At 40.0% G+C, this 72089-nt stretch overlaps 1 pseudogene; it reads left to right on the forward strand.

The window, feature by feature from the left end:
• The first annotated feature begins 35466 nt into the window (after positions 1-35466).
• On the forward strand, positions 35467-42950 carry LOC138092897 (interferon-induced very large GTPase 1-like; annotated as a pseudogene).
• Positions 42951-72089: the final 29139 nt, after the last annotated feature.

Raw genomic sequence — 72089 nt, forward strand, 5'->3', positions numbered from 1 at the left:
GAGATGGGAAGTCACTTCTGAAGAAAACCTACAGGATCAGTGTTCCTGACTGCAGTTGTGGTAAGTAGTTTCTAGTTAAAGTAAAAATCAAACGAACAAAAAACCTTGGCCTTAATTTAGACCCTTAAGTCTTGATCTTTCCTTTCATTCTCCAATCTATGTAAGCTTCCCAATCTTTATTGGACTTGACAAATTATCATTAAACCCTATATTTATTCTCCCTGGAGTGGTGTGGGTCTGACATTCTACTTTCAGTCTTCATGGTCTCCTGGAGATCGGAACCTGCTTCTACCTTGGGGAGCTTCTCTTTTTCCTACATTTCCATTCTTGGTCCCATAAGGATGCTCTAGTCCTTGGAATTTATTCATCCCATTCAAACAGCCTTTTCTCTTTTCATGATGTTTCCCCTTGCCACTTTTCAGGTTATTTTAGTTCATAGGCCAATCTTAACTGAATATCGTCTCTTAAAATTTGCCTCTACTGCCTGGAACAGCTTTAGGCACCAAATGAATTCCATGTACAGAATAGCTCAGTTATAATCCTAAACGACCTAAACTCCAAGTCCCTTTGGTCAACTAAAAGGATATCTTCAAGGCTGTATGTATCTTCATATAACAGCCATCTTACTTGTTTGGATGGAATACACTCCCTGGGCTATGCTTCTCTCTTAATTCCTTTCTTTACTCTACCCTGATGCATTGAAAAATTCCCTGGAACCTGATCTGCATATGTATTCTTCCAAGTTCTCTGGTTTAGGTCTTCAAGTCTCCACTAACAGTTGCCCTCTCCAGATTTTCCTAAACTGTGAAGCATGCTCTTATAAGTAAGAGAATCTGATTCTCCTTTGGCTAGGTGGTGGCGAACTCCTTCAGATCCGCCTCCCCTTCAGTGGGATTTACCTCATTGAGTCCCACATCCCTCTGGGCCCTGAGACTGTGGTTCCAACAGAGACTTTAGAAAAATCAAAAGACAGGAGGTGTTAACATTTATTGAGCTCTTCAGTTCAGTTCAGTCGCTCAGTTGTGTCCGACTATTTGCAACCCCATGAATCGCAGCACAACAGGCCTCCCTGTCCATCACCAACTCCTGGAGTTCACACAAACTCACGTCCATCGACTCGGTGTAGGAATCCAGCCATCTCAACCTCTGTCGTCGCCTTTTCCACCTGCCCCCAATCCCTCCCAACGTCAGAGTCTTTTCCAGTGAGTCAACTCTTCGCATGAGGTGGCCAGAGTACTGGAGTTTCAGCTTTAGCATCATTCCTTCTAAAGAACACTCAGGGCTGATCTCTTCTAGAATGGACTGGCTGGATCTCCCTGCAGTCCAAGGGACTCTCAAGAGTCTTCTCCAACACCACAGTTCAAAAGCATCAATTCTTCAGGACTCAGCCTTCTTCACAGTCCAACTCTCACATCCATAAATGACCACTGGAAATACCATAGCCTTGACTAGAAGGATCATTGTTGGCAAAGTAATGTCTCTGCTTTTCAATATGCTATCTAGGTTGGTCATAACTTTCCTTCCAAGGAGTAAGAGTCTTTTAATTTCATGGCTGCAATCACCATCTGCAGTGATTTTGGAGCCCCAAAAAATTAAGTCTGACACTCTTTCTACTGTTTCCGCATCTACTTCCCATGAAGTGATGACACCAAATGCCATGATCTTCATTTTCTGAATGTTGAGCTTTAAGCCAACTTTTCCACTCTCCTCTTTCACTTTCATCAAGAGGCTTTTCAGTTCCTCTTCACTTTCTGCCATAAGGGTGGTGTCATCTGCATATCTAGGTTATTGATATTTCTCCCGGCAATCTTGATTCCAGCTTGTGCTCTTCAGTTCAGTTCAGTTCAGTCACTCAGTCATGTCCGACTCTTTGCAACCCCATGAATCACAGCACACCAGGCCTCCCTGTCCATCACCAACTCCTGGAGTTCACTCAGACTCACGGCCATTGAGTCAGTGATGCCATCCAGCCATCTCATCCTCTGTCGTCCCCTTCTCCTCCTGATCCCTACCCCTCCCAGCATCAGAGCCTTTTCCAATGAGTCAACTCTTCACATGAGGTGGCCAAAGTACTAGAGTTTCAGCTTTAGCATCATTCCTTCCAAAGATATCCCAGGGCTGATCTCCTTCAGAATGGACTGGTTGGATCTCCTTGCAGTCCAAGGGACTCTCAAGAGTCTTCTCCAACACCACAGTTCAAAAGCATCAATTCTTTGGCACTCAGCCTTCTTCACAGTTCAACTCTCACATCCATACATGACCACAGGAAAAACCATAGCCTTGACTAGACGGACCTTAGCAAAGCGTGTCTCTGCTTTTGAATATACTATCTAGGTTGGTCATAACTTTTCTTCCAAGGAGTAAGTGTCTTTTAATTTCATGGCTGCAATCATTATCTGCAGTGATTTTGGAGGCCCCACAAATTAAGTCTGACACTGTTTCCACTGTTTCCCCATCTATTTATGTCAAATAGTGGACTAAGGACTTCTCATATACTTACCACTTGGCACGCAAATGAGTGTAGCTCCATGACTCAAGGCCTACCTAATGACCTCCCTTTGCTGCTAAACAATAGAATGTAGCAGAGATGAAGAAATTTTCAGATAAAATTAAGAACCCAAATCAATTGCTTTTGCTTTAACCAAAAGGAAAATTATCCTGGATAGGCTCAACTTAATCAGGCAAAAGGCCTTGAAGAGAGACTCAGCCCTTCTCTAGAGATAATTTTCCCTCCTGCTGACTTACAGAAGTAAGCTATCATGTTGAAGGAAGGCCTATGGAAAAGACAATGTGGCCAGGAACTGTGAACAGTCCTAAAATCACAAGAAAATTAATTCTGTCAATATGTATAAGCTAAGAGCAGCTATTATAGTTGAAACTCTAGATGAAAATACAGCTCAGTCAACACCTGGAGTGCTGCCTTATAAACCTCGAATACAGCATGCAGCTAAGTCTTGCCAGACTCCTGAGAGTAACTGGGATATCTGTGTTTTGAGTTGTGGGGCATTTTCTAATCTTTAAGTATGCTGCAGTGAGAGTTCAGAAGAAATTGAGGAACATGTTATTAGAAACAGAAGGAGGAAGATTCTTGTTACAAAGTGATAAAAAAAAACTTGCAAAATTATATTCTAGAGTTATGTTCAAGAAAATACTTAAAACCTGGTTTATACTTAGGGAGACTTCCAAGTAAAGGGTTAAAAGTGACTCTTGAATTTTTTTTTTCTATTTATGATAATATGTGAGAGGAGAATAATAAATTGAGGAAAGAACTGTTAAACAAAATGAAATCAAGACCTTAGAATTTTGAAATTTCTCACCATCTGTAAGAATTAAGAAATTCACAGTCAATCTCTGTTTAGTATGATTGTGCAACTTTTCCCTAAAACTTCAGAAAGATTAAAAGGTAAAGGAATCAGGCACAAAAATAGGCCTTCCTATCATTTTAAGGAGAAAGGTTCCTTATAAAACTAGAAATAAAACTACCATATGACCCAACAATCCTACTACTGGGCTCTATATACCCTGAGAAAACCACAATTGAAAGAGACACCTGTACCCCAATATTCACTGCACCACTATTCATAATGGCTAGGACATGGAAGCAAACTAGATGTCTATTGACAGATGAATGGATAGAGAAGCTGTGGTGTAAATATACAATGGAATATTACCCAGCCATTAAAAGAAATGCATTTGAGCCAGTTCTAAAGAGGTGGATGAACTTAGAGCCTATTATACAGAGTTAAGTAAATCAGAAAGATAAAAACAAATATGGTATATTAACACATATATATGGAATCTAGAAAGACAGTGTTGATGAACCTAGTTACAGGGCAGCAATGGAAACAATCCTAAAAGATGATGCTGTGAAAGGGCTGCACTCAATATGCCAGCAAATTTGGAAAACTCAGCAGTGGCCACAGGACTGGAAAAGGTCAGTTTACATTCCAATCCCAAAGAAAGGTAGTGCCAAAGAATCCTCAAACTACCACACAATTGCACTCATCTCACATGCTAGTAAAGTAATGCTCAAAATTCTCCAAGCTAGGCTTCAACAGTACATGAACCATCAACTTCCAGATGTTCAAGCTGGTTTTAGAAAAGGCAGAGGGACCAGAGATCAAATTGCCAACATCCGTTGGATCATCAATAACAGCAAGAGTGTTGCAGAAAAACATCTACTTCTGCTTCATTGACTATGCCAATGCCTTTGACTGTGTGGATGACAACAACTGTGGAAAATTCGGAAAGAGATGGGACTACCAGACCATCTGATCTGCCTCCTCAGAAACCTGTATGCAGGTTAAGAAGCAACAGTTAGAACTGGACATTGACAATTGACTGGTTCAAAATTGGCAAAGGAGTATGTCAGGGCTGTATATTGTCACCCTGCTTACTTAACTTATATACAAAGTACATTATGTGAAATGCCAGGCTGGAAGAAGCACAAGCTGGAATCAAGATTGCTGGGAGAAATATCATAACCTCAGATATGCATATGACACCACCCTTATGGCAGAAAGCAAAGAAGAAATGAAGAGCCTCTTGATGAAAGTGAAAAAGTTAAGGACAGTGAAAACCTTGGCTTAAAACTCAACATTCAGAAAGTTAACATTATGCCATCTGGTCCTATTACTTCATGGCAAATATATGGGGAAACAGTGGAAAGAAACAGTGGCTGACTTTAGTTTTTCAGGCTCTAAAATCACTGCAGATGGTGATTGCAGCCATGAAATAAAAAGACGCTTATTCCTTGGAAGAAAAATTATGACCAATCTAGATAGCATATTAAAAAGAAGAGACATTACTTCACCAACAAAGATCCACCTAGTCAGAGCTATGGTTTATCCAGCAGTCATATATGGATGTGAGAGTTGGATTATCAAGAAAGCTGAGCACTGAAGAATTGATGTTTTAAGCTGCGGTGTTAGAGAAGACTGTTGAGAGTCCCTTGGACTGCAAGGAGATCCAACCAGTCCGTCATAAAGGAGATCAGTCCTGAATATTCATTAGAAGGACTGATGCTGAAGCTGAAACTCCAATACTTTGGCCACCTGATGTGAAGAGCTGACTCACTGGGAAAGACCATGATGCTGGGAAAGATTGAAGGCAGGAGGAGAAGGGGCATAGAGGATGAGATGGTTGGATGGCATCACCGACTTGATGGACATGAGTTTAGTGGACTCCAGGAGTTGGTGATGGACAGGGAGGCCTGGCATTCTGCAGTCCATGGGGTTGCAGAGTCAAACACGTCTGAGCAAGTGTACAACAGATTTGTGGACACAACAAGGGTAGGAGAGGTTGAGATGATTTCAGAGAGTAACATGGAAACACATATTACCATATGTAAAATAGATAGCCAGTGGAAATTTGCTATATGATGCAGGGAGCTCAACCCACTGCTCTGTGACAACCTAGAGGGGTGGGATGGTAGGTTGGAGGGAGGTTCAAGAGGGAGGAGACATATGTATACTTGGCTGATTCATGTTCATGTATGGCAGAAACCAACACAATACTGTAAAGCAATTATCCTCCAATTAAAAATAATAATAAATAAATAAAAATCATTTTAACCACACCCTCCCCAAAAAAGAGGATAAGGGTTTCCCTCACAGATATCAACCAAATTAGAAGTCCTCTGGGAAACTTAAGGGTACTGTTTCCTACTATTTCAGCAGGAGAGCAAAGCTTGGAAGGGTTTGTCTGCAAAAGATCTATAAATGTGGCTTTTGCCTAGAAGAGTGAATCCCACTGACATTTACAGAAGATCCACTAAGTTCTTGAGAAAATCTGTTCAGCAGAAACACTACTAAGCTGATGTTGGAGAGGTTATCTGTTTATGTTTGTCAGATATAGCTGGTTTAGAGTATTGTTCAACTCCCCTATTTGCTACTGATCTTCTAATTGTTTATCCATATGGAAAGTACAGCATTGAAATTGCCAACAATTCTTTTAGAACTGTATATTTCTGCTTTCACTTCTCAATTTGTGCTTCATATGTTTTAGATCCCTAGGTTTATATCTTCCTGATGGGTCCACATTTTAATCAATATTTAGTGTTCCTCCTTGCCTCTTGTAAAATTTTTTATATAAATTTATTTATTTTAATTGGAAGCTAATTACTTTACAGTATTGTGTTGGTTTTGCCATACATTGACATGAATCCACCATGAGTGTACACATGTGCCCTATCCTGAGCCCCTCTCCTGGCTCCCTCCCCATACCACCCCTCTGGGTCATCCCAGTGCACCAGCCCCGAGCATCCTGTATCATGCATCGAACGTGGACTGGCACTTCATTTCACATATGATAATACACATGTTTCAATGCCATTCTCCCAAATCATCCCACCTTCACCCTCTCCCTCAGAGTGCAAAAACTATTCTTTACATCTGTGTCTCTTTTGCTGTCTTGCATACAAGGTTATCGTTACCATCTTTCTAAATTCCATATGTATACATTAGTAAAAGAAGATCAGTCCTGGGTGTTCTTTGGAAGGACTGATGCTAAACTTGAAACTCCAATACTTTGGACACTTCATGCAAAGAGTTGACTCATTGGAAAAGACTCTGATGCTGGGAGGGATTGAGGGCAGGAGGAGAAGGGGATGACAGAGGATGAGATGGCTGGATGGCATCACCAACTCAATGGACATGAGTTTGAGTGAACTCTGGGAGTTGGTGATGGACGGGGAGGCCTGGTGTGAGGCAATTCATGGGGTCACAAAGAGTTGGACATGATTGAGCAACTAACTGAACTGAACTGATACTGTATTGTGTTTTTCTTTCTGGCTTATTTCACTCTGTATAATAGGCTCCAGTTTCATCCACCTCATTAGAACTGATTCAAATGTATTTTTTTTAGTGGCTGAGTAATATTCCATTGTGTATATGTACCACAGCTTTCTGATACATTCGTCTGCTGGTAGACATCTAGGTTGATTCCATGTCCTGGCTATTATAAACAGTGCTGCGATGAACATTAGAGTACACGTGTCTCTTTCAACTCTGGTTTCCTCAGTGTGTATGCCCAGCAGTGTGATTGCTGGGTCATATGGCAGTTCTCTTTCCAGGTTTTACAGGAATCTCCACACTGTTCTCCATAGTGGCTGTATTAGTTTGCATTCCCAGTGTAAGAGGGTTCCCTTTTCTCCACACCCTCTCCAGCATTTATTGTTGTAGACTTTTGCATAGCAGCCATTCTGACTGGCATGAAATGGTACCTCACTGTGGTTTTGATTTGCATTTCTCTAAGTACTTTGGCCACCTCATGCGAAGAGTTGACTCATTGGAAAAGACTTTGATGCTGGGAGGGATTGAGGGCAGGAGGAGAAGGGGACGACAGAGGATGAGATGGCTGGATGGTATCACGGACTCGATGGACGTGAGTCTGAGTGAACTCGGGGAGTTGGTGATGATGGACAGGGAGGCCTGGCGTGCTGCGATTCATGGGGTCACAAAGAGTCTGGCACGACTGAGTGACTGAACTGAACTGAACTGAATAATGAGTGATGTTGAGCATCTTTTCATGTGTTTGTTAGCTATCTGCATGTCTTCTTTGGAGAAATGTCTGTTTAGTTCTTTGGCCCATTTTTTGATTGGGTCATTTATTTTTCTGGAATTGAGCTGCAGGAGTTGCTTGTATATTCTAGAGATTAATTCTTTGTCAGTTGCTTCATTTGCTATTATTTTCTCCCATTCTGAAGGCTGTCTTTTCACCTTGCTTATGGTTTCCTTTGTTGTGTAGCAGGTTTTAATTTCAATTGGGTCCCATTTGTTTATTTTTGCTTTTATTTCCAATATTCTGGGAGGTAGATCATAGAGGATCCTGCTGTGATTTATGTTGGAGAGTGTTTTGCCTAGGTTCACCTCTAGGAGTTTTATAGTTTCTGGTCTTACGTTTAGATCTTTAATCCATTTTTGAGTTTATTTTTTTGTATGGTGTTAGAAAGTGTTCTAGTTTCAGTCTTTTACAAGTGGTTGACCAGTTTTCCCAGCACTGCTTGTTAAAGAGATGGTCTTTTCTCCGTTGTACATTCTTGTTTCCTTTGTCAAAGATATGGTGTCCATAGGCACGTGGATTTATCTCTGGTCTTTCTATTTTGTGCATAGATCTATATTTCTGTCTTTGTGCCAGTGCCATACTGTCTTGATGACTGTGACTTTGTAGTAGAGCCTGAAGTCAGGCAGGTTGATTCCTCCAGTTCCATTCTTCTTTCTCAAGATTGCTTTGGCTATTCGAGGTGTTTTGTATTTCCATACAAATTGTGAAATAATTTGTTCTAACTCTGAAAAATACCATTGGTAGCTTGATAGGAATTTCATTGAATGTATAGATTGCTTGGGAGAAGGCAATGGCACCCCACTCCAGTACTCTTGCCTGGAAAATCCCATGGATGGAGGAGCCTGGTGGGCTGCAGTCCATGGGGTCGCTAAGAGTCAGACATGACTGAGCGACTTCACTTTCACTTTTCACTTTCATGCATTGCAGAAGGAAATAGCAACCCACTCCAGTGTTGCCTGGAGAATCCCAGGGACGGGGGAGCCTGGTGGGCTGCCATCTATGGGGTCACACAGAGTCAGACATGACTGAAGCGACTTAGCAGCAGCAGCAGCATAGATTGCTTTGGGTCGTATACTCATTTTCACTATATTGATTCTTCTGATCCGTGCACACGGTATATTTCTCCATTAGTGTCCTCTTTGATTTCTTTCACCAGTGTTTTATAGTTTTCTATATACAGGTCTTTTGTTTCTTTAGCTAGATATATTCTTATATATTATTCTTTTCATTGCAATGGTGAATGGAATTGTTTCCTTAATTTCTTTTTCTATTTTCTCATTATTAGTGTATAGGAATGCAAGGGATTTCTGTGTGTTGATTTTATATCCTGCCACTTTACTATATTCATTGATTAGCTCTAGTCATTTTCTGGTGGAGTCTTTAGGGTTTTCTATGTAGAGGATCATGTCATCTGCAAACAGTGAGAGTTTTACTTCTTCTTTTCCAATTTGGATTCCTTTTATTTCTTTTTCTGCTCTGATTGCTGTGGCCAAAACTTCCAAAACTATGTTAAATAGTAGTGGTGAGAGTGGGCACCCTTGTCTTGTTCCTGACTTTAGGGGAAATGCTTTCAATTTTTCACCATTGAGGATAATGTTTGCTGTGGGTTTGTCATATATAGCTTTTATTATGTTGAGGTGTGTTCTTCTATTCCTGCTTTCTGGAGGGCTTTTATCATAAATAGGTGTTGAGTTTTGTCAGAGGCTTTCTCTGAATCTATTGAGATAATCATATGGTTTTTATTTTTCAATTTGTTAATGTGGTGTATTACATTGATTGATTTGTGGATATTGCAGAATCCTTGCATCCCTGGGATAAAGCCCATTGGTCATGATGTATGGTTTTTTTAATGTGTTGTTGGATTCTGATGGCTGGAATTTTGTTAAGGATTTTTGCATCTATGTTCATCAATGATATTGGCCTGTAGTTTTGTTTTTGTGTGGCATCTTCGTCAGGTGTTGGCATTAGGGTGATGGTGGCCTCATAGAATGAGTTTGGAAGTTTACCTTCCTCTGCAATTTTCTGGAAGAGTTTGAGTAGGCTAGGTATTAGTTATTCTCTAAATTTTTGGTAGAATTCAGCTATGAAGCCGTCTGGACCTGGGCTTGTTTTCTGGAAGATTTCTGATTACAGTTTCAATTTCCGTGCTTATGATGGGTCTGTTAAGATTTTCTATTTCTTAAAAGTTGCACTTTTCTAAGAATCTGTCCATTTCTTCCAGCTTGCCCATTTTATTGGCATATAATTGTCGATAGTAGTCTCTTATGATCCTTTGTATTTCTGTGTTGTCTGTTGTGATCTCTCCATGTTCATTTCTAATTTTATTAATTTGATTTTTCTCCCTTTGTTTCTCTATGAGTCTGGCTAATGGTTTGTCAATTTTATTTATCCTCTCAACAGACCAGCTTTGGCTTTGTTGATTTTTGCTATGGTGCCTTTTGTTTCTTTTGCATTTATTTCCGCCCAGTTTTTAAGATTTCTTTCCCTCTACTAACCCTGGGATTCTTCATTTCTTCTTTTTCTAGTTGCTTTAGGTGTAGGGTAAAGTTATTTATTTGACTTTTTTCTTGTTTCTTGAGATATGCCTGTATTGCTATGAACCTTCCCCTTCCCACAGGTTTTGGGTTGTTGTGTTTTCATTTTCATTCGTTTCTATGCATATTTTGATTTCTTTTTTGAGTTCTTCTGTGATTTGTTGGTTATTCAGCAGTGTGTTGTTCAGCCTCCATATGTTGGAATTTTTAATAGTTTTTCTCCTGTAATTGAGATCTAATCTTAATGCATTGTGGTCAGAAAAGATGCTTGGAATGATTTCAATTTTTTGGAATTTACAAAGGCTACATTCATGGCCCAGGATGTGATCTATCCTGGAGAAGGTTCCATGTGTGCTTGAGAAAAAGGTGAAATTCATTGTTTATGGGTGCAATGTCCTACATATATCAATTAGATCTAACTGGTCTATTGTATCATTTAAAGTTTGTGTTTCCTTGTTAATTTTCTGTTTATTTGATCTATCCATAGGTGTGAGTGGGGTATTAAAGTCTCCCACTATTATTGTGTTATTGTTACTTTCCCCTTTCATACTTGTTAGCATTTGTTTACATATTGCGGTGCTCCTATGTTGGGTGCATATATATTTATAATTGTTATATCTTCTTCTTGGATTGATCCTTTGATCATTATGTAGTGGCCTTCTTTGTCTCTTTTCACAGCCTTTGTTTTAAAGTCTATTTTGTCGGATATGAGTATTGCTACTCCTGCTTTCTTTTGGTCTCTATTTGCATGGAATATCTTTTTCCAGCCCTTCACTTTCAGTCCGTATGTGTCCCTGGTTTTGAGGTGGGTCTCTTGTAGACAACATATAGGGGTCTTGTTTTTGTATCCATTCAGCCAGTCTTTGTCTTTTGGTTGGGGCATTCAACCCATTTATGCTTAAGGTAACTATTGATAAGTATGATCCCATTGCCATTTACTTTCTTGTTTTGGGTTCGAGTTTATACACACTTTCTTTGTTTCCTGTCTAGAGAAGATCCTTTAGCATTTGTTGGAGAGCTGGTTTGGTGGTGTTGAATTCTCTCAGCTTTTGCCTGTCTGTAAAGCTTTTGATTTCTCCTTCATATTTGAATGAGACCCTTTCTGGGTACAGTAATCTGGGCTGTAGGTTATTTTCTTTAATCACTTTAAGTATGTCCTGCCATTCCCTCCTGGCCTGAAGAGTTTCTATTGAAAGATAAGCTGTTATCCTTATGGGAATCCCCGTGTGTGTTATTTGTTGTTTTTCCCTTGCTGCTTTTAATATTTGTTCTTTGTGTTTGATCTTTGTTAATTTGATCAGTATGTGTCTTGGGGTGTTTCGCCTTGGGTTTATCCTGTTTGGGACTCTCTGGTTTTCTTGGACTTGAGTGATTATTTCCTTCCCCATTTTAGGGACGTTTTCAACTACTATCTCCTCAAGTATTTTCTCATGGTCTTTCTTTTGTCTTCTTATTCTAGGATTCCTATGATTCGAATGTTGGGGCATTTAACATTGTCCCAGAGGTCTCTGAGATTGTCTTCATTTCTTTAAATTTGTTTTTCTTTTTTCCTCTCTGTTTCATTTATTTCTATCATTCTATCTTCTACCTCACCTATCCTATCTTCTGCCTCCATTATTCTACTGTTCGTTCCCTCCAGAGTGTTTTTGATCTCATTTATTGCATTATTCATTGTATATTGGTCCTTGTTAAACCTTTCTTGCATCTTCTCAGTCCTTGTCTCCAGGCTATTTATCTGTAACTCCATTTTGTTTTCAAGATTTTGGATCATTTTCACTATCATTATTCAGAATTCTTTATCAGGTAGATTCGCTATCTCTTCCTCTTTGGTTTGGTTTGGTGGGCATTTATCCTGTTCCTTTACCTGCTGGGTATTCCTCTGCCTCTTCATCTTGTTTATATTACTGTGTTTGGGCTGACCTTTCCATATTCTGGCAGTTTGTAGAGTTCTCTTTATTGTGGAGTTTCCTCACTGTGGGTGGGGTTGGACAGGTGGCTTGTCTAGGTTTCCTGGTTAGGGAAGCTGTGTTGGTGTTCTGGTGGGTGGAGCTGGAATTCTTCCGTCACTTCCAAAGCTGTTCCCTCTGTTTTAGCTTCTTCTGAGTGCTGGCCTCTTCAGTGTCTAATTTCCACCCTGACACAAGGGGGCGGTGGTGGACACTTTTTAAGGCTCACTTGTTCAGTCGTGCTGTGGGGAGGGAGGAACAATGCAAACAAATAACACTGGCGTGTGCTCGCAGTGTCTCAGCCACACTGGGTTTGCCCCCACTGACGGCACGTGTGCTTTCCCTGTCTACACTGCTTAGGCTCTAGGTTGCTCTGCCTGGAACTGTCTGAGACCAGCCCTGGGTTGTATGCACCTCCCAGGTCTAAGCCGCTCAGGTTCAGGTACTCGGGTAGTCCTCAGAGGAGCAGACTCGGTTGGGCCTGCGTTTTGTGCCCTTGCCAGGTCCGAGCAGTTCAGGTGACCAGGTGTTTGGTGAGCACAGTCGCTGCGATTTATCGCCTCCCCAATCCCTGCTGCTTGGTTTTCTGGGTATACAACCGGCGCACCTTCTCAGTTGGATGTTGACTGTCCAGAATCTGAAGAAATCTTGGTTAGCAATGAAGCCTGCTTGCAGTTAGGTAGATAATGCCTCTCTGGGGCTGCAATTGCCCCCTTCCAGCTCTGGCTGCCCTCGCCTGCCTATCTCCAGTGGGGAATGGGCTGTTCCGCAGCCAGCTAGCTCTGCTCAGTCCTTTGTTCTGTGAGCAGGCCTGGAGGTGTCTTAGGTTAGGGCTTTTTGCATAGCTCTAGTCAGTCCTTCGTTCTATGAGCAGGCCTGGTGGTGTCTTAGGTTAGGCCTTTTCGCATGGTAGCTATCCCACAGTCTGGTTTTCTATCTCAAGTTAGTTCTCTCAGATTGCCCTCTCAGATTGCCTCCCTCAGGCCCGGTCCTTACTCTAAACAATGCAGCCCCCACCTCCCTTACAGCCCCCGCTTGCTAGTGGCAGATGCAGGCTTCTGAGCTGCTTCTCTGATGGGATTTACCTTTGGGCACGTACTCTGTGGGTTTTAATTATTTATTTATTTTTCCTCCCAGTTATGTTGCCCTCTGAGTTTCCCAGGCTCACAACAGACTCGCCAGTGAGTGTTTCCTGGTGTTTGGAAACTTCTCTCTTTTTTAAGACTCCTTTCCTGGGATGGAGCTCCGTCCCTACCTCTTTTGTCTCTCTTTTTATCTTTTCTATTTTTTTATCTTTTCTATTTTTTCCTATCTCCTTTCGAAGACAATGGGCTGCTTTTCTGGGTGCCTGATGTCCTCTGCCAGCATTCAGAAGCTGTTTTGTGGAATTTACTCAGTGTTCAAATGTTCTTTTGATGAATCTGTGGGAAAGAAAGTGGTCTCCCCGTCCTATTCCTCCGCCATCTTAAGACCACCCCCAATTTTTGACGGAGTCTATTTTATCTGATCTTAGCACTGATATCTCAGTTCTCTTTTAGTAACTATTTGCCAGGAATGTCCTTTCCATCCTTTTACTTTTGACCTATTTGTCTTGGATATAAAATGAGTCTTTTCTAGACACCATATAATAGCATTTTGTTTTTTAATCTATTTTGAGAATATTTACCTTCTAGTAGAAGAGTTTAATCCATTTATAATTACTGATAATGAGACATTTATTTCTGAAATTTTGATTTGTCTTTCATATGTTTCATATCTTGTTTGTTCCTCAATGTCACCATTAACTGCTTTCTTTTGTGTCTGGTATTTTTGTAGTGTATGATTTTTATGCCTTTCTAATCTATTTTTCTGTATATTTAAAAGTTATTTTAGCATTGGTTGTGCTGGACCTAACAATTAACCTCACAAACATGTAACAATTGTAAAAATTCTGATCCTTCATTTCTCCATCCCTCCCCCCGTTATGTTATTGCATCACAAATTACATCTTTCTACTTTGTGTGCCCATTTAACATAGGCTTATCATTATCATTTTATGATTTGTCTTTTTGATCAAAGTGGGAAAGAAAAAGGAGTCATAAATGAAAAATACACTAATACTGACTTACATATTTCTTTACCTGTGTTATTTCTTCACATGGCTTCAAGTTTACTGTCTAGTATCCTTTCATTTCAACCTGAAGGACTCTTTAGCATTTCCTATAGGACACATCTAGCATCACCAACTCAATGAACATGCATTTGAGCAAACTCCAAGAAATACTGAAGGACAAGGAAGCCTGAATGCCACAGTCCGCAGGGTCACAAAGAGTCATATGAAACTCAGCGACTGAACAAATAGGACACATCTAGTAGTGATGAATTCCCTCAGCATTTGTTAATCTGGGAATGTCTTAACTTCTTTATTTTTGAATGATAGTTTTGCCAGGTATAGAGTTATGAGCTTTCTCTTTCTTTAGGTACTTTAAATATATCATCACACTACCTTCTGACCTCCATGGTATCTGCTAAGATGTCCAGTCTTTTTCTTAATGAGTCTCCATTATATAGGACAGTCATTTCTCTTTAGCTGCTTTCAAGGTTCTTCCTTTGTCTCTGACTTTTAAAAGTTTTATTATAACATGTCTTAGTGTGGATCTCTTGTGTTTTTCCTTTGTAAAGTTCACTGAGCTTCCTGAATGTGTAGATTCATATATTTAATCAAAATATGACTTATTGCTCATAGTTTCTTCAAAATTCTTTTACATTCCTTTCTCTCTATTCTCTCCTAATGAAACTTCCACTATTTGATGTTCTGCTATTGCTGGTGTCTCACAGATCTCATAGGCTCCCTTCATTTTGGTTCATTTCCTTGTCTTTATGTTCCTCAGACTGGATAATTTTAAATGACATGTTTTCAACTTCTCTGATTTTCAACGCTGACTGCTCAAATCTGATGTTGAAATTCTTAGTGAATTCATTTCCGGTATTGAAATTTTTAACCTAGAAGTAGTTTGGTCCCTTTTTATAACCTGCATCTCTTTAGAGGTGTACACTGAGGAATATCATTCCCCTGGAGTTATACAATTTTTGTCCATGATTTCCTTTAGTATTTTGAGCATATTTAAGCCAGTTGAATTAAAGGCCTTGCTGACCAACTTCAATGACTTGATTCCTCATTGATAGTTTCTATTAATTTTTCTGAGAATGGGTCATATTTTCTTGTTTTTTGAAAGTTTTTTTCATTTTTTTGTGGAAAACTGGACATTTTGAATTTTATAATAGGATAACTCTTGAAATCATAACCTTTCTCATATTCAGGGCTTGTATTGGTTGGTTCCTGTGAGTTTTGGTTATATGTCTAGCATTTTTCTACCTTTTTATGTAAAAATATTAGTGGTATATGCTCTCAGGAATGTGTCCTTTATCTTATGGTAAGTTTATGCATTGTTTGAGGTTTTTTTTGCCTGGAGACAAAACAAAAATATACCCAAACAAACAAAAGCAAAAAAACAAACAACTCTCTTTGCCTACTGGCTCAGTGTTTAGCATGCCTTGAATACTTTGTTGTTCAGTCACTCAGTCATATCCAACTCTTAAGGACCTCATGGACTTCAGGACACCAGGCTTTCCTGTCCATCACCATCTCTCAGAGCTTGCTCAAACTCATGTCCATTGAGTTGGTGATGCCATCCAACCACCTTTTCCTCTGTCATGCCCTTCCCATCCTACCTTCAAGCCTTCCCAGAATCAGGGTCTTTTCTAATGAGTCATCTCTTCACATCAGGTGGCCCAAGTATTGGAGCCTCAGCTTCAGCATCAGTCCTTCTAATGAATATTCAGGACTGATTTTCTTTAGGATTGGCTGGTTTGATCTCCTGGCATTCCAAAGGACTCTCAAGAGTCTTCTCCAACACCACAGTTCAGAAGCATTAATTCTTTGGAGTTCATCCTTCTTTGTGGTCCAACTCTCACATCCATTTTTTGACATTACCTTTCTTTGGGATTGGAATGAAAACTGACCTTTTCCAGTCCTGTGGTCACTGCTGAGTTTTCCAAATTTGCTGGCATATTGAGTGCAGTACTTTAACAGCATCATCTTGTAGGATGTGAAATAGCTCAACTGGAATTCCATCATCTCCACTAGCTTTGTTCGTAGTGATGCTTTCTAAGGCCCACTTGACTTCACATTCCAAGATGTCTGGCTCTAGATGAGTGATCACAGCATCATGATTATCCGGGTCATGAAGATCTTTTTTGTACAGTTATTCTGGGTATTCTTGCCACCTCTTCTTAATATCTTCTGCTTCTGTTAGGTCCATACATTTCTGTCCTTTATAGAGCCCATCTTTGCATGAAATTTTCCCTTGGTATCTCTAGTTTTCTTGAAGAGATCTCTAGTCTTTCCCATTCTGTTCTTTTCCTCTATTTCTTTGCATTGATCACTGAAGAAGCCTTTCTTATCTCTTCTTGCTATTCTTTGGAACTCTGCATTCAGATGCTTATATCTTTCCTTTTCTCTTTCACTTTTCGCTTCTCTTCTTTTCATAGCTATTTGTAAGGCCTCCCCAGACAGCCATTTTGCTGTTTTGCATTTCTTTTCCATGGAGCCAAAGCAAAAACAATACCGAGCTGTGGATGTGACTGGTGATAGAAGCAAGGTCCGATGCTGTAAAGAGCAATATTGCATAGGAACCTGGAATGTCGGGTCCATGAATCAAGGCAAATTGGAAGTGGTCGAACAAGAGATGGCAAGACTGAACGTCGACATTGTAGGAATCAGCGCACTAAAATGGACTGGAATGGGTGAATTTAACTCAGACGATCATTGTATCTACTACTGCAGGCAGGAATCCCTCAGAAGAAATGGAGTGGCCATCATGGTCAACAAAAGAGTCCAAAATGCAGTACTTGGATGCAGTCTCAAAAACGACAGAATGATCTCTGTTCATTTCCAAGGCAAACCATTCAATATCACAGTAATTTAAGTCTATGTCCCAACTAGAAACACTGAAGGAGCTGAAGTTGAATGATTCTATGAAGACTGACAAGACCTTTAAGAACTAACACCCAAAAAAAGATGTTCTTTTCATTATAGGGGACTGGAATGCAAAAGTAGGAAGTCAAGAAACACCTGGAGTAACAGGCAAATTTGGCCTTGAAATGCAGAATGAAGCAGGGCAAAGGCTAATAGAGTTTTGCCAAGAAAATGCACTGGTCATAGCAAACACCCTCTTCCAACAACACAAGAGAAGACTCTACACATGGACATCACCAGATGGTCAACACCGAAATCAGATTGATTATATTCTTTGCAGCCAAAGATGGAGAAGCTCTATACAGTTAACAGAAACAAGACCAGGTGCTGACTGTGGCTCAGATCATGAACTCCTTATTACCAAATTCAGACTTAAATTGAAGAAAGTAGGGAAAACCGCTAGGCCATTCAGGTGTGACCTAAATCAAATCCCTTATGATTATACAGTGAAAGTGAGAAATAGATTTAAGGGCCTAGATCTGATAGATAGAGTGCCTGATGAACTATGGAATGAGGTTCGTGACATTGTACAGGAGACAGGGATCAAGACAATCCCCATGGAAAAGTTAACCCCCTAAGGGCTTCAAATAGACAAACAGAATCGGTGAGATCAGGGTCTGCTCCTTTCCTTTGAAAGCAGGGACAAAGGTCTCACAAAGGGAATGTGGCCTATATCATCATGACTCTCTCAATCAGGAGAGGAACGTGGCTCAAAGGCAAGTAAAAGTGTCACAACACTCCCCTGCCATTTGTAAGTTGCCTTTGGTTGATCAGCACACATAAACCTTTAATTGTTTTCCAGATTTTCAACAAAGTAAATTCTGATTTTTTTTCCCTCATTTATTGTCTCAGTAGAAGGATGGACCCCTGGAGTTACTTATCCCTTCATATTTGCAGATGTGCTCCCATGTAATTGACTTTTCATAATGGTTGTGCTTAATAACTGTCTTACAAAATCCTGAACATTTAACAATTTTCTCATGAAACAGTATAGGCTGGTTCCAGGATACCATGTAATATGGTCACTGAAGGCATAACAGATGTTTACAGAGGTTTCTGAGAAGGCACTGAGAGGGAATCTATAACAAAAGTTTCCCAAATCAGTCAAGAATTGAAGACCTATGACTGAGATTTTATTCCTCCCTGAAAATGCTCTTGTATGATTTTCTAATCATTTTATCACTTATTCTTGTCCCCTACACATACCCCACTTCTAATCTCAATGAGAGTTTCTCACAACATAGACCTTTACCCACTCTAGCTCTCAGTTATCAGAACTGCTGTAGATTTTAGGCTCCTTTCAGCAGGCAATGTAATAAAATATTGCAGTATCATAAGATAAATATCAGACAATATTCTACCTCAAGACTTTGTAGAAGAAAATGTATGAACCAAAATTTCATAGGCTGTGTTATTACTTTAAACATTATATTTATAACTAGGGTCACAGGATATAAAAACAGTACTGAAATGTTTATTTGTAAACTAAACTTCTGTTGAAGAATGAAGTTGAGACAGAATCTATAGTACATGACAATATTTCCTTATGTGGAAAAGTTTTCTATCCTTGCCAAGGCACTGCTAAATTAAAAAAAAGAAAAAGAAAAATGATTGTTACTGGAAAATGAGAGAAAGAGAAATAAAACTTAAAGCATATCCACAGCAGTGGGTAGAAGCAAAGGAGGGGCTCACCTTGACAGCTGGGTGATGAATAAGGCCTATATGTGTGATGTTCCACCCAGGGGCACTCACACACATACACACACAAGATAACCCCCCTTATAATCAGTAGTCCTCTTCTTATATTACATTTAATATAACACTGTAATAGTATTATACTTAATATCATATTGTTATTATTTATTATATTATATCAATTTATGTATGAATTATCTGTTTCCTCACCCTGGGTGAGCAAGGACATCTCTGTCTTCTTCAGCAAGCAATCCATAGAACCTAGGACATTACTGGCAAAAGACCAGTATTGGTAAACAATGAAATAAATGTGGGGCATCTTTGGTTGGGCTTCCCTGGTGAGTCAGATGGTAATCTGCCTGCAATGTGGGAGACCTGAGTTCAGTCCTTGAGTTGGGCGGATCCCCTGGAGGAGGGCATGGCAACCCATTCCAGTATTCTTTGTCTGGAGAATCCCCATGGACAGAGGAGCCTGACAGGCTATAGTCTACAGTCCATGGGGTCACAAAGAGTTGGACACGACTGCACAGCACAGCACAACCTTGGTTTATTTTTGCTCACTTTGGTCTATAATATTTTCTGGATTAAACTAGCTTAGATAAACACAAGAAAGAAGAAAAGGGTTTCATTGATCTTAACAATCAGTAAGATGAATGTAGAGAACAAAAATGTTATTTAACTTAGCAACCAGAGATTGAAGGACAGGATTGTGTTTTTAAAAGTCATATGGAACAACCTAAACTTATGAAAAAATAGTAAACTGAATGTTCATTGGTTTATTTAGTCATCATATATGCATATTTGAGGGGTTCCCTGGTGGCTCAGATGGTAAAGAATCTGCCTGCAGTGTGGGAGACTTGGGTTCAATCCCTGGGTTGGGAAGATCCTCTGGAGGAGGGCATGGCAACCCTCCTCCATTATTCTTGCCTAGAGAATCCCCATGGACAAAGGAGCCTGGTGGGCTACAGGCCGTGGGGTCACAAAGAGTTGGGAGTAACTAAATCCACTCATATTTGATGACTCAGAGAGTAAAGAATCCACCTGCAGTGTAGGAAACCCAGATTTCATCCCTGGGTTGTGAAGATCCCCTGGAGAAGGAAATGACTACCCACTGGAGAACTGCCTGGAGAATTACATGGACAGAGTACCTGAGGCACTATAGTCCATGGGGTCAAAAAGAGTGACCAGACACGACAAAAAGTGCTCAGACATGACTGAGCAACTAAGCACAGCACAGCACACGTAGTCAGACTTACTAAGATAATGTTTCAAGTTTTTGGAAATATTATAGTGAAAAGAATAAAGAGACTGAGAGCTTAAAGAGGAGACAAACTCAAACCTGTATTTATTTAGAATAGGAATGCCTGAGCATGTCTGGGGGCTAATATGAAACAATCAGGGGAACAAGACAGATGCAATGTATGAAATAAAGAATAAGTGAGAGAGCAAAGCTCAAAGAAGGTGGATGAACCTTATGCATTCTCTGGAGAAGGGAATGGCAAACCACTTCAGTATTCTTGCTTTGAGAACCCCATGAGCAATATGAAAAGACAAAAGATACGACACGAAAAGATGAACTCCCCAGGCCGGTAGGTTCCCCATAGGCTACTGGAGAAGAATGGTGAAATAAGCACAGAAAGAATGAAGAGACGGAGCCAAAGCGAAATTAGGAATCAGAGAACTAAAATGGGCTGGAATGCACCAATTTAATTCAGATGACCATTCTATCCACATCTGTGGGCAAGAATCCCATAGAAGAAATGGAGTAGCCCTCATAGTCAAGAAGAGTCCGAAATGCAATACTTAGCGGAAATCTCAAAAATGACAGAATGATCTCTGTTCGATTCCTAGGCAAACCATGCAATATCACAGTAATCCAAGTCTATGCCCCAACCGGTAGTACTAAAGAAGCTGAAATTAAACAGTTCTTGAAGATTTACAAGAACTTCTAGAACTAACACCCCAAAACATATTTCTTTTCATCTTAGGGGACTGGAATGCAAAAGTAGAAAGTCAAGAGATACCTGGAGTAACAAGCAAACTTGGCCTTGGAGTACAAAATAAAGCAGGCCAAAGGCTAACAGAATTTTTCCAGAATAAGCCCAGTCAGAGTAAACACCCTCTTCCAACAATACAAGAGAAGACTCTACACATGGACATCACCAGATGGTCAACACCAAAATCAGGTTGGTTATATTCATTGCAACCAAAGATGGAGAAGCTGTATACAGTCAGGAAAAACAAGACCGGGAGCTGACTGTGGCTCAGATCATGAACTCTTTATTGCCAAATTCAGACTTAAATTGAAGAAAGTAGGGAAAACCACTAGACCATTCAGGTATGACCTCAATCCAATCCCTTATGATTATACAGTGAAAGTGACAAATAGATTCAAGGGATTAGAACTGATAGACAGTATCTGAAGAACTATGGACAGAGGATCGTGACACTGTACAGAAGACAGTGATCAAGACCATCCACAAGAAAAAGAAATGCAGAAAGGCAAAATGGCTTTCTGAGGAGGCCTTATAAATAGCTGAGGAAAGAAAAGAAGCTAAAGGCAGAGAAAAGGAAAGATAAACCCATTTGAATGCAGAGTTCCAAATAGCAAGGAGAGATAAGAAAGCCTTCCTCAGTGATCAATATAAAAAATAGAGGAAAACAATAGAATGGGAAAGACTAGATCTCTTCAAGAAAATTGAAGATACCAAGGGAACATTTCATGTAAAGATGGGCAAAATAAAGGACAGAAATGGTATGGACCTAACAGAAACAGAAGATATTAAGAAGAGGTGGTAAGAATACACAGAAGAATTATACAAAAAAGATATTCATGACCCAGATAACCATGATGGTGTGATCACTAACCTAGAGCCAGACATCTTGCAATACAAAGTCAAGTGGGCCTTAGGAAGGATCACTATGAACAAAGCTAGAGGAGGTGATGGAATTCCAGTTGAGCTATTTCAAAGCCTGAAAGATGATGCTGTGAAAGTGCTGCACTCAATATGCCAGCAAATTTGGAAAACACAGCAGTGGCCACAGGACTGGAAAAGGTCAGTTTTCATTCCAATCCCAAAGAAGGGCAATGGCAAAGAATGTTCAAACTACCGCACAGTTGTACTCATCTCACATGCTAGTAAAGTAATGCTCAAAACTCTCCAAGCCAGGCTTCTACAGTACATGAACCATGAACTTTCAGATGTTCAAGTTAGATTCAGAAAAGACAGGGGAACCGGAGATCAAATTGCCAACATCCATTGGATCATAGAAAAAGCAGAGTTCCAGAAAAAATAGCTACTTCTGCTTCATTGACTACAGTAAAGCCTTTGTGTGAATTGAAACAAACTTTGGGAAATTCTTCAAGAGATGAGAATACCAGACCACCTTACCTGCCTCCTGAGAAATCTCTATGCAGGTCAAGAAGCAACAGTTAGAACTGGACATGGAACAACAGACTGGTTCCAACTTGGGAAAGGAGTACATCAAGACTGCATATTGTCACCCTGCTTATTTAACTTATATGCAGACTACATCATGCAAAATGCCAGGCTGGATGAAGCACAAGCTGGAATCAAGACTGCTGGGAGAAATATCAATAATCTCAGACACACAGATGACACCACTCTTACGGCAGAAAGTGAAGAGGAACTGAAGAGCCCCTTGATGAAAGTGAAATAGGAGAGTGAAACAGCTGGTTAAAACTCAACATTCAACAAATGAAGATCATCGCATCCGGTCCCATCATTTCATGGCAAGTAGATTGGGAAACAATGGAAACAGTGAGAGACTATTTTCTTGGGCTCTAAAATCACTGCAGATGGTGACTGCATCCATCAAATTAAAAGATATTTACTTCTTGGAAGAAAAGTTATGGCCAACCTAGACAGCATATTAAAAAGCAGAGACATTACTTTGTCAACAAAGGTCCATCAAGTCAGAGCTATGGTTTTTCCAGTCATGTATCGATATCAGAGTTGGACTATAAAGAAAGCTGAAAGCCAAAGTATTTATGCTTTTGAACCGTGGTGTTGGAGATGACTGTTAAGAATCCTTTGGACTGCAAGGAGATCCAACTAGTCAATCTTAAATGAAATCAGTCCTGAATATTCATTGGAAGGACTGATGCTGAAGCTGAAACTCCAATACTTTGGCCATCTGATGTGAAGAACTGACTCATTGGAAAAGACCCTGATACTGGGAAAGATTGAAGGCAGAAGGAGAAGGGGACAACAGAGGATGTGATGGTTGGTTGGCATCACCAACTCAATTAATATGAGTTTGAGCAAGCTCCAGGAGACGGTGATGGACAGGGAAGCCTGGCATGCTGCAGTCCATTGGGTCGCAAAGAGTTGGAGATGACTGAGTGACTGAACTGAACTGAACTGAGAGAACAGGGCTCTAAGAAGGTGACTGAACCTTATGCATTCTCTAGAGAATCAATAACTAAAATTAGTCTAGTGAGGATTAGAGGAGCTCCCATTAAAGCTCTGTTTCTGCCTTCTTCTAGACTACTCATGATTTTCTTTCCTCTTAGACTGATGGAGAACCTTCTCTGACCATGACTTATTCATACCTATAACCCCATTTTCAATCAGAACACCTGATACATAGTCTATGATATGTATGACATCATACAAACCTGTATGGGTTTGTATAACAAACCTGTTCATGGGTTTCAACAGGATGGAAAAATTTGAGAATATGATGTCTGATTGTAGTGAGCTAAAGAGACACAGAAGACAGAGACAACTATTTGGAACCTGAGACACTGGAAAAATTAGAGTGGGATGAATGTGACGGGAAAACAAAAGGAGGAAGAGGTCTGGAAATCTGGTGATAAGTGCAAATTGAGACATCCTGTTTTGATCCAGCTTCATGGGGAGTCCTGTCTGCTGAAGACCACATCTCTGTCTTAGGCAGATCTCTACATTGGCTCTGCAAATACATACCTTCATGCCCTCACCCCAGGTATTCAACTTTCTTCTCTCATTTCCACTGTCCACAAACAATACCCAAATACATGGCTCTCCTCTGCCCAGATGAACAATTTGTTTGTGCTGAGCCTAGAGGTTTCCCACAAGTCATTAGAGACACAATGCAAACATGTGACCAGTTTTAAATGAGGACATTATGTTGAGTTGTTAATCATATTGTTTGAGTGCTCTTTGTATTTACTGATTTTTTTCTTGGTTTGTTTGATCAGGTACAAAATATACGGTAGTACTAAATCTTTCCTAAAGTAGTTGTAGATTCAATTTCACCAAGTCTGTAAACTTTGCTTTATTTTTATTGAATTAATGTTTTAGAGCAGTTTCAGGTTTACACAAAAACGAGCAGAAGTTACAGAGATTTCCCGTCTACCTCTTGGCCCTACAAATGTGTGATCTCCTGCATTATCAATATCCCCCAACAAAGTGGCACATCTGTTATAGTGATGAACCCACACTGAAATGTCAGAATCACCCAGAGCACATAGTTTATGTATGTCTTGCATATTCTATGGGTTTTGAAAAATGTCGAATGAAGTGTAACAAACTTTTAAGTATACAGAATAGGTTCATTGCCCTAAAAATCCTCTGTGCTCCTCCTTCTCATCCTTTTCTTGTAACCACTCATCTTCGTGCTTTCACTATAATTTTGTTTATTCCAGAATATATTACAATTGGAATCACAGTAGATAGCCTTTTTGATCTGGCTTTATGAGTTTAGCAATACACATTTACATTTCCTCCATGGCTTCTTTCATTTCATTTAATTCTTTTCTTTTTTTTTTTAGATAGAACTGAATAATATTCCATTGTCTAGAAGTATCAGTTTATTTAGCCACTCACCTACTGAAGGATGTCTTGGTTGTCTCCAGGTTTTTAAAATTATAAATAAGGTTGCTGTAGATATCTTTGTGTTAGTTTTTGTGAGTATAATTTAGGTATAAATACCAAGGAGCATGATTGCTAGTCATATGGAAAAAGAACAACTAAGCTTTGTAAGAATGAAACAAACTATCTTTCAAAGTATCTATTCCATTTACATTCCCAGAAGCAATAAATAAAAGTTGCTTTCACACCACATCCTTGCCAGCAACTGTGTTGCTAGTGATCTGAATTTTAGCCTTTCTAAATGGTATACCAATGCCAAAGAATGCTCAAACTACTGCACAATTGCACTCATCTCACACGCTAGTAAAGTAATGCTCAAAATTCTGCAAGCCAGGCTTCAGCAATACGTGAACCATGAAATTCCAGATGTTCAAGCTGGATTTAGAAAAGGCAGAGGAACCAGAGATCAATTTGCCAACATCCACTGGATCATCAAAAAAGCAAGAGAGTTCCAGAAAAACATCTATTTCTGCTTTATTGACTATGCCAAAGCCTTTGACTGTGTGGATCACAATAAACTGTAGAAAATTCTAAAAAGAGATGGGAATAACAGACCACCTGACTGCCTCTTGAGGAATCTGTATGCAGGTCAGGAAACAACAATTAGAACTGGACATAGAACAACAGAATGGTTCCAAATAGGAAAAGAAGTATGTCAAGGCTGTATATTGTCACCCTGCTCATTTAACTTTTATGCTGAGTATGGCATCACTGACTCAATGGACATGAGTTTGGGTAAACTCCGGGAGTTGGTGGTGGACAGCGAGGCCTGGTGTGCTGCAGTCCATGGGATCACAAAGTTGGACACAACTGAGCGACTGAACTGAGCTGAATAGGTATACAGGCATATCTCATTTTATTGTGCTTTGTGCATATTGTGTTTTTTACAAACTGAAATTTTGTGGCAACCCTGCATTAAGCAAGTCTGCTGCTGCTGCTGCTAAGTCACTCCAGTCATGTCTGACTCTGTGCGACCCCAGAGACGGCAGCCCACCAGGCTCACCCGTCCCTGGGATTCTCCAGGCAAGAACACTGGAGTGGGTTGCCATTTCCTTCTCCAATGCATGAAAGTGAAAAGTGAAAGTGAAGTCACTCAGTCGTGTCCGACTCTTAGCGACCCCATGGACTGCAGCCCACCAGGCGCCTCCGTCCGTGGGATTTTCCAGGCAAGAATACTGGAGTGGGGTGCCATTGCCTTCTCCCTAAGCAAGTCTATTGGCACCAATTTTTTTTCTCTCCTAGCAGCCTCTGATCTTTTTTACAGTCTCTATAGTTTTGACTTCAACTATTTCATATACTTGGAATCATAAAGTATGTAGCATTATCAGACTGGTCTCTTTCACACAACACTGTGATTTAAGATTCTCCTGTGTCTTTCATAGCTTTATAGCTCAATTCTTCTTCTTCTTCTTCTTCTTTTTTTTTTTTTTTGCTAAACAGTAATAATAACCTAAACAGCACATTAAAAAGCAGAGACATCACTTTATCAACACAGATTCATATAGTCAAAGCTATAGGTTTTCTAACAGTTATGTACAGATGTGAGAGTTGGACCACCATAAAGAAAGCAGAATGCTGAAGAACTGATGCTTTCAAATTGTGCTGCTGAAGAAGACACTGTCTCTATAAATTAAGTTGGGAAAAACTGATGCCTTAACAAATTAAACATAAACATCTCTCCATTTATATATGTATATATTCCTTGATTTCTTTCATCAGTTTTGTAGTTTTCCTTATTTAGATCTTGCACATATTTTATTAAGTTTATATCTAAGTATTTATTTTGTGAGGGTGCTAGTTTAAATGGTATTGTGTTTTTAATCTCAAATTCCAATTGCTTATTGCTAGCATATTAAAAAAACCCAATACTTTATGTATTCTAACGCCTATATTCTACAACTCTGTTGTATTCACTTCTCAGTTCCAGGAGACTTTTTTTGTTGATTCTTCAGCATTTTTTATATAGTGTCATCTACAAATAAAGACATGTTTTATTTATTTCTTCCCAAGCAGTATATTTTATTCCCTTATTTTATTAACTAACTCTTCCAATAGAATGTGTGATAGGGGATATCTTTAACCTATTTTTCTTTAAGAGGAAAGCTTCTAGGTTCTTACCATTAAGTCTAATGTTAATAGTAGGGCTTTTGTTAATGTTTTTATCAAGTTCAGTAAGTTCCCCTCTATTCTTAGCTTGCTGAAAGTTTTAATAATGAGTAAGTATTAGACTTTGTCAAATGGGTTCTCTCCATGTGGTTTTTCTTCTTAGTTAATTGTAGTATATTACATGAATTGATTTTGAACGTTGAATCTACTTTTGCTTACCTGAGGTAAATCCCACATGGTTGTGGTATATAACTTCTTTTTACATTATTAGATTTAATTGGTTAATTTTTTTTCATAAGAGATGTAGGTTTTCAGTTTTCTTTCTTATAATGTCCTTAACTGCTTTTGGTATTAGGGTAACACTGACCTCATGAACTAAATTAGGAAGTATTCCTTCTGCTTCTGTCCTCTGAAAGAGACTGTAGATATTTGGTACAGTTTCTTCCTTAAATGTTTGGTAGAATTCACTAGTGAATCCCACTGGGACTGGTGCTTTCTGTTTTGGATGGCTGTTAAATATTGATTCAATTTTTTTAACAGACATAGGCATATTCAGATTATTTATTTCCTCTCATGTAAGCTTAATAGTTTATTGTCTCCAAGGAATTGATACATTTTATCTAGGCCATCAACTGTGAGAGCAAACAGTTTCTCATAGTACTCTTTTATTCTATAGAATATATCTATATTCATTTTTCAATATCATATATTTATAGAATTCATATCCATAACCCCTATTTTATTTAAGATATTAGTAATTTGTATCTTCCCTCTTTTCACAGTCTGAGTTATTAGTTTTGTTGGTATTTGCAGAGTCATGTTATCCTTTTACTGATTTTTTTTTCTATTGATTCCCTGTTTTCAATTTTTTTGTTTTTTTTTTAGTTCTTATTTCTTTTCTCTTGCTTATTTTTTTTAATTTTTATTTTTACTTTATTTTTTTTATAACATGGGATATAACTGGGTGTAAAAAGTTATATGCTCAGAATAAATACAATATATAAGTTTATAACAAGATAGTACAAAGTAGTTTTATGAAATTACAGATATACTAACAAATTTTTGTGGGAATCAACAGGCAGTCAGCAGGGTCATTTTGTTCTTACAATGCTGCCTATAAAGAAAAGAATCATGGATGTAAATGAAAGGTAGGGAAGAAGATTGCAATGTGCCTGGAAACTTATAGCCTCTTTTTTTTTTTTAATTTCTTTTTTTTTATTTTGTTATTTTATTATTTTTTTAAGTTTAAAGTCTTTAATTCTTACATGTATTCCCAAACATGAACCCCCCTCCCACTTCCCTCCCCATAACATCTCTGTGGGTCATCCCCATGCACCAACCCCAAGCATGCTGTATCCTGCGTCAGACATAGACTGGCGATTCAATTCTTACATGATAGTATACATGATAGAATGCCATTCTCCAAAATCATCCCACCTTCTCCCTCTCTCTCTGAGTCCAAAAGTCCGTTATAAACAGCTGTGTCTTTTTTCCTGTCTTGCATACAGGGTCGTCATTGCCATCTTTCTATATCCATATATATGTGTTAGTATACTGTATTGGTGTTTTTCTTTCTGGCTTACTTCACTCTGTATAATCGGCTCCAGTTTCATCCATCTCATCAGAACTGATTCAAATGAATTCTTTTTAATGGCTGAGTAATACTCCATTGTACTTTACAATACTGTATTGGTTTTGCCATACATTGACATGAATCCACCACGGGTGTACATGCATTCCCAAACATGAACCCCCCTCCCACCTCCCTCCCCATAACATCTCTCTGGGTCATCACCGTGCACCAGCCCCAAGCATGCTGTATCCTGCATCGGACATAGACTGGTGATTCGATTCTTACATGATAGTATACATGTTTCAATGCCATTCTCCCAAATCATCCCACCCTCTCCCTCTGAGTCCAAAAGTCCATTATACACTTCTGTGTCTTTTTTGCTGTCTTGCATACAGGGTCGTCATTGCCATCTTTCTAAATTCCATATCTATGTGTTAGTATACTGTATTGGTGTTTTTCTTTCTGGCTTACTGCACTCTGTATAATCGGCTCCAGTTTTGGATTTAATTTTCTCTTCATTTCCTCAGATGGAAACTTAGATTATTGTTTCCATATAATTATTCTTTTGTTATGTAGGCATTCAATGTAAATTTCCCTCTAAGTGCAGTAGCCCACAAAGTTTGATAAGTTGTATAATCAAATGTTTCTTATTATATTTTCCTGTGTTAGTTTGACAATGATATATTCTTGACTCTTATATTTGAGATTGTACTAGAAATTGCAACATATATTCTACAAAACCAACAGAATCTTTGACCTTCCTCTCAAATACCTCAAAGAACTGAGGGTCCTTTAAATCCATTTGGCTACACACTCCCGCCTAAATGCAATTGCCATCATGTATTTTAAACCCCACTGTTTTGTGCATTTACTTAGATTTTTCTATATATTTATTCCTTTGTTGCTCACCATCTTTTCCTGCATCTCTGACTATTGTTTGGTGATATTTTCCTTCTCCTGAAAAAACATGCCTTAGTAGTTCCTTCAATGTGCATTTCTAGGTAACAAATTCTGTTACTGTGCTGTTTTCAATGTTTTTCTGCCACCATAATTCTTTAAGGATATTTTTAACTCTGTATAGGATCCTATTTTATCCGCTATTTTCTTTCAGTAGGTTTAACCCTCCATCCTACTGCCGTCTGGCTTCCATCAGCACTGTTGAGGTCATCATTCTTTCCAAGAATTATTTGAAGATAAACTCTGCTTTTCTAAGACAGTCCTCAGAATGGGAGAAAGTAATAGCAAATGAAAAAACTGACAAAGACTTAATCTCCAAAATATATAAGCAGCTCATGTAGCTCAATACCAGAAAAATGAACAATCCAATCAAAAAGTGGGCAAAAGATGTAAAAAGACATTTCTCCAAAGAAGACATGCATATGGCTAATAAACACATGAAAATATGCTCAACGTCACCATTATTAGATAAACGCAAATCAAAACCACAATGAGGTATCATCTCACATTGGTCAGAATGGCCATCACCAAAATCTAAAACCAATAAATGCTGGAGAGGTTGTGAAGAAAAGAGAATGCTCTTACACTGTTGGTAGGAATGCAAACTGGTACAGCCACTATGGAGAACAGTATGGAGATTCCTTTAAAAACTGGGAATAGAACTGCCATGCTGCTGCTGCTGCTGCTAAGTCGCTTCAGTTGTGTCCAACTCTGTGCGACCCCATGGACGGCAGCCCACCAGGCTCCCCTGTCCCTGGGATTCTCCAGGCAAGAACACTGGAGTGGGTATAGAACTGCCATACCACCCAGTAATCCCACTGCTGGGCATACACTCCAAGGAAACCAGAATTAAGAGAGACACATGTACCCCAGTGTTCAGTGCAGCACTATTTACCATAGCTGGGACAGGGAAGCAACCAAGACATCCACTGACAGATGAATGGATAAGGAGGTTGTAGTACATATACACAATGAAATACTACTCAGCTATTAAAAAGAATGCCTTTGGGTCAGTTCTAATGAGGTGGATGAGCCTGGAGCCTATTATACAGAATGAAATAAGTCAGAAAGAGAAAGACAAATACTGTATAATAACACATATATATGGAATTTAGAAAGACAGTACCGACAATCCTACATGCAGGCCAGCAAAGGAGACATAGATGTGAAAAGCAGACTTTTGAACTCAGTAGGAGAAGTTGAGGGTGGGATGGTTTGAGAGAATACCACTGAAACATGTACATTCAATTCAGCTCAGTTCAGTCGCTCAGTCATGTCCGACTCTTTGCGACCCCATGAATCGCAGCACGCCAGGCCTCCCTGTTCATCACCATCTCCTGGAGTTCACTCAGACTCACGTCCATCGAGTCCGTGATGCCATCCAGCCACCTCATCCTCGGTCATCCCCTTCTCCTCCTGCCCCTAATCCCTCCCAGCATCAGAGTTTTTTCCAATGAGTCAACTCTTCTCGTGAGGTGGCCAAAGTACTGGAGTTTCAGCTTCAGCATCATTCCTTCCAAGGAATCCCAGGGTTGATCTCCTTCCCAAATGTAAAATAGATGACCAGTGCAAGTTTGATGCATGAAGCAGAGCATACAGAGTAGGTGCTCTGGGACAACCCAGGATAGGGTGGGGAGGAAGGTGGGAAGAGGGGTTCAGAATTGTGGGGGACACCTATATACCTGTGGCTGATTCATGTTGATGTATGGCAAACCATCACAACATTGTAAAATAATTATTCTCCAATTAAAATGCATTAATTTTTAAAAATCTGCTTTTCCCTAAATGCTTTGCTTTTCCTAATGTATTTTCTGCAGGTTCACTATGATATGTCTGATTGTGAATTTCTTTTGTCTTCCGAGGTGTATGCCATGGTATCCTAAGTGTTGCCTTTAATTTGTAATGGAAGTGTTTCACTTGCTCCAAATTTGTTTACCTCTTCCATCAGATATTATTTCACTATCTATTAAATTCCTTGAGACTGCAAAAAATTTGTCTTAAATTTTATCTAGATATTTTGGATAACTCACTTTGAAAAGTTGTTCTCTTTTCTAATTAATTTATGTTTTGGGAACACTGGGTCCTTATTGCTGTGTGCAGGCTTTCTCTAGTTGCAGTAAGTGGGGGCTACTCTAGTTGCCGTGTGCATATGCACACTGCATACATCTCATCCATATCCTGTCTTCACTTCCTTTGCATATGTACCCAGGACTTCTCATTGTGGTGGCTTCTATTATTGTGGAGCACAGCCCTAGGGCACAGGGGTTTTAGTAGCTGCAGCACATGGGCTCAGTAGTTGTGGCTTGTGGGCTCTAAGCACAGGGGCAGATGTTGTGGTGCACGGTCTTAGTTGCTCCGTGGCATGTGGGATCATCCTGGACCAGGGATCTAACCAGTGTTCCCTGTATTGCTAGGCAGATTCCTAACCACTGTCCACCAGAGAAGCCCAGAAAAGCTGTTTTTTGAATTACTGAGTCTGCCATTAAATTTAGATTCAAATGTTAGTGACACTGGTGAAGATGGAAAGCACAAAATCAAAATGACTGTAAAGATGAGATGACAATTATATGATTCAATAAAAACAAAATGAAGGGAAAATCTGAGGGAGAGCTGGTACCCCAATGTTCATCGCAGCACTGTTTATAATAGCCAGGACATGGAAACAACTTAGATGTCCATCAGCAGATGAATGGATAAGAAAGCTGTGGTACATATACACAATGGAGTATTACTCAGCCGTTAAAAAGAATTCATTTGAATCAGTTCTGATGAGATGGATGAAACTGGAGCCGATTATACAGAGTGAAGTAAGCCAGAAAGAAAAACACCAATACAGTATACTAACACATATATATGGAATTTAGAAGGATGGCAATGATGACCCTGTATGCAAGACAGGAAAAAAGACACAGCTGTGTAATTCGGACTTTTGGACTCAGAGGGAGAGGCAGAGGGTGGGATGATTTTGGAGAATGGCATTCTATCATGTATACTATCATGTAAGAATTGAATCGCCAGTCTATGTCTGACGCAGGATACAGCATGCTTGGGGTTGGTGCATGGGGATGACCCACTGAGATGTTATGGGGAGGGAGGTGGGAGGGGGGTTCATGTTTGGGAACACATGTAAGAATTAAAGATTTTAAAATTAAAAAAAATAATAAAAATAAAAAGAATTGAGATTTGGGAGAAATTGAAAAGGATAATTTGAAAGGACATGAAACTACATTCACATTAGGAGGAAGGATGCATAGGATTACAATAGTGACATTCAGTAAGACAGAAATACAAGAAGAGAGGAAACCTCAATTATGTGTGAAGTTGAAACATGTGAAATCTCATCTCATATAATATGTCTCAAAGATAGTGGGGTTAAAACATAACATTGAGAAAACACTGAATATAAGAGTATTTGGGTCTACATACACACATTAAGATGGCATCAGTAGATAAAGAGAATTTGATTATACATATATAGTTTATAAATATAAAATAGATATACATATATAATATAATGATATTAACTAGTGTCAGAGGAAGAGTGAGAAGTGGGTGACAAGTATAAATCAGCTAAGAAGTGCATTTTATTTACTGAGATAAACTAACATATAACCTTGCATAAGTCTAAAGTATACAAGGTGCTGATCTGATACATTTTTAAATTACCATATGACCAAGATAGAGTTAGCTAACACCTCTATCACATCACAGTACCATTTTTTTTATTGTGGTGAGGACAATTAAGATTAAGCCCATTGGCAACTTTGAGGTTTATAATACCGTGTATTGTTTGTAATCACTATATGTGCTATGTGCTATGCTTAGTCACTCAGTGTGTCCAACTCTTTGCGACCCCATGAACTGTAGCCCTCCAGGCTCCTGTGTCCATGAGGACTCTCCAGGCAAAAATACTTGAGTGGGTTGCCATGCCCTCTTTCAGGGGATCTTCCCAACCTAGGGATCAAATCCAGGTCTCCTGCATTGCAGGCGGAGTCTATACCGTCTGAGCCACCAGGGAAGCCTAGATGTCTAGGACTTATTCATCTACTGATGGCACATTTGTACCTTTAAACAGTATCTCCCTAATTCCTACACCTTCCAATGCCTGGTAACCACCATACTACTCTGTTTTACAAGTTTGGCTTTTTTAGATTCCACATGTAAGTGATATTATACAGAATTTCTCTTTCTTGGTCTGACTTATCTCACTTAGCATAATGCACTCAAGGTCCAGCTATGTTGTCACACACAAATGGCAGGACTTCCCGTTTTCTCGTGACTGTATACTATACCAGTGTGTGTGTGTCTGTGTCCACACATGTGCATGGTGTATCACATATCCTTTATCCATTAAGCCATGGGCTGACACTTAGGGTGTTTCCATATCTTATCTACTGTGAATAATGATGCAGTAAATATGAAGGTACATATATCTCTTCAATATCCTGTCTTCACTTCCTTTGCATATATGCACAGGGGTGGAATTGCTGGGTAATATTGTGATCCTATTTTTCATTTTTGAGGAAACTCTACAATCCTTTCCATAGTGATTCAGTTCAGTTCAGTTCAGTCGCTCAGTCATGTCCAACTCTTTGCAACCCCTGCACAGCACACCAGGCCTCCCTGTCCATCACCAACTCCTGGAGTTCACTCAGACTCACATCCGTTGAGTCAGTGATGCCATCCAGCCATCTTATCCTTGGTCGTCCCCTTCTCCTCCTGCCCCCAATCCCTCCCAGCATCAGAGTCTTTTCCAATGAGTCAACTCTTCGCATGAGGTGGCCAAAGTACTGGAGTTTAAGCTTTATCATCATTCCTTCCTAAGAAATCCCAGGGCTGATCTCCTTCAGAATGGACTGGTTGGATCTCCTTGGTTAAACCAGCTTAAATTCTCAGCAACAGTACACAAAGTTTCCCTTTTTTCCACACCCTCTCTAGCATTTATTATTTGTAGAATATAAGATGATGGCCATTATGATTGGCTTGAGGTGATACCTCATTATGGTTTTGATTTGCATTTCCCTAACAATTAAGTATTGAATGTGATGTTGGAGAAGACACTTGAATGTCCCTTGGGCTGCAAGGCGATCCAACCAGTCCATCCTAAAGCAGATCAGTCCTGGGTGTTCATTGGAAGAACTGATGCTAAAGCTGAAACTCTAATACTTTGGCCACCTCATGCAAAGAGTTGACTCATTGGAAAAGACCCTGATGCTGGGAGGGATTGGGGGCGGGAGGAGAAAGGGATGACAGAGGATGAGATGGTTGGATGGCATCACCGACTCGATGGACATGAGTTTGTGTGAACTCTGGGAACTGGTGATGGATGGGGAGGCCTGCTGTGCTGCGATTCATGGGGTCACAAAGAGTTGGACACGACTGAGCAACTGAACTGAACTGAACTGAAAAATTAGCAATGTTGAGTGACTTTTCATGTGCCTGTTGGTTATCTGTATGTCTTCTTTGGAGAAACATCTATTTATTCTTTGCCTATTTTTTCCTAATATTCCTTTAATGTAGCTATCCAATTTTCCCATCACCACTTATTGGAATTATCTTTTTTCCCACTGTTTTCTCACCTCTTTTGTCATAGATTATTGACCAAAAGTGTGCATATTTATTTCTGGCCTCTCTACTCTTTTCCACTGATCTATGTGTTTGCTTTTATACCAATATCATGCTCTTTTGGTTAATGTAGCTTCAGAATATAGTCTGAATAGGGAATGAGATACATACAGCTATTTTTTTTCTCCAGTCAGCTTTGGCAATTGAGTCTTTAGTGGTTCCAAAAAAATTTTTTAGAATCATGTTGTCTTACATTTGTGAAAGTGTCCTGGGTGTTTAATAGGCATTGCATTAAATCTATAGATTGCTTTGGATAATATGGCCATTTTTAACAAAATTAATCCCTCTAATCAAGGAACACAGGATATCTTTCCATTCTTTTTCATCACTTTCAAATTCCCTCATCAGTGTTTATACTTTTGAGAATATAGGTCTTGCACCTTCTTGGTTAAGTTTATTCCATGGTATTTCATTCTTTTTAGTCTGATCTTAAATGGGATTGTTCCCTGAATTTTTTTTCTGATAGTTCATTATTAGTGTATACAAAAGCAACAGATTTCTGCAAATTAATCACAGAATTCTGCCTATTAACATGCCACAGGCTAACTGAGTGTCTTTTCTTCCTACAGCCATGGTCACAGCAGAGTCTATGCCCAATGAACCCATGCTCAGAGGCAAAAACAGGCAAGATCTCCAGGAGATGCTCAGAGAAGTAGCACTGGAAGTTGAGTACTAGTAGTCAAAGCTGCAGGAACACCTGGATGAGACTTCTGCTCATGCCTTACAACACCTAGAAGAAAAAGACCTCCAGAAACTGAAATCCCAGGTGCAACATTCCTGGGAGAAAAGGGCCCTGGAGAAACAGCTTAACCTGTCACGTTCAAATACTCTTTCAGAGTTACAGGAGTCTTGGGTGGAATCATTAAAGAAAAGGCATAAGGAGGCAGAACAGGCACTGCAGGAACAAATAGAAGTGCTATCAGACAAAGGCAACATCAGGAAGAGGCAGTGAGGAAAAAGGAAGCAGGGCTGAGGCAAACAATGGAGATCCCCAAAGAGTTCTGGCCATCTCCTGAAAAGACCCCAGGAGAAGTCATGGAAGATATGCAGAGACAACTCAAGGTTATGGAGGGGGCACTTTGTCACAGGAAAAGTCTCCCAGATAGAGAACTGGTGAGACATGCATCTGGAGGGATAGCCCTACAGGGAATTTACAAAACCAGAGACCAAAGGTGTCTCCTAGAGAAGAAAGAGGAGTTACTCTGTGTCCCCAAGGAGTTTGTACTCCGTGGCCCTAATCAGTGTATACGGAGGGAAATGAAGGAATTTACATCTTCTCAAGAAGAATCCATGTTCACTCAGACTGTAGAGAAGCTGGGCTTCAGTGTAACAGCCTTAGCAAAGGGTGGAGGTTGGGGAATTAGCCTGGAAGCTGGTATGGATCAGAGCATGCATTCAGAATCCAAGAAAATACAACAATCACATTCTACACACTCTTATTTCTGCTCAACCAAGTTCATCTATATCCCACTGGCCTCCTGCATTTTTCCCATTGACCAGCTCCAACTTTCCAGTGCTGCTCTCCAGGATTTAAAATGCATTGAAGACCTTTTGGGTCAGTCAGAAGACCCAGACAAACTATGCTTGCTGAGGCATAGGACTGAAGCCTTCTTCCAGAGGTTTGGGTCTCATGCTGATCAGGGCCCTCTGCACCTGGGAGGAATCTACTGGTGGAAAGCCATTTCAGAGGGTTTCCAGAAAGAGCAGCTGGCAGAAGTGAAACAGCAAGCAGCAGAGGCCCTGGATATTTACATAAGGGGCAGTTACAGTGGCTTTGGCGTGAACATAGCTACAGGTGGGGATATATCAGACTCTCATTCGAAAAAAGCCTCTCAGAGAACGACCTTCCAAAATCTCCACACCGAAGTCAAATTATCTGTGGCCCAGACAGGTGGCCCACCAGAAGCAAATGGCTTTTTTGACTGGAAAGCTGGTCTAGTCGCCAATAATCACACCTGGTATGTCATTGACCGTGGGCTTCAGCTGGTACCTGTTTGGGACATTGTCCTCTATGGTCACAAAGATGATTTTAAGGATGCTTGTAAAGTAGCTAACTGCCTGAAACACAACTATACTGTTCTGACTGAACTCACTGCCCAGATCCAGGAGGGAGAAGAATTCTTGAATATTGAGAAGGAGGCTAGGATTTTCCTAGAGGATGTGAAATTCTGGGATGTTTTTGATCCTGAAGAACAGCTCAAAAGGCTGATAAATTTTATGCAAAGATTGAGTCAAAAAACTGAAAGCTATACCATTTGGACTAATATATGCCTCAAACACTTGGGTCTGCAGAATTTTCTGGTAAACACTGTCAACTTTTGCAAAAACATGTCCATTTATGAAACTAAATTTATTAAATCTCAGTTGAGTAGTCTCTTGGATCCTCACATTTATACAGTAAGAAACTTTCCTCAGGCTCAATCCATTATGCAGTGGATATTTCAGTCAGAACAAAAGGAAGACAATGTCCATATCACCCAATTTTCTGAATTAATTGAAATATTTAAAAAAGCACAGAATGACCTTAGGGAAGTAAAGGCCAACTCTGAATCTGCAGAGTTGGTGGAGGAAGCTCAAAGAAAGCTGACTTATGAGGTCAGCTTGTCTCTTGATTGCTTCTTGAAACACCTCCAAGAAACAGGGAAGCCAGACACACACGTCTTGCTACTTTTGATAGCATCTGGTGCAGGATATGATGTGGTTGACAATATATTTCAGCATCTCCTGGGGCATGATGAGTTAGACTTCCTATTGGACAAAATGCAAACTGTGCAAAATAAATACCAAGAGCTCAAAAATATTTGCAGCTACAGGGCTCAGGCATTCCTGGTGCTCACAGGTCTGACAGCAACAGTGGGCATCAAAGCTGTTTCTCCAGAGGAGAAAACACAGCGTTTGGCATTAATCAAAGATCACATGGGACGGTCTTTGACTAAAGAAGTTGTATATGTCCTCACCAAACCTGGAGATCATGATTGGGAAAACCTAGAAAAAGACTTGAGACTGCTCATTTATGGGAATTACGAGGCCCCTGTCTCTTCATTGCAAGTGGAGGAGGTGATAAAAGAATTGCAAAGTGTCTTCCATGAAAAGAAAGAGCACCATGAAGCACATGATAATGAAAAGAAAAAGGAGGAAGTCATAGAAAATGGAGCCTTCCAAGACTTACTCCACCGTCTAGGCCTAGAACATTACTACCCAAGAAAAATGAGCAGAGCTAACTTCCAACTGATCCACAAGACTTCTGTGTACAACACCCAGCCCTGCTCTGAAAGACAACTTCTCTTCTACTTCCTACAGAAGCTATTGATGCTGGATTATGGGCTGAGATACCTGATCATCAAACATGAAGAATACACAGAGGACCAAGTCTATTCAAGAACCTCAAATCAAGAAAGGGAGGCTTTTGATCCATATGAAGATCTACCTGAAGAAAGTGCTCATCCTACTAAGCCTTCAGCAGCCACTAATGTCAGACCCTATGTTCACCCTATGGATATTCAGATGGCAATTCTTCACTGTGCAGATGATTTTGCCAGACAATATATTTTGGACAAACTTGCCATTTGTCAGTTTGCCCTCCCCCTTCTCATACCTAATCCTTGCAATGGTCAAATTGAATTCTCTCTCTGGTCTCTCAGACAAATTCGAAGGAGCTGGCAGCAAGTAGGGAAATCAATAAATGAGAAGAAGGACAATTACAAGAATCACCAGATGTGTCGTGTTTCTGCCCCCATTGTGTCCTTTATTAGAGTTGGAACTGGCTTCTCTGCTTCCAAATCGCAGATCATGAACTGTCTTCTCAGTGAACGCAAACATGATGTCTTTTTTCACCGACATTGCAAAGGCAGCAGCAGAGACTGTCTCTTGATGGGAGGAGTGGTGGAAGTCGCCTGGTTCTGTCCTGGGGGGGAAGAGCAGGACAGATTTGACAACTGCTTGACCTTTACCAATCTTCACGGAGATGCAAAGGAATATGAGAAGCAACTCACCTTTTTGAAGGAAGTTTCTTCCATAATTGTGATCCTGATGTCAATTTCTGATGACAATAAAGGAAACCAAAAAACAGTCCATGACATGTGTCAGTCATCAAAACCTTTAATCCTTTTGCTTGATGATAAAGGAAAAGTCACAGTCAATAATTCTGGCCCAAGAGTGAGAATTGGGATCAGGAACAGAAATGAGGCAGAATTAATAGAGGAGCTAACAACTGCAATCAGACATTTGCTGGAGCTCTCTAACACTGCACTCAGCTTGGAGAACTGTGCCCACATTGCTCGCAAGCAAGGAATGCTTATTGATGAAGACCAGAGAGATTGCAAGGAAGCCAAAGAAAAGGCAGAGGCTCTAATGACCCTATTGAGAGAAATGGAAATACCTCAGGTCAAGGAAAACTTACTACCTCTTCAGGGAAAACTGTGGCAACTTTGGTGTACAAAGGACAAAGAACTCTATCATCTCAGAGAGAAGGGGAATCGCAGCATTGAACAACACAAAAGTGAGATTGAGACAGAAAAACAAATGATAAGACAAAAACAGTTCAGAAAAGCCTTTCCTCTCAATGCATTAATGCGTTCTGTCCTTGAAATTCTCCAAACTCATTCAGAAACTCACACCAAACTCTACTTCCTCCAATGGCTGAAGCTAGCTTTGGACAACCTGACTGCAGGACACTTGGAAAATCTAAATGAGAAGAAAAAGGCATTGGTTCAAAAAAAAAAGCAAGAGGCCACAAAGAGTAGCTCTCTGAAAAACTGGCAAAAAGAGATAGAAACTATTTCCAAAAAGATTGATGACTGTACCTTGGGAATTGAGCACATTCTCAGAGAAGCTGGCCAGATCTATGAAGCTCTGGAAGAAGCTTCACCCATGAAAGATACCCTATTTCTCTCCCTTCCCCACATTGCTGCAGATCTGATGATATCTGGTGTTCCCATTGAGCTGATGGATGGGGATGTTTCATATGTGCCCCTCAGGTGGGTGGCAGCTGTTTTTGACAAGCTCTCTGAGAAACTTGGAAACAAGCGGCTCTTTGTTCTCTCTGTCCTTGGCCTGCAGAGTTCAGGGAAGTCCACCCTGCTGAATGCCCTTTTTGGGCTGCAGTTCACTGTCAGTGCTGGGAGGTGTACCCGGGGGGCCTACATGCAGCTTCTGAAAGTGGAGGAGACATTCACAGATGAACTTGGCTTTGACTTTGTGCTTGTGGTGGACACAGAGGGACTTCGAGCCCCAGAACTCAGCAACAAGTCCCAGAATCATGACAATGAGTTGGCAACCTTTGTCATCGGACTCGGAAGCTTGACTTTGATCAATATTTTTGGCGAAAATCCATCAGAGATGCAAGATATTCTACAAATAGTTGTCCAAGCTTTTCTGAGAATGAAACAAGTAAAAATCTCTCCCAGTTGCCTCTTTGTCCATCAAAATGTGGGGGAAGTTACAGCTAAAGACCAAAATATGGAAGGAAGAAGGCGGTTTGAGGAGAAATTGGATAAAATGGCAGCAATAGCAGCTGAGGAAGAGCAGTGCTCCGATGTAACCTGCTTTAGTGATGTCATTAAGTTTGATGCCAATACCCACGTCTACTACTTTGCTCACCTCTGGGATGGCAATCCCCCAATGGCCCCTCCTAATCCTCGCTACAGTCACAATGTTCAGGAACTCAAAAGCCGAATTCTTGTGACTGCCCAACAGGAATCTAGGGGAAGCATCATGAAGATATCAGATGTAAAATTCCGAGTTCAAGATTTGTGGAGAGCCCTACTGAATGAGAACTTTATTTTCAGCTTCAGGAACACTCAAGAAGTCATGGCCATGAGCAAACTGGAAAGCATGTATAACTCCTGGACATGGGAGCTGAGGAGTCATGTGCAGAGATTACAGGACCAGCTGATCAACCAGATTCAGAATGGAAAAATCCAGACACTTGAAACATATACTCTGGAGGCTCCAGTTACAGAGATCTATGAAGCCATCAAGCAAAAACTGGAAAAATATTTTAATGAAGACCAAGATGGTGAAGTGCTAGTTCAGTGGAAAGGAAATTTTGAAGATAAACTCATAATCCTTAAAGAGGCACTAATTTTAGATGTCCAAAGAAAAGCCAAAGAACTTATTCATTTAAAAAAAAATCAAGAAAACCTGGATAACAAAAAGTCAAGTTATGAAAAGGAATTATTAGATAAAAGCCAGAAGTTGGCTTTATCGCTAAATGGCACCGAATTGAACGAGGAAGAGCTCCATGAGAAATTCAATACACTTTGGAAAAAATGGGTCTATGATGTGTCCTCAAGTCTCCCCCCAGCTGTAGAGCCGGAAATTGAAGTGGATTCTGAAAGCATCCTTTTTGATTATTTCAAGAAGGAAAAAGACATGGCAAGCATACTGGAGAACTATTCTGGAGAAATGTTTGAAATCAACTATGACAAACATATTAAGATGAACAGGAAACCTTGGAGTTTGTCTACCATGAAAATAGAGCGCCTGGATATATTCTCCATAGATATGACTACTGACTGCATCATTTCAAAAGTTAATGAAACTGTTAACAAAATATGTCAGAAAAAGCATGATTACAATTCAACTTATTTCTATGAAATCTTGAAAATAATACATGAGGGGGTGAAGTCTGCATCCACTCAGAAAAGATACACATTTACAAAAAATTATGAAATAGACTTATCATTGTGTTTATTCCAAAGAGCATCAGTGAAGTTTAAGGAGATGCACAAGGCATTCAAGAAGGCAAATGATCCTGTTAACTATCTACAAAGCAAGAAAGATGATTTCTTCATGAGCTTTAAGATCTCTTGTCAAGGAGCAACTTCAATTAAAACATTTGTTGATTTTCTGTGGAAGAAACTCACACCTGCAGTCTCCAGAACCATAAGGAAAAACATGGCCCTCAAAATTGCTGGGGACATTCGAACCACCTGCCGGGCATTCAATGAAAACAGAGCTAACCTGGAGAAACACATTCTCATCTCTCTGGCAGAAGAGGAAAATTTTGATAACTACTGGCAGTACCTTCATAATCCAGAATCATTTTTTAAGAATTACATTGAAAACCATGTTAAAAGATATTTCTCGGACACAGGAAGTGAAAAAATAAAGACTTTTCTACAAATGAGTTTAGATGACATCAAGAATGCCATCCTCTCAGCTGTACATGCATCTACAGCAAGAGCTAAAGATAAAAGCAGCACAGTGTCTGGGTGGTTAGATTTGTTCTGTGATCACCTGGGGAGTACCTTGGTCTTTCCACGAAAAGACTTGATAAGCATTGAACACCAGGAGATAAAAGATATCGAGTTTATCAAAGAGGCCATGAGTAATGCTTTGGATCCTGAAATGAAGAAGGTAGAACAGAATTGTTTGTCTAAACTTGCAGAAGAAATGGTTCCTGAAATCCAGAAAATGCTCTCTGAACATCTCTGTGGCTGCTGGAAACAGTGTCCCTTCTGTAAAGCAATTTGTACAAATACAATCCCTACCCATGATGGAGACCACAGTGTTCCCTTCCACCGTCCAGAGGCTCTCAGTGGAACGTTCTGGCATCAAACAGACCATTTTGCCATTGATTTCTGTACTAGTTCAGTAGCAAGTGATGATTTTTTCATTTTGAATGATGACAGAAGAATCCCATATAAGACCTATCGAGAAGCAGGGGGGGAATATGCCACATGGAGCATCACCCCAGACACATCCACCCAGCCATACTGGAAATGGTTTGTCTGTCACTTCAGATCAAAGCTAGAAGAAAAATATCACAAAAGATTTATCAATAAAGGTGAAATTCCTGATGCCTGGAAGAAAATCACAAAGCAGGAGGTGCTTGATGACTTGAAAAAACATTAATACTCAATGAACAGAAAAGGGTTCCAGTATCTAAACAAAGAAGGCACATTACCAGAATAAGCTTAAAATACCATCCACTCAGAATGAAAACTTTCCTTATATCAATTTTTTCCAAATGAAACATCTAAAACAATCAATCATAGCAAGAGTTGAAGATTTCTTGAGTGAGAACCTTATTTTTCTTTTCCTCAATTACCTCTTCTTTAAAAGCAGCTGATATATATGAGTACATGATAAAATTGAATAAAGTGCATTTAATATACCAATTGCATATTTTATATTATTATTCTGAATGTTTTTATTTTTAAATACATAATATTATATAAAGCTTCAAGAAAGTCATTTTCATAGAGGGAAATTAAGTCCATTGCAGATGGCTACAAAATCTTCAGAATAACTATACAAATATTTGTATCAATATACAGTTATTGACTGAAAGTTACAAATTCTTTTCATTTCTAAGTGCATTTTTTTCACTCTATGAAATTGTGAGGAAGAGTTACTAATGCTTGAATGCAAAAACATTCATAGGAAATTCAAGATTTCCAATTCTCAAATGTAATGCCATTTAGAGCTATTCTATTATAGGAATAATAAAAAAAGAAAGAAAGAAAGAAAGAAAGAAACTTCGCCAGGATAGACTCTGCATCAATTCGGGAAATGGCATTAACAAATATGAAAAATAGAACTTAAATAACTTTATCTAATTTAACCATTATCTCTTCTTCCTGGGCACTTTGGCACTTGCCTGTTCATGTTTTTTTTTGTTTGTTTGTTTGTGTGTATGTTATTTTTTTTCGTCTTATCTAATTGACCATCCATTATTTTTCATTGTCTGCAATTTACACTTAGCCTCAAGACTTTGCTTGGGACATGTCTTTTTTGTTGTTGTTCCCTTTAATGCAGGTACCTTTCCAAGAATATAGACATTTTACAAGGTGCTGTAATATAATTGACAAGGTCTTAATTCACACACATTATGTTAATTCTTTTTGTACTTAAACTTTCATTTCAAAGAATAAAATAATGCCATTTGTAGCAACATTGGATGCAACTATAGATTACCATACTAAGTGAAGTAAATCAGAAAGAGAAAGACAAATATGACATACATACATGTGCAATCTAAAATATGGAACAAACAAACCTATCTACCAAACAGAAACAGACTCATAGACACAGAGTTTAGACTAGTGGTTGCCAAGGGGGAAGAGGGTAGAAGGAGAGGAATGGACTGAGAATTTGAGGCTGATATATGCAAACTATTGCTTTTAGAATGGATGAACAGCAAGGTCCTCCTGTATAGCACAGGGAACTGTATACACTCTCCTGGGATAAACCATAATGGAAAAGAATATTTTACAAAGAATGTCTATATGTGTAAAACTGCTTCACTTTGCTGTACAGCAGGGATTGGCACAACATTGTAAATCAAATATACTTCAATAGAAAAAAAGCAATATAAACTCTTTTTTAAAGATATGAATTATGTAATCTTTAATGTATTTTACTGCTTTTTAATGCAGCCTAAAAAATAGTATAATAGCAGTGGAAGAAAAAAAAGTCAAGTTACAGTTAGTGGTGTATATTAGTGTCTTTAGCTCATTGTAAAGTTATTGAATGACCAAATCACCTTTGAAAGGCAGTTAGTACTGAGAAATATCATGGGTTTCTGGCTTCTTATCCAGCTATTGGAACCCATCTTATATGCAGAAGTGAGTAGTTTCTGTAAAGCCTTATTGATGTCTTGAAGATGAAAGTACTTAGTATTTATGTCATCAGTTCAGTTCAGTTCAGTCGCTCAGTCTTAAATAACTTTTTCTAATTTAACCATTTTCTCTTCTTCCTGGCACTTTAGCACTTGCCCGTGCACGTTTTTTAAAAAAGGTAAAGAAAAAATTCACAAGAGTTTAGGTATTCAAAGCCTAGAGCTCTGTACAAGTCTGAGAAGGACCCATTTATGGAACAAGATTCATGACCAGGGAAAAAGGGCCATTTTAATCAAGGCTGTGAACCAGGTCAGGGCTTCCCTTGTAGCTCAATTGGTAAAGAGTCTGCCTGCAATGCAGGAGACCCGGGTTTGATTCCAGGGTTGGGAAGATTCCCTGGAGAAGGAAATAGCAACCCACTCCAGTATTCTTGCCTGGAGAATCCCATGGGCAGAGTGGCCTGGCTAGCTATAGTCCATGGGGTCACAAGTCGGACATGTCTTAGTCACTAAACCATAGTGATAATTCAATAAGAAATGTTTCTGTGTATTAAACTGTAAGAAAATGCTTATCTCCAATCAAGCACGTTTGTGACTTTTCACATTATTTGAGCTATAGAGTCATGATCAGAAATAAAAAAGGAGAACATGCTGGAGCCAACCAAGGACCTGAGAGGGGAGAAAATCTACAAACCTATACCTTCTGAAACAATGACTTATGCTACGTTCTCAGAGCTGATGATCTGAAGGAATCCTGACGCAAAGGAAAAAGTCACTCATGTCTGACATAGGGCCATTCATTGGCTTCCCTTTGAGAGTACACTCTCTACCCCTCCACAGTCTGTATAAAAACATACAGTACAAAGAAGAACAATCAAAGGACTAGGATCTTCGGAGCTGGGAGACAGGAGTTTCACTCTGCTATCTTTGTGCCCCAAGCATACTCTTCAGTTTCAGGTCAAATGACCATGTCTCCAGAAGAAATCATGAAACAGAAAAACTGTATAGAAAGCAGATGTTCTTGACTAGATGGATTTTCCTTTTGTTCTTTAAAAATAGTCTCACTGAGAGTTGAAGAAGCCTCCGAATAGGATAAAGTTGAAATAGAGATAAAAACAGAATGCATGCACAATATAGCACCTGTCTCTGACATCACTGCATCCTGATAACTGTGCAATGTTAACATTTGTTCAATGCTTTTCATATTTGTTCAGTAAGTCCATTAAAACTTTTAGCTAACAAGCATTATAATTAATTTTTATTTTCAGGCAAAATTCTTGTGTATAAACAAATAATTTTTTTACCAGTGCCTCAGGCATTTAAGTAGAGTGATTACTAAATGCAATTCTGAGACGGTGTCAAGAGTTCCCTACAAAATGGCTAGAGATAAGTTGGAAATGAGGGTAGATGGAAACATATGAATGCGGTTTTCTGTGTTAGTAGTGGAGAGTAAAGTCCCATCAAGGTGGGCTCAGAATCAAAGTGTCATTGGGTTGAGGTCAGTGAGGGAGATCTTAGAAACACTGGAGTAGGGTGATAAGAGTTCATAGGAATGAGAATCATATAGTCATCAAAAGTGGGAGATGCCAGGCCCAGGGTAGGCCACAGGGATTAGAGATGGCCAGTGTTATAAGGTCATTGAAAGTAAGGTTCACATGATCAGTAGAAGGTCTCTCAGAGTCACTGAAAATGTAGATCATGGAAACAAAGGAATCGGGGGTCACCATATCAATAGACATAGGGAATTTCCAGAGTGATTTAAGCAAGACAGGGCAAATCCTGCAGGAATGGGGCTAGGAGAGTGAGGGATTCTAGCACAAGATAAAGAACACAAATACAATGCGAGATGCTTCTCAGGGGGCACCAATGGTGAAGAACTCACTTGCCGACGCAGGAGATAAAAGAGATGGTGAAGTTCAATCCCTACGTTGGGAAGATCCCCTGGAGAAGGAAATGGCAACCCGCTCCAGTATTCTTGCCTGGAAAATTCCATACACAGAGGAGCCTGATGGGCCACAGTCAATGAGGCCGCAAAGAGTTGGGCATGACTGAGCACCAGCACATGCTTTAAAAAAGATGGAAATTTGCACTAAGAAGATTTTCACTTAGGTCTCTAAATGAGTGAAGTGTAGTACAGACTATTACAGACTAATTATTTCTGTCATCCCTAAATCCATAGGGATTTAAGACAGACTTATATGTCTTTTCATTTGGAGGTGATATCAAGATTGAAGGCAAAAGGAGAAGAGGGCAGCAGAGGATGAGATGGTTAGATAGCCTCACTGAGTTTGAGCAAACTCCAAGAAACAGCAATAATGTTAGTTAACATGGAGGCTGGGCCTATCTGCTCATGATCACTAGTGTCCTCTACTCCTGAATAAGATGCTCAATTTCTCCAAGGTCCATGGGATACAGATTGGATCCTCTGCCCAACAGAGTTTCCTCACCCCTTCCACTGCTCATCCCTCCCACGGCTCACCCTGCCCACCCTGGCCACACCCCACACCTCCCATCACCCTCTTCAGCAGAGACAACTGGAAATATACTGCCAGAAGCAGGAATGAGGGGAAAGTCAAAGAGCTTACCCTGGGATGTCAGCAAAACAGGTCAGCAAACAGTACACTATCAGGTCATTAAGTGTATGGGGGCATTCTGAAGACTCCACAAAAGCACAACCACAAGCAGCAGCTATAGTATATTCAACAACTAAAACAAATCACAAATAGCACCAGCTGCCCTTCAGCTCTCATCCCTCAAACCAAATAATAAGAGTAGGAAGAAAGGAAGTAAAGAAACAAGAAAAAGAAAACAGGCCATGACACACTTACTCCCTCCAGTTCTATGAAATTGTAAATCAGGCCTGAACTTGATGCAGGTGGTGAAAGGTGGTCAAGGAGCCAGCTTAGGATTTAATGAGAGATGGAGGTTTTGATAGTAGATAGGACTAAACTTTTTAATGCCTAAGACTTTAGATATTCTAATACCAAAAATGACTAGAAAAGTCACCTTCCCAGGAATATTACCAGGAATGGGGGTGGGGAGAACAAAAATAACATGGTGGCAAGCAAGGGTAGAGATAAATAAAGAAATATTCCAATTATATACCACTTAGTCCTGCTCATTCAATAAACAGGTTACACACAGATGAAGAAAAATGAGGAAGAGGGGCAAGAGGAGAAATAAACTGGCAACACAGAGGAGTCTCTACTGGAAAAGGAAGGGACTGCTTCCAGGAGATGTTTTCAATTACTTCTCATTATTAACTAGTACAATATTGTGATATAATAATAAAGATATATGCAGTCTTTGTCCAGGTTTCTGGAGCAGAGCTCCTAGAATTCTTGGAACTTCATGAGTTATAGGGATGAGAGGAGCCTCTTGTTACTCCTAAAATGAAGATCATTGCATCTGGTCCCATCACTTCATGGGAAATAGATGGGGAAACAGTGTCAGGCTTTATTTTTTGAGGCTTCAAAATCACTGCAGATGGTGACTGCAGCCATGAAATTAAAAGACGCTTACTCCTTGGGAGAAAAGTTATGACCAACCTAGATAGCATATTCAAAAGCAGAGACATTACTTTGCCGACTAAGATCCGTCTAGTCAAGGCTATGGTTTTTCCAGCAGTCATGTATGGATGTGAGAGTTGGACTGTAAAGAAGGCTGAGCACCGAAGAATTGATGCTTTTGAACTGTGGTGTTGAAGAAGACGCCTGAGAGTCCCTTGAACTGCAAGGATATCCAACTAGTCCATTTCGAAGGAGATCAACCCTGGGATTTCTTTGGAAGGAATGATGCCAAAGCTGAAACTCCAGTACTTTGGTCACCTCATGCGAAGATTTGACTCATTGGAAAAGACTCTGATGCTGGGAGGGATTGGGGGCAGGAGGAGAAGGGGACGACAGAGGATGAGATGGCTGGATCGCATCTGACTGGATGAGATGGCTGGATGGCATGTCCATCTGACTCGATGGACGCGAGTCTGAGTGAACTCCAGGAGTTGGTAATGGACATGGAGGCCTGGCGTGCTGCCATTCATGGGGTCACAAAGAGTTGGACACGACTGAGCGACTGACTGAACTGAAAAAGTCCCTGTCAAGAATACTTGAGTTTATGTTAATGAGGTGACTCTGTATAAGCCCCCTAGATAGTTTCAGGATGGAGGTTGCCTGCCAAAAAACCATGTGATAAGAGAGTTGGAACTTTCAGCTCCAAATCCTCTCACACCTTCAAGAGGGAAACTGGATAGAGACTGAGTTAACCTGGGGTTGTCTATGATTTAATCATGCTTATGCCATGGGTCCTCCATAAAACCATAAAGGAAAGGGTTTGCAGAGCTTCTAGGGTGGTGAACACCCCCACATGCAGAAAGGTGGTGTACCCCAACCTCCACAGTCACAGAAGCCCTTGTGTTCAGGACACTTCCACACCTCATATTATTTGCCTCTTAATCAGGTTCTTCATGTATATATTTTCTAACATCCTTTATAAGGATACGTAGCTATATATCCTATATATATTTAGCTGTAAATAAGAAAAGTTCTTGATTCCCATGTGCAGTCACAGCAAATTTTCAAACTAGAAGACTGGGTCATGGGAATCCCAAATTTTAAGACAAGTCAGATACATTGTGGATAACTAGGGACCCAATATTTGCAATTGCTATCTGAAGTGGGAGGGCAGTCTTGTGGGGCTGAGCCATTAACCAGTGAGGTCTGAACTAACTCCAGGTAGGTAGTGTCAGGACTGAATCAAATTGTAGGACACCCAGTTGGTATCTGCACCCAGTTAGAGAACTGTTTGGTATGGAAAACCCACATTTTTAGTGTCAGAAGTGTTCTATGGCTTTGAATAGATCTTAGTAATTATAACTGGACTTACATTGAAGAAATTAGGGAATATCACTAAGCAATTCAGGTCTTCAGGAGGTAAAAGAGATGGTGAAGTTCAATCCCTAGGTTGGGAAGATCCCCTGGAGAAGGAAATCGCAATGCACTCCAGTATTCTTGCCTGGAAATTTCCATACACAGAGGAGCCTGATGGGCCTCAATGAGGCCACAAAGAGTTGGGCATGACTGAGCACCAGCACATGCTTTAAAAAAGATGGAAATTTGCACTAAGAAGATTTTCACTTAGGTCTCTAAATGAGTGAAGTGTAGTACAGACTATTACAGACTAATTATTTCTGTCACCCCTAAATCCATAGGGATTTAAGACAGACTTATATGTCTTTTCATTTGGAGGTGATATCAAGATTGAAGGCAAAAGGAGAAGAGGGCAGCAGAGGATGAGATGGTTAGATAGCATCATTGAGTTTGAGCAAACTCCAAGAAACAGCAATAATAGTAGTTAACATGGAGGCTGGGGCTATCTGCTCATGATCACTAGTGTCCTCTACTCCTGGATAAGATGCTGAATTTCTCCAGGGTCCATGGGATACAGAGTAGATCCGCTGCCCAACAGAGTTTCCTCACCCCTTCCACTGCTCATCCCTCCCACGGCTCACCCTGCCCACCCCGGTCACACCCCACCCCTCCCACCACCCACTTCAGCAGAGACAACTGGAAATATACTGCCAGAAGCAGGAATGAGGGGAAAGTCAAAGAGCTTACCCTGGGATGTCAGCAAAACAGGTCAGCAAACAGTACACTATCAGGTCATTAGGTGTATGGGGGCATTCTGAAGACTCCACAAAAGCACAACCACAAGCAGCAGCTATTGTATATTCAACAACTAAAAGACAAACCACAAATAGCACCAGCTGCCCTTCAGCTCTCATCCCTCAAACCAAAAAATGAGAGTAGGAGGAGGAAAGGAAGTAAAGAGACGAGAAAAAGAAAACAGTCCATGACACACTTCAGTTCAGTTTGCTACCTCAGCTGCTCCCCCGTCCCTGGGATTCTCCAGGCAAGAACACTGGAGTGGGTTGCCATTTCCTTCTCCAATGCATGAAAGTGAAAAGTGAAAGTGAAGTCGCTCAGTCGTGTCCGACTCTTAGCGACCCCACGGACTGCAGCCCACCAGGCTCCTCTGTCCTTGGGATTTCCCAGGCAAGAGTACTGGAGTGGGGTGCCATTGCCTTTCCGTCAGTTCAGTTTACTCCCTCCTATTCTATAAAATTGTAAATCAGTCCTGAACTTGAATGGAGGTGGTGAAATGTGGTCAAAGAGCCAGCTTAGGATTTAATGAGAGATGGAAGTTTTGATAGTAGATAGGACTAAACTTTTTAATACCTAAGACTTTAGATATTCTAATACCAAAAGTGACTAGAAAATTCACCTTCCCAGGAATATTACCAGGAATGGGTGTGGGGAGAACAAAAATAACATGGTGGCAAGCAAGGGTAGAGATAAATAAAGAAATATTCCAATTATACACCACTGAGTCCTGCTCATTCAATAAACAGGTTACACACAGATGAAGAAAAATGAGGAAGAGGGGCAAGAGGAGAAATAAACTGGCAACATGGATGAGTCTCTTCTGGAAAAGGAAGGGGCTGCTTCCAGGAGATGTTTTCAATTACTTCTCATTATTAACTAGTACAATATTGTGATATAATAATAAAGATATATGCAGTCTTTGTCCAGGTTTCTGGAGCAGAGCTCCTAGAATTCTTGGAAGTTCATGAGTTACAGGGATAAGAGTAGTCTCTTTTGTTACTCCTAAAAAGTCCCTGTCGAGAATACTTGAGTTTATGTTAATGAGGTGACTCTGTATGAGCCTCCTGGACAGTTTCAGGATGGAAGTTGCCTGCCAAAAAACCATGTGATAAGAGGGCTGGAACTTTCAGCTCCAAATCCTCTCACACTTCCAGGAAGGAAACTGGATAGAGACTGAGTTAATCTGGAGTTGTCTATGATTTAATCATTCTTATGTCATGGGTCCTCCTTAAAACCATAAAGGAAAGGGTTTGCAGAGCTTCTAGGGTGGTGAACACCCCCACATGCAGAAAGGTGGTGTACCCCAACCTCCACAGTCACAGAAGCCCTTGTGTTCAGGACACTTCCACACCTCATATTATTTGCCTCTTAATCAGGTTCTTCATCTATATATTTTCTAACATCCTTTATAAGGATACATAGCTATATATCCTATATATATTTAGCTGTAAATAAGAAAAGTTCTTGATTCCCATGTGCAGTCACAGCAAATTTTCAAACTAGAAGACTGGGTCATGGGAATCCCAAATTTTAAGACAAGTCAGATACATTGTGGGTAACTAGGGACCCAATATTTGCAATTGCTATCTGAAGTGGGAGGGCAGTCTTGCAGGGCTGAGCCATTAACCAGGGAGGTCTGAACTAACTCCAGGTAGTTAGTATCAGGACTGAATCAAATTGTAGGACACCCAGTTGGTATCTGCACCCAGTTAGAGAACTGTTTGGTAGGGAAAACCCACATTTTTAGTGTCAGAAGTGTTCTATGGCTTTGAATAGATCTTAGTAATTATGACTAGACTTACATTGAAAGAAGTAGGGAATATCACTAAACAATTCAGGTATGACCTAAACCAATCCCTTACAATTATATAGTGGAGGTGACAAATAGTTTCAAGGCATTCGATTAGATAAATAGAGTGCCTCAAGAACTATGGATGGAGGTTTGTGACATTGTACACTGGGCAGTGATCAAGACCAGCCCCAAGAAAAAGAAATACAAAAAAGCAAAACAGTTGTCTGAGGAGGCCTTTCAAATAGCTGAGAAAAGAAAAGCAGATAAAGGCAAAGGAGAAAAGGAAAGATACATCCCTCTGAAGGCAGAGTTCCAAAGAATAGCAGGGAGAGATGAGAAAGCCTTCCTAAGAGATCAGTGCAAAGAAATAGAGGGAAACAATCAAATGGGAAAAACTAGAGATCTTTTTGAGAAAATTAGAGACACCAAGGGAACATTTCATGCCAAATGGACACAACAAAGGATAGAAAGGGTATAGACCTAACAGAAGCAGAAGATATTAAGAGGTGGCAAGAATACACAGAAGTACTAGACATACAAGATCTTAATGACCCAGATAACCACGATGGTGTGATCATGCACCTAGAACCAGACATCCTGGAGTGCTAAGTCAAGGAGATCTTAGAACAAAGCTAGTGGAGGTGACAGAATTTCAGCTGAGCTATTTCAAACCCTAAAACATGATGCTGTTAAAGTGCTGCACTCATTGTGCCAGCAAATGTAGAAAACTCAGCATTGGCCACAGGACTAGTAAAGGTCAGTTTTCATTCCAATCCCAAAGAAAGGCAATGCCAAAGAATGCTCCAACTACTGCACAGTAGGACTCATCTCCCTCACTAGCAAAGAAATGCTCAAAATTCTCCAAGCTAGGCTTCAACAGTATGTGAACCAACAACTTCCAGATGTTCAAGATGGATTTAGATAAGACAGAGGAACCAGAGATCACATTGCCAACATCCACTGGATCATAGAAAAAGCAAGGGAATTCTCAAAAAACATTTACTTCTGCTTCATTGACAATGCTCAAGTCTTTAGCTCTGTGGATCATAACAAACTGTGGAAAATTCTTAAAGAGATGGGAAAACCAAAGCACCTTACCTGCCTCCTGAGAAACCTGTATGCAGGTCAGGAAGCAACAGTTAGAATGGGACATGGAACAACGGACTGGTTCCAAATTGGGAAAGGAGTATGTCAAGGCTGTATACTGTCACCCTGCTTATTTAACTTATATGCAGGGTACATCATGTGAAATGCCAGGCTGGATGAAGCACAAGCTGGAATCAAGATTGCTGGGAGCAGTATCAATAACCTCAGAAAAGCAGATGACACCACCCTCATGGCAGAAAGTGAAGAGGAACTAAAGAGGCGCTTGATGAAAGTGAAAAGGAGAGTGAAAAAGTTGGCTTAAAACTCAACATTCAAAAAAAGGAAGATCATGGCATTTGACCCCAGCACTTCATAGCAAATAGATGGGAAAACAATGGAAACGGTGACAGACTTTATTTTCCTGGGCTCCGAAATCACTGTGGATAGTGACTGCAGCCATGAAATTAAAAGATGCTGGATCCATGGAAGAAAAGTTATGACACACCTAAACAGCATTAAAAAAAAAAAAATGCAGAGACACTACTTTGGCAACAAAGGTCCTATAGTCAAAGCTATGGTTTTCCTACTAGTCGTGTATTGATGTGAGAAAGTGAAGTCGCTCAGTCGTGTCTGACTCTTTGCGATCCCATGGACTGTAGCCCACCAGGCTTCTCTGTCCATGGGATTTTCCAGGCAAGAGTACTGGAGTGGGTTGCCATTTCCTTCTCCAGGGGGTCTTCTTGACCTGGGATCGAACCCAGGTTTCCTGCATAGCAGGCAGACGCTTTACCCTCTGAGCCACCAGGGAAGCCCAGTATTATGAATGTAAGAGCTGAAACATAAAGGCTGAGCGCCGAAGAATTGATGCTTTTGAACTGTGGTGTTGAAGAAGACTCTTGAGAGTCCCTTGGACTGCAAGGAGATCCAACCAGTCCATCCTAAAGGAAATCAATCCTCAATATTCACTGGAAGGACTGATGCTGAAGCTCCAATTCTTTGGCCATATGTTGCAAAGAACGGACTCGTGGGAAAAAACCCCGATGCTGGGAAAGATTGATGGCAGGAGGAGAAGGGGACTACAGAGGATGAGATGGCTGGATGGCATCGACTCAATGGACATGAGTTTGAGCAAGTTTAGGAGATGGTGAAGGACAGGGAAGTCTGGTGTGCTGCAGTCCATGGGATTGCAGAGTCAGACACAACTGAGTGGTTGAACTACAACAAAATCCATTTAGGATATCAAGAGCATTATTACCTCCATCTTATTTCTTTGCACATTTCTTTTGTAAAATATTCTGTTCTCCCTCTTGACAATGAATGCCTTTCACAGACTAAGGGAAAGTCCTAATCATGCCATCTTCATCCACATTCTCATCTCCAGTTTTGTTGTGCCTGATAACTACAAACCCTGTGCTCTTTTCCTTCACCTCCAGACTCTAAGCCTTTCATGTTTAAGGAAGTCTGAAGATTAGAGGGAAACAGAGTGGTAGAAACTGCCTGGTCACATCACATCATACTGGTCTTGAATTTTCAACATCCTTATTTATTTCAAAAATCCCCTTACCATACTGAGGAATGACACTTTTGAAGCTTGATCATACATTCAGCACAAGTTACAGAGCACCTATTATGGACAGTGTACTCTGACATTGTACCAGTCAGAGTACACTGCCCATGATCTACCAGTATTAGTTTCCTATTGCTACTATAACAAATTACCACAGATTTGGTGACTTAAAACAACAGGTTAATTCCCTGATAGTTCTAGAGGTGATATGTCCAAAATTGGATCTTATGGGGCTAAACACAAATTATTGGCAAAGCTGCATTCCTTTTGGAGGCTCTAAAAGAAAGTCTGTTTTCTTGCCTTTTCCAGCATCTAGAGGCTGCCCTCCTTCCTAGGCTCACAATCTCCTTCCATCTTCAAAGCTGTCAGTGGCCAGTCAAGTTTTCCCCATGCAACATCACTCTACCTCTGACCCCCACACCTCCCTCTCATAAAGACCCTTCTGATTACATTCATCACAACTGGATAACCCATAATAGTCTCCCAATCTCAATATCTTAGTCACATCTGAAAAATTCTTTTTGACATGTAAAGCCATATATTCACAGGTTCTGGGGACTAGAAAATGGTAGTCCTTTATTCATTATATCACACCTCCTCATAGAATGAAAGAGAAATAACTCTTGGAGAGTCAGGAGGCTATAAAAGCTGTGATTTTTTAAAAACCTATTTTTAACTGAAATACAAGAGTTATACTACCAAAACCAACAACAACAACAACACAAATTACACGTGTTCAGCTCATGGAATTATTCCATAACAAACACATCAATTTCACCACCACGGAGGAAAAGTTACAGAACATACCAGCCTCCTAGAATCACCTCCCTTACAACATGTCCTCTCCTAATAACTATATCCTCCCTATTCCAGAGGTTCAACACCATAGATGAGTTCTCTTTTTGAACAGGCAAATTGAATGATTCACTGTAATTGTTTTCTGTCTGACTTCCATTCATTCAACAATGTTTGGGAAATTTATCTGTTACTAAATGGAGCTACAGTTGGGTTTTTCGTCATTATATAATATTCCGTTATATATCACAATTCATGTATCCATTATACTACTCCAAACATTTGAATTTTCTTGTGTTTATTTAAATACTGCTGCTCTAAGAATTCTTGCACATGTCTTTTGTTGCATTTACTCACACATTTACATTAGGTATATACCAGGAGAATAACTTTTGGGTCATAGTTTATCTACATACCTAGATATCTCTTCAACTTTAGGAGAGAATTCCAGCCAATTTTTAAAGTAGCTGTACAAATTTAAAACATTACTAGCAATATATGTGTGTTTCCATTGCTTCTCATGTTTATTAACACTATTACCACTCTTTTACATTTTAGCCACTCTGGACGATGTAGGACTAATAACTCACTATAGTTTGCATTTCCCTGATTATTACTGAGACTGGACTTCCTTCATTCCTTGGGACTATTTGAATATTCACTCTTATAAACTGCCTGCTCAAGTCTTTCATCCATAGTCATTTCGTGGTGATTGCACAGTTCTTTCCATATTCTGCATGTAGGCACTTTATCTGATGTATGTGTTGCATAATGACTTCTTTACCAAAAAAAAGTACATAAAATTGAAATTTGAATGTCAATTGATTTCTTATGGATCCAGCTCTTATTTCCAAACTTGTAACTCTCAGTTCACCCAATACAGGTGCCCTCTATGCACATGAAGCAAATATTAACAGGCATAAAGGGAGAAATGAACAGTAATACAATAAAAGTACAGGAATTTAAAAGCCCACTTACATCCCTGGACAGATGATCCAGGCAGAAAATCAATCAAGAAATATGGGTCTTAAACAATGCATTTGATCAGGTTGACTTATTAGATACACACAAAAATATTTCATTCAAATAAAATACAATATATATTCTTTTCAAGTGCCCAAGGAACATTCTCAACAATAAATCATATGCAACTCCACAAAACAAGTCTTAGTATTATTAAGAAAACTAAAATTATATCAACTATCTTGTCTGACCACAACTGGATAAAACAAGAATATAACAAAAAAAAAACTAGAAAAACCATAATCTTGTGGTCTAAACAACCTGCTACTAAAAAACAAATGGTTCCTTGAAGAAATCAAAGGTAAAATTTAAAAAAAACAATCTCAAGACAGCTGAAAATGAAAACACAATGCTCCAAAACCTATGAGGCAGAACAAAAGAAGCTCTAACAGGGAGATGTATAGGAATATAGGCCTACCTAAAGAAAATAAACAAAACAGTCTCAAATAAACAAACCACCCTTATACCTACAGGAATGAGAATAAAAAGTGCAAACAAAACCTGAAGATCATAAAAGAAAAATGATAAGCTTGGAGAAGAAGTAATTGAAATAGAGACTGAAAAACAAGTGAGAAAGAGAACCTATTAATAACTGTGGGTTTGCATTGCTCAACTTTACTGTTTTTAGATATTGGAATACATTCTTAAATAAATGTGGTTATATTGCACATCATTTAAAGCTCATGTCTTACTTTATGTTATCTTGCTAATGACATTACTTTCTATGTATTTTATATTTATTTTAGACTATGGAAATTATATTAGACAAAGAGCAAATTCTAGCAATTTTCTTATTCAAATTCAAAATGGGTTGTAAAGCAGCAGAGACAACTTGCAACATTAACGCACTTGACCCAGGAACTGCTAACGAATGTACAGTGCAGCAGTATTTCAAAAAGTTTTCCAAAGGAGACAAGAGCCTTGAAAGTGAGGAGAGTAATGGCTGGCCATTGGAAGTTGACAATGACCAACTGAGAGCCATCATCAAAACTGAAACTCTTACAACTATGCTTAAGTTGCTAAAGAACTCAACATCGACCATTCTATGGTTGACCGCCATTTGAAGCAAATTGGAAAGGTGAAAAAGCTCAAAAAATGGGTGCCTCATAAGCTGACCAAAATCTTAAAAAACCATTGTTGTGAAGTGTCAGCTTCTCTTATTTTATGGAATAACAACGAACCATTTCTCAATCAGATTGTGATGTGCAATGAAAAGAGGATTTTATACAACAACCAGTGATGACCAGCTCAGTGGTCAGACTAAGAAGAAGCTCAAAAGCGCTTCCTAAAGCCAAACCTGCACCAAGAAAACGTCGTGGTCACTGTTTGATGGTCCGCTGCTGGTCTGATCCATGACAGCTTTCTGAATCCTAGCAAAACCATTAGTGAATCCGAGAAGTATGCTCAGCGAATTGATGAGATGCACCGAAAACCTGAAAACCTCAATGCCTGCAGCCAGCATTGGCCAATAGAAAGGGCCCAATTCTTCTCCAGACAATGCCCAACCGCATGTCGCACAGCCAGCACATCAACTGGTGAATGAATTGGACGATAAAGCTTTGCCTCATCCTCCATATGTGCTCAGTCGTGTCCAACTCTTTGTGACCCCATGGACTGTAGCCCACCAGTGGGCTGTCCACATGATTTTGCATGCAAAATTACTGAAGTGAGTTGCCATTTCCTACTCCAGGGGATCTTCCCAACCCAGGAATTGAACCTGTGTCTCTTGCGTTGGCAGGCAGATTCTTTACCACTGCACCACCCGGGAAGCCCAATATTCACCTGAACTCTTGCCAACTGACTACCACTTCTTCAAGCATCTCAACAACTTGTTGCAGAGAAAAGACTTACACAACCAGAAGAGTCAGAAAAATCTTTCCAAAAGTTTTTCAAAACTCGAAGCATGGAGTTTTACACCACAGGAATAAATAGACATTTTTCATTGGGAAAAACGTGTTGATTGTAATGGTTCCTATTTGGATTAATAAGGATGTGTTTGAGCCTAGTTACAATGCTTTAAAATTCACAATCTGAAACCACAATTATGTTGCACCAACCTAATAATATTGGAGAGTTTCCTAAAAGACTATTTATATTCCCTAAGAATTTATTTTACATATATATTTTTTCCTGTGGCTCCACCCAGATCTCCTGCATTGCAGACAAATCCTTTACCATCTGAGCCACCAGGGAAGCCCATAATATGGGGAGTTTCCTAAAGTTATTTCTATTCCCTACAAATTTATTTTATATATATTTTTTCCTTGTGGAAATATGACCACAGTGGATAACTGGTAAGCATAATGCCTTTTGAAGAATTCCCAGGTTTTGTTATGACAGATTTCACTTTTTCCTTAGAACAAAGCAAGACATATTGCTTTGGCCTTTGATGGCACTGAGTTTGTAAAATTCATTTTGTCATCTTATCACATCCCACCCCTCTATGTCATCAGAGAGCACTGGGTTGAGCTTCCTGTGTTATACAGCAGCTTCTATTTTGCACATGGTGATATATGTGTATCAGTGCTTCTCTCTTAACTCATCTCTCCCTCTCCTTCCCCGCATGTGTCCACAAGTCCATTCTCTACATCTGCATCTTGTTTTTTTTTTAACTTTATTTTACTTTACAATACTGTATTGGTTTCGACATACATTGACATGAATCCACCATGGGTGTACATGCGTTCCAAACATGAACCCCCCTCCCACCTCCCTCCCCACAACATCCCTCTGGATCATCCCCATGCACCAGCCCCAAGCATGCTGTATCCTGCTTCAGACATAGACTGCATCTTTATTTCTATCCTGCAAATAGGCCCATCAGGACAGTTTTTCTAAATTACATCTATATATGTGTGTGTGTTACTATACTTGCTTTTCTCTTTCGGACTTACTTGAGAAGGTGTGGTACCTATTATCGATTACTACTTGGCCAATTTTTTGTTTTTTTAATCTGTGTACCTGCTTGTTGAAGTGATCTTCAGTCCTTACTATACAGTTGTCTTTCCTGTTGGGATTTTTCTTTTCCTATGACTCTTAGGTCTTTTCCATTGAGAGAAGACCCTTCAGCGTTTGTTTCAGGATAGGTCTATTATCGTGGAATTATTTTAGTTTTGTTCGTCTAAGTTCTTTATCTCTCCTTCTATTCTAAATGACAGTCCTACTGGATAGAGTACCCTGGGTTGCAGGGTTTTCCCTTACACCACTTTGACTATATTATGCCATTTGCTTCTGGCCTGCAAAGTTTCTGCAGAGAAACCAGATGGTAGCTTTAGAGAGGTTCTCTTGTATATAACTTTTTCTCTTGCTGCCTTTAGAATTCTCTTTAATTTCTGCCATTATAATTATGATATATCTTGGTGTGGGTCTGTTTGGGTTTATCTTGTTTGGGATCCTCTGTGCTTCCTATACCTGAATATCTGTTTTCTTCTTCAGGTTTGGGTTGGTTTTGAGGCATAATTTCTTCAAATACACTTTCCATTTTCTTCTCTCTCTTCTTCTGAAACATCTATAATGTGAATGTTGGCACATTTAATGGTTTCCCAGAGATTTCATAGATTGCTAACATTTTTTCTTAATTTGAATTTATTTCTGCTGTTCTGATTAGGTGATTTCCATTACTCTATCTCCCAGATCATGTGTGTGTTCTTCTGAACCACTTAGTCTGCTCTTAATTTCTTCTAGTGTTTTGTTTTTTAATCTCAGATATTGAATTATCTAGTTTTGATAGGGTCTTTTTATATAATTTAGTTCCTTATTGAAATGATTGCTATTTAGATCAATCTTCTTCCCTTATTCAGTTAACATTTTTATTACCAATTTCTGAAATCTTTACTGGTAAATTGTTTATTCATTTTGTTGTTTTTTTTTTTTTTTTTTCTGGAGTGGTCTCTTCCTCTTTCATTTGAGAGTAGTTCTTCTGCATTTTTATTTTTGCTTAACATTCTCTGCCTCTGTCAATTTAGGTGAAACAGTTACTGTGGTCCTGAAGGGGTATTCTTTTGTGGAAGAACATCTATACATATTAAATGTGTCCAGTGCCTTTGGTGAGGAGCTGAATTTGACATGGACATCAGCCGCCTTTCTTCAGCATGTACTGGCAGCTATCGCCTTTGTAGAGGTGGGAATAGATATGGTGGAGCTACAGCCTGCAGTGTTTCTTCAAGCTATAAGAACTTCCTCGCTGCTTGTGGGTCTTCTCTCTACCAGTGGTTGGGTCTGATCCCAAGTTGCTGATATGGAAGAACTTAGGGCCCGTCTTGTGTTTTCTCTGTCCCCTTAAAGTTATGTTTTCTTTCTCCTTGTTTCAGACCCTTTGCCAAAAAGGGAAGGAGTGAGGAAGTAAGTGGGGTTTATGTACTATGCTCTGCCTTTGTAGGCATCTGTGTATCCATGCAGATACAGCTACCCCAGATCTAATGCCGTGTGTAAAGTAAGTGGATGGAGCGTTTGCTTGGTTGGAACTGGGATGCACAGTGAGACAGTCATGAGCATCCTGGCAGCTGCACTGCAATCAGAAGTCTGGGCTGCTTGTGGGGCAATGGCTGAGTAAGGGCCAGCAATGGCCGACACCTACCCACTGGTGCTCTGCCCTGGGAATGGATGGCCTCTGCATTGCAAGGTTGAGTATTTTCCCTGGTCCTGAAAGCCCTAGGTTCTGTGCCCCTCTGTGAAGTAAAATGCACGGGGCCAGGGTGTTCACTCCAATTGGGCCTGAGGAGTATGGTGAGGCAGCTGTTAGGACAGATGTCTCTCCACCCTGAGAGAGGAATTGTTCATGAGTGGAACTGAGGTTTCTGTAGCCTTTTTATCTGTTCTTCAAAGTTCTCCAAGCAGCCAATGGGGCTTGTCCCCTATGCACAGGACCTCAAGACTAGGATGGCAAGTCTGTGACTCAACCTCTTCATGACCAAGAGTGGATGCCACCTGTGGGCTCTCACTTTTCCTCTGAGTTCCATTCTAAGGGCACAGTTCCCAACCCAATCACTTTTCTTCCCAACCTCCCTGATAACATGAGATCCTTCTAAGAGCCTTGATTATATCTTATAAGATTCCTTCAGCCAACTTCACGTTATGTTTTAGTGAGAATTATTCCACATGCAGATGAATTTCTGTTGTGTTCATTGGGAACAGTGAGCTCCACATCCTCCTACTCTGCCACCTTGATCTTTCCCAGAATACATTTCATGCTAGATCAAATAATTGCTTGAATTGGATATGTAAACAATAAACCAGGTTCAAAAATGATCCCCTAAAATTGTATCTCAAATCACATCAAGTCCAAATCTCTATTTGACTAAACTAACAAAATCTTGGATCTGTTTCTCCCTCAAATATAACCCAAAGCCCCAGGAGTACCTTTAGTGATTAACAATCTCTTCTAATGCTCTCAATATTCACTGGTGTTACCAGACTGCAAGTGAAGCCCTGCAGAGTCAGCAGAGTCCACAGTTGCTGCCATATTACTGGAAGCACTTCCCTAAGTGCATCCCTACCACTACCCTGGTGGCTACTCTTTGAGTTAGTCTTCTGACTCAGTTGCCCTTTGTTCTTTACCCAGCCATCCTGAAAATTCCTCAGGATCCTCTGCAATGGGGGCCATCCTAAATCCCCATTCACTGCGAGTTCTCTACAGTGACACTTCCAGATCCTCCTTGGTGAATATTTATCCTGGATCCTAGAGTGCTCAATACCATCTATTATAGGAAATTATAGGCTTCCCTGGTGGCTCAGATGGTCAAGAATCCACCTGCAATGTTCCATCCCTGGGTTGGGAAGATCCCTTGGAGAAGGAAATGGCAACCCACCCCAGTATTCTTGCTTGGAGAATCCCCATGGACAGAGGAGCCTGGTGGGCTACAGTTCACGGGGTCACAAAGAGTTGGGCACAACTTAGCACAGCACAGCACGATGTCTGGAAATGTATAAGAGGTTTTCCCCTTGGCTTGGTGGAGGAAGCTTCCTTGAATTCCATCTTCTGTTTTACATCCCCACAGGAGGCTGAGATGGAATTTACACTTGGGGGGTCCTTTAAGCAAGATTTAAATGGGAAGAAGGGATGGAAAGAATTAAATTTTTGAGTCGCTGCTTCAGATAAAGCACTGAAATTATCTCATTTGATTAACCCAATTTAAAATGGTAAGAGGAGAGAAAAACTGAAAGATGAAATCCAAGATCACAGAGTTAGAAAGTAATGAGAAAAAAGTGGGGACTAATGATTATAGCTATCTCTTAACTGGACAAATCAGCCCAAATTTTCAGATCCCTGTCATCTGCAAGCATAATGCCACCTGATAATTTCCTCAGAACTCCATGTTTTCTGAAGTGAGTAGGATGGAGGTATGATCATACAACAGAAATAGGAAAAATTCAGGGTTCACAGGAGAGGAGGATGCTCTTCCTTTCTACCTCCCCAGGAAGCAAAGCCCTACTGTTTGCAGCTGGGCATTGCCCTGAGAGGGAGAGAAGGCCACTAAAGGCGGGATCTAATGCCTCTGTGTCTTTCCCTGGTGTGATATTGTGATTTATAGTAAGAAATGGATATTCATTCTCGTTCCTGACACAGGGCTCCTCAAATCCTTTACTAATCACTTGACAAACATTTATGTTAAAAAAGTTTCTGGGACTTTGACATCAGACTGAAAAATGAAACCAAAAGTCTGTTCTCAGCATTGGGAGAGGACCTGAGTAACAAGCAGCAGCTATGCAGTGAAATAAACTTGTTTGTGAATCTGATTTTGAGTTCATGGGATTGCTTTACCCCCTAGCTAATTTATCATTTCCTGAAATCTTATCACATATAGAAAATGTGCTGACGTTGTGAGAATCTAAGGTACATCAGACAAAGATTCCACGATCTTGCCACAGCATAGCAATAGAGAAGACACAGGCACTGATACAAGGCCCTGCACTGAGTGCAAAAAGGAAAAAAAAAAACAACTCCACTCGTATAGAAATGCTCAGGTTCAAAGTAAACACTGAAGGAACATGCAACTGAAGACACTCAATTTGATATCTCTTGTTCGGACACATTTGTTCTTCAAACAAATTATGTGCTGGGGGAGAAAAGAATTCATAGTTGAATACCTGCTTCAGGTCAAGCACTGGGTGGGACTGATCTATCTCATTTATCCTCATTAATGTGATGTGAAGTAGCTACTGCTACTGGAAAATCATTCTACCACTGGACTGTTTCTTACTGAGATAGCCCCCCACACACATCTAAATATAGTTAGTAACTACTAGATCCTGGACGAATGAAGCAGCACATGTTTTAGGACTCAAAAGTATATATTCTAACATGTCTGTGATAATCAGATCGAGGGTTCAAAAATATTCCCCTAAAATGGTATCTCAAATTATGTCAACTCCAAGTCTCTATTTGACCAAATTATCAAAAAACCTGGATCTGCTTCCCCCTCATATTGACCCCAAACTTGAGAAATACCTTTAGTAATTTGTAATCTCTTCTAAAGTTTTCAATATTTATGAGTGGTGCCAGAAAGCAACCAAATCCCTTTCAGAGCCAGCAAAATCCACGACTGCTCCCATATTCCTGGGAGCTCTTCCCTAAGTTCATTCTTACCTCTTCCATGGTAGATACTGTGAATTAAGCTTCTGACATAACTTCCCTTTGCATTCTTCCTGGCTATTCTGAAAAGCCCTCATGTTCTTCTGAAACGGGGGCCACTCTATATCCCCAACCACTGTAAATTTTCTACATTTGCTCTTCTGGATTCACATTGATGGATATTTACCCTGGATTCTAAAGTATTCAATATCATCAATTATAAAACCTATCCTAATCTCTAGAAAGACATAGTAAGTTCTCCCCTTGGCTTGGTGGTGGAAGATTCCTTGAATTCCATCTTCTGTTTCACGGTGTGTGAAAGTGAAAGTTAGTCGCTCAGTCATGTCCAACTCTTTGCAACCCCATGGACTCTAGCCTGCCAGGCTCCTTTGTCCTTGGAATTCTCCAGGCAAGAATACTGGAGTAGATAGCCTTTCCCTTCTCCAGGGATCTTCCTGACCCAGGGATCGAACCCAGGACTCCTGCACTGCAAGTGGATTCTTTACTGTCTGAGACACCTTCAGATTTGCACAATCAGTTTCAGTATCTTCGTCTGAGACTGAGATGGAGTTTACACTGGAGATTCCTTTAAACAGAACTTCAATGGGAAGAAGAGATGGAAAGAACTAATATTTTGAGCTCCTACCTCAGGTTAAGCCCTGGAATTCTCATTTCATCAACACAATGAAAAGTCACAAGAAGAAATGTTACTGAACTTTTATAAACTTGCGTCCATTAGCACATGTAATGCCAATCTACTGACACCAAGTTTTGGTGAAGGAAACTGAAAGTGACAGTCACTCAGTCCTATCTGACTCTTTGCAGACTGTACCCATGGACTATACGCTCCATGGAAGTGTCTAGGCCAGAATACCGAACAGGATAGCTGTTCACTTCTCCAGGGGATCTTTCCAATCCAAGGATTGAACCCAGGTCTCCCACATTGCAGGCTGATTCTTTACTAGATGAGCCACCAGGGAAGCCCAAGAATACTGGGGTGGGTAGCTTATCCCTTCTCCTGGAGATCTTCCCTACTCAGGAATCAAACCGGGGTCTCCCACACTGCAGGCAGATTCTTCACCAGCTGAGCTACGAAACATGCTGCACTCATTAGAGAGCCATAAAAGGAGTCACATGGGCTCAAAAGGTCCAGATTCCCCACTAGATGTCACAAAAGGCCTTTTTTTTTTTTTTAATGCAAAGTAAGGGAGAGAATCAAAATTGTGTGATCAGCTTGTGCATAATTCTGATTGGTTGATGGTGATATAACAAGTTGGTGTCATAGCGGTTAAACCATCAATCCTCAGACTCCAATCAGTCTGGGGGCCATGTTCTCATAGTCATAATGCAGTTAACCTCTTACATCTGGTGGAGGCTTTATAGTATTTGGAAAACAACTCAAGAAGTTGTATCAGACACCATTATCTATGTAATTCAGCAAGAAACTAAAGATCCCATGACTGCTATATGGCTGATCTGTTGTTTAAATTGTTACCAGTTCTCCTGGCCCAGCTGCTATTTTTTGTTACTACAAATTCACACTCTTTAAATCAAGTCTTGAGTCAGTCATTTGTGATTCAGGAGAGACCTGGGAGACTAAAGCTTTTCTACAAAGAAGCAGATGGAACACATGGGAGAGTTGGCAGTTTGGTTTAGGGAAAGCCCTATAGGGTCCAACTTAGTTACTGAAAACCTGAGAAAGATTAACTGTGTGCCCAAAGTCTGCATAATTAGAAAGTAACAACAATGGAGTTCAGGTCCATTTTCCATGTAAATACATACCTTTAAGGAGGCTAGTACAGATAGGCATCCCTAAACTTGACAAATCAGCCCCAATTTTTATATCTCTGTCATCTGCAAGGATAATGCCACCTAAATATTTGCTTAGAAATTCATGTTTTCTAAAGGGAGTAAACTGGAAGTAGGGTCAGAGAGCAGAGGCAGAGAATCTCAGGGTTCACAGAAAAGGATGATCTTCTTTCTACCTCTACCTAGGGCTAGCAAAGCCCTATTGGTTGTAGCTGGCTACTGCCCTGAGAGGTAGGGGGAGAAGTCCACTGAAAGGAGGATCTGATGTCTCTGTGTCTTTCCCTGCATAATATTGTTATTTATAATGAGAAATCTACAGTAATCTTTGTCCCAGTTCATAAAACAGATTCTTGAAATGCTTACAAATTCCTAAGTAATAAGAATGGTAGAAGTACTTTTATTCTAATGAGGCAACTCTGGTTGTCCCTTGGATGGGAGCTGGTCACCAGAAAGACAAAGCCATGATTAGAAGTTTCATATTTTGAGGTCTCCACTTCCCATTTTCCAGAGTGGGGCTGGAAATTAACTTAAAAATAGATGAATCCTGTGTGAGAAAACCTACATAAAATCCCAATAGCATGGGGTTTGAATGGCTTTCAGTTTGGTGAACACATCCACATATACCAAAAGAGGGATGGACCCCTAATCCACAGCGACAGAATACACCCAGACCTCAACCTATGTATCTCTTCATCTGTCTGTTCATCTGTATCCTTTATCACCTTCTTTACTAAACTAGCAAACACAAGTCTTCCCTGAGTTTTAGAAGTTTCTCTAGCAAGCACATCAATCCTGAAGAAGCAGCTTTCGGGAACTTCTGATTTATAGCCAAGTGATACAGAAGTTGAGGGTAATCTGGGGATCTACTGCCTGAAATTGACATGTGAAGCCAGTGGCAGTCTCCCGGGACTGGGCCCTTAAACTGTGGGACCTGACAGTACATTCAGAAAGATGCACAGTGTCAGAATCAAGTTAAATTGTAGGACACCTGGCTAGTGCTACAGAATTGCTTGTTGTAGGGAAAGCTCCACACACATTGAAACAAAGGAAAACTTTCTTTTTTTTTTCTTAAATAGCAAGGTTGTCTGATTATTTCTTCCTCTTCTTCCTCTCCTTTGATGGGATACAGGACAGGTGCCCCAACATGTGCCGCTTGGGTGTGTAGATTATTTCAACCTGAAGGTAAGGAAGGTCCAAAAGACTCTGAAAGAGCCTTTGAACTTCCACATAACTGCCTAAGAGATTAGAATATAGAGCCTGTTCCAGGAGAGATATAGCACTATAGATAACTATACACTATTCATAACTATAGTAAACTATGAACCAGGTGTGCTGAACAGGGAGGAACTTAGCGAGACCAGTTTGATCAAAGTCCTCTCTGTCGCATTCTCTCCAGATTGACCAGTGAACATTTGTTTAACAAACATTACTTAGGTCACCCTCTCCACACTCATAAGCAAATATAGCTAGGAACTGCTGGATCCTGGACTTAAGCCATATGCTGACATTTAAACTCTGGCCTACTAGAAAACATTTTCATTCTTGTTCTAAAAGCAGGAAAAGGGAAGTCTTATTGGACGGGTACCACTCCAGCCCTTCTTATACCTTCCTCGTGTCTCGTGTCACTCACTGAAATCGCTGTTAATATTCTCACATATAACGGAAGACACAGGCTCAAACAGACCAATCATTTTCTTACTCAATCATGACGTTTTGTTCATCTTTCTGGCTCATGCACTAAGTTTGGGATACAAAGATGAATAAGACAGATCCCCCACAACTGGGAGGAACAAAGGGAGGTGGGGTGTTTGAGGCTGGGGGATGGGAGAAATGAGGCAGACGAGCAGCAGCTACAGTGCACACACTGTGACGGGCATCACAGGTGGAGTCAGGGCTCTGAGAGCAGCACAGACAGCTCAGTCCAGGCCCGTGTAGGGGAGACGGACAGGGGCACCGGGAGTGGAAAGGGGAAATACGAGATGACGAGGGGAGCATTTCTAGAGGTCCTGGGGAAAGTGAGCATGAGGTTCTCCTCCAAGAAGACATGTGCAGACATACAGAGCTTCAAACAGAGGAAGAATGGAGCAGGCGGTACTGTTTACAGGCAAAATTATAATGAATTAAATCATGGGGTGAGATAATAATCAATGAAACAAAATGCTTTACATGAGATGTGGACTATATAGGGGCCTGTACCAGAAAACCCTAGGGAAGGAAATGGCAACCCACTCCAGTTTCCTTGCCTGGAGAACTCCATGGACAGAGGAGCCTTGTGGGCTATAGTCTGTGAAATCTAAAAAAAAGTTATACAAATGAACTTATTTACAAAACAGAAAGAGCCTCACGGATTTAAAGAACAAACTTACAGTTACCAGGGGAAAATGGTGGATGGAAGGGATAGATTGGGAGTTTGGTACTGACATGTATACACTGCTATTTTTAAAATAGTTAGCCAACAAGGACCTACAGTATAGCCTAGGGAACTGTGCTGAATATTCTGCAATAAACTAAATGGAAAAATAATTTGGAAAAGAATAGGTACACCCGTGTTGCCAGTACACTTTGAACTTTATACCATTTATGGCCTCAGACTTGTATTGTGGGGCCATAAAATTAACTACTTACTTATTCATCCCTCTCAAAATCTATTGGTAAGTTTTAAGCCCTCCAAGGCATGACCCTGTTTTATACTTCGTTCCTTGGGTCATCCTACTGCCTCACACATAAAAGGACTCAATTTATTTTTAGAAAGAATATAGCCACGATTTCAAAAATAATGAACAATGAAACCCCTTTGACATAGAGAAATAACAGCCATTATCATTGTCTTTTTTTCTTTCTAGAGATTTAAAAATATCTTTCAAACTAAGTCAAAGAAAACACCCAATGAAACTGCTTCTTCTCACAGAGACACTCACCTAGTCAATAATAAGGAAGAAACAATGCAAAACCAACACGTTCCTGACTTGATCAAGTGGCTTACTCTGGAAAGTTATTATCCCAAAAAGATGACCAAAGTAAATTCTCTTTTGATGAATAAGACCTTCCTCCATTAGCTCATGTTAGTGCTGAATCATCCAAATCAGCTAATATAATTTTGAAACTTTGTTAATTTTCAAATCAACCACACAGCTAGAATAATAAAGCAGTTAAAGCAAGTTCTCTGAGGAAGACATTCTAATGTGCCCTTGTCTCTTTTCCGAAATTCTTTCCCTATCCTGTTTCTCCCATGTTCTTTATCTGGGGCTCAACCCAGGCCACTATAAATAAACATGCACACACACACCCCCCCAACATTAGTCTTCCATTTGCAACACACTTAACACCCAGAATTCACAATGTGAGCACAATTATAAATCACAATTATCCAATCATAATTATATAAACAAATATAAATCACAATTATAAATAAATAAATGAATGAATAAATAAATAAATAAGTAGGATTCCTTAAAATCGGCTGATCTTTTAAAAGAGGTTAAAAAACCCAAAAGTGAAACCAGTTTTTCACTTCCTGCTTGCCCTTTTACCACAGAGGGAGGTGAAGTTTAGGCTGGAGATATAAATACGAAAACTGCCAGACTCAGGGAAGAAACCTGGTTTGCTTTCTCTCTCATCTCTCTGGAGCAAACTGAAGACAGGAGCTTGGCCTCAAGGAGGCAGGTAAGTGAAGGAAAAGGAGAGAATTGGGTAGACAGAGAGATGCAACAACATACTCAGAGACTAAAATAAAAACAGAAATTGATGGAAACGGGAATAGGGACAGTCAGAGATCAAGGCAGATTAAGGCATGATGAGAACACAAGTATGAATCTAACATTCTCATTGTTCCAATAAACAGCTCCAAATCTGAGGGAAAGGGAGCACATTATCAAAAGAGACAAACAATTTGGTAACTTCTATCGTCAAATAAAAATAAATCTACATTGACATAAAAAGAGACTTCATTTGAAAGGATTATTGCAATAAAGGGAAAGAGACTATTGTAATTGAGAAAACAATTCAAACAGAACTGCAAGCATCTCAAAGGACAAGAAGAAAGGAATTTTCTTTTGTAGGGAAGGGTCAACAGGCTAGAAAGAACACAGAATAGAGGGTGTGTGTAAAAGGAAATATTTTTATTCTTAGGAGGGATCGTTAAGGAGGGGTTGTATACTGGATCAGAACAAGGATGGGTCAAACTTAAGGGGGCTAAAAAGGAGAGAAGTTTAGTTAATGTTTAGTTTCAAACACTCCAATTGATCAGGGGGACAAACAGCTCAGTGAAAGTTTCATGAGGCAAAGAATGGAATTTTAAGGGTCTTTGTCTGATGGTATATTTAAAATAAGTAACTAAGAAAGATCTACTGTATAGCAATAAAGAAAGAGAGAAAGAAAAGCAGTTTATTTTAAAAAAGGGGGTCTGTGTCTGGCCTCCTTATAAGTAATAGGGGAACACACCAATGAGTCTTACCTAAGTCATATGCAAAAAGGTGGCTCTTTGCAGTAAGTTAATTCTCAGAACACAAAAGGTTGCATGGATTTCTTTTAACCATCATTGCTTTCCAAGAGCAAAGGACTCATGAAAAATTTAACTTTATTATGACTCATGTAAGTAAGGGGGGAACTAACTGGACCTGGAAGAATGAAGGAAGGCTTCACAAATAAGGAGATCTGGGTTAGGACTGTAGTGTCCTGGGAGATACTTATCTAATATATTTTGCTGATCTAATGTTTGAATTGATATAAAACAGATTAACAGGACAAAGTTAAGTTTAATTACAAACTTACAGAATCCCCACCAAGACTCAAAGATGATCTGGCAATTGAGGCATACATACCATCTCAAGCTAAGGAGGAGGCAGTAGGGGTCTGGGGCTTCAAAGAGGAGGGAGAGAATTCAGAAGATGGGAAGAGCAAATGACTGGTAAGCAAATGTTTTGCGATGCCATGCAGATATGTCTTTCTGATAAAAAGAAAGCTGTGTCTGGTAATGGATCTTTCTGGTACAGTGTTAGTCGCTCAGTCACTCCAACTCTTTGCTATCCCAGGAACTGTAGCCCACCAGGCTCCTCTTGCCTGGAGTTCTCCAGGCAAGAATACTGGAGTGTGTTGCCATTGCCTTCTCCCAGACTTTCTGGTACAGGCCCTCTATATAATTCTTTTAGGCAGTTCAAAGAGAGGTTAAAAAAAGCTTTTCCTGAGTCTGCTGGGTCTTAATTGCCTTCTGCTCAGAACAATCCACATGTCAAAGTGGCAGATTTGGAGGTGGCATATTCTGCTCCACCTCAACATACAGGGTTAACAAAACTATGAGACTGAGGAAAGATGACAGTGTAAAGCTTTTAAGGGAAGAAAGTGAACTAGAAGTTAAGAAAAGGAAAAAGAGTGGTTGTAAAAAGAATTAGGTTGGGACTTCCCCGGCAGTCCAGTGGGTAAGACTTCTCTTTTTGAGGTTTGATCCCCAGTTGGGGGAGCTAAGATGCCACCTGTCTTGCCGCCAGGAAACCAAATGATAAAATAGAAGTAATATAATAAGAGAATGCCCAGATGGTAAAGCATCTGCCTACAATGCTGGAGACTGAGGTTCAATCTCTGGGTCAGGAAGATCCTCTGGAGAAGGGAATGGCAACCCACTCCAGTACTCTTGCCTGGATAATCCCATGGACAGAGGAGCCTGGTAGGCTACAGCCCCTGGGGTCACAAAGAGTCAGACACAACTGAGCGACTTCTCTTCATTTCACTTCACTTCAAAGAAAAATGGGGAGACTGGGTTGATTGTTGCCAGATTGTGAGGGGGATTGAATGCTAGGGACAAGTAATTTGATCATATCATAAACCAATGAGGACTTTTCCAGTTTTGTAAACAAGTTACTGACTTACCTATGAGTTCCAGGATGCACTGTGAAAGGTGGACCATACAAGGACAGAGATACAGACTCAAGAGCTTCTTATACCGAGCAGTCGAATAGCACAAACTAATGCCCAGCATTTAGTAGGTAACTAACAGGAACATAGTTTAGGTGAAGAAGTAGGAAAAAATGGCTTCCAAGAAATAAAAGGTGCCCACATCACCATTTGCCCATCAAAATGGAATAATACCCCCAAAAGGCCAGAGTTAGGAATTCAAAATAAGTTTCTAACTGGATAAGCCATTCAACACCATAAATCCAAGTCCATGGAGGAGCTACAGAAATAGTAAAATCTACAGTAGGAGGTAGAGTTTAAGAGACAAGCCAACATTTTGTTACTTTTCTCTTTTTTATTGAGATATAATTCACATATAGTATTAGTTAAGCTGTGCAACATGACTCCATATGTGTATATATTGCAAAATGATAACCCACA

The sequence above is a fragment of the Capricornis sumatraensis genome, chromosome 16 (genome assembly GCF_032405125.1).
Source record: "Capricornis sumatraensis isolate serow.1 chromosome 16, serow.2, whole genome shotgun sequence".
Classification (NCBI taxonomy): Eukaryota; Metazoa; Chordata; class Mammalia; order Artiodactyla; family Bovidae; genus Capricornis; species Capricornis sumatraensis.